This window comes from Globicephala melas, chromosome 10 (assembly GCF_963455315.2).
Source record: "Globicephala melas chromosome 10, mGloMel1.2, whole genome shotgun sequence".
NCBI lineage: Eukaryota > Metazoa > Chordata > Mammalia > Artiodactyla > Delphinidae > Globicephala > Globicephala melas.
This window is the reverse complement of record NC_083323.1, coordinates 88,415,639-88,487,727: the sequence shown is the minus strand read 5'-3', so window position 1 is coordinate 88,487,727 and position 72,089 is coordinate 88,415,639. Positions and strand designations below refer to the sequence as shown.

Sequence of the window (72,089 nt, the reverse complement as noted above, 5' to 3'; positions counted from 1 at the left end):
AACCGTGCTCTGTCTCAGTTTCCTCATTTGCCAAATAGGATTTTCAGATGAAGAAAATAATTGTAGTTTCTTCCTACAGTTGTTGTAAGAATTACATATATATATATTTTTTCAAACAGGACATGACACATAGCAAGATTTCAATGAACCTTAGCTAATATTATTACTATTCCTATACTCATTCCAATGAAGAGGAAACTAAAGTATAAGAAGTTGTCTATGGCCATACCACCCTGAACGCGCCCCATCTCATCTGATTTCGGAAAATAAGCAGGGTCAGGCCTGGTTAGTACTTGGATGGAAGACTTTTCTTATGACCTAGAATATTGTCTTACCTAGTAAATGATTAATGTATATCTAAAAAGAGTGTATATTCTCTTAGAACAGTAGAGTGATTAATGACAAATTTTCTGGGGGTGAGTGCTTGGATTTGCATCTGCACTTGAGCACTTTCTAATATGTGATCATGGAAAAACACTTAACCTCATTGTGATTTTGTTTCTCTATTTGTGAAACGGGAATAGAATGAAAATACTTAGCTCATACATATAAATATCTTGCTCATCTTTTATAAACAGTAAACATGCCATATATGTTAGCTGCTGTTTGTTTTATGATTATCATAATACTTGCCTTTGTCATCATCATCCACAGCAGCAAAAATTACATCAAATAAACTTGAAAAACACATTGAGACTCAGTAACCTGATACAGGTTACTATGTATTAGGTTACTGAGGGTGATTGGAAAGTGTGTGATTGGAGAAAACATTAATAGATCATCTCCAAGGTCACCTTCTCTTCTACTCTATACTTCCTCTATAGTCAATCTCATCCACCTAACTTCACACAGAACTTCATATACTAAACATACATTCATTCATGATTCCCAGATTTAAAATTTTGAGCCAGACCTCTCTGAACTCCAGCTGTCCTAAGCCACTGTTTACTAAAAAGCATTACTTAGCTCTTTCAAAGACTCTTGAGGCTCCACATGTCTGTCTCTTTTGATAGATGCACATATATGTCTCTCTGTAAGCACCCAGTTGCATGTCAAAGCTGCATTTTGAAAGATAAACAGTCCTGTGCTGCAGAGGACAAGGTCTTAGACCAGCAACCTACGGTTCTCTGCTGCTATATTCTTAGCCTTTTCCTTGGGACTTGCCAGAAATGACATCTAGTATTCTCATTTTATCACATATCATTTGTTCTAAAGCTTGAGTCTGTGCAGAGCTTTCTCTTGCTCTGTAGCCTACTCTATACCAGTGGTCTTTTGAGTCACTAAGTTTGTTACTAATGTCTACAATATCCTAAAAGGCTCACCAAGCACTGTGCATCTTTCTGAGAGGTGGGAGTTACAAAGAGCAATGACTTGTTCTTTATCTTGGATGGGATATATTAGATCATTGTACATCTACAATATTCCCTAATAAAGTACTCCACTGTATCTCTGTAGGATGAATTTTGTATCCTCTTATGCTCATGTCTCCTACTTTGTCATAGTTCTTTCCATCCCCTGCTTCCCAAATATAATTAAAATGTGTCATCAATATAAGAGAACAATTTGAGATTTCATAGAATATCCAGATGATCAAGTTTTCTTTGGACTATATTGTGACAAAGAGCAAGAAAATAATTCACGCTATAGCATAAAACAATGAAGATGTATTGCTGTCCAGTCCAAAGGAACACAAATTGTTCTGTTCCCCTTTCTCCATAAGGACAAAAAGAACGCATTCACCAGATCAATACCTGCATATGAGTGCCAGAGGCTTTGTTGATTTGTTCTTGTACCAAATCCATCTTCAGCGTATCAGCTGTGATGGGGACTATTATTTGGTTACCTTAACAGAGTCGTCTACCATTTGCTAATCCAGAAGGTTTTTGTTTTTTTGTTTGTTTTTTGTTTTTTGTTTTTGCGGTACGCGGGCCTCTCACTGCCGTGGCCTCTCCCGTTGCGGAGCACAGGCTCCGGACGCGCAGGCTCAGCGGCCATGGCTCACGGGCCCAGCCGCTCCGCGGTATGTGGGATCTTCCCGGACCGGGGCACAAACCCGTGTCCTCTGCATCAGCAGGCGGACTCTCAACCACTGCGCCACCAGGGAAGCCCCAGAGGGTATTTTGATGAATTGAACTGTGATATGGTAAGGCTACCACACCTAGATCCTTTTAAGTCTTTGAAAATAGCACTAATTCCTGCCATTCAACTTGAGATAATTGTATTGCTTCTGATTTTCTGAGTCAAGGATGTGTATACAGTTTCAAAGGCATCCTCTTCAGCTTCCCTACAGTAAAGTCTTGGTTCTTACTCCACAGGAAGCCAGTGTGAAAGTTTTATCAGCTGCTAAATGTTTTTATCCTTATTATGTACCCATGACTGGAAAAACGACCACTGGTTGGTGCTCTTAGCCATTGGATCCACTGTGAGGCAAACTTAGGGCAGGAATGCATTTATCACCTGACCTGTGTGTTCTTCCTCTCTAATGGAGGGCCATCGTGGTGTTTTAGCTTCCTTGGTATTGCTTAAGTTCCTGATTTATATCTAATAGCCCTTGGAAGACCTATTGCAAGTAAGGAAACTGGATTATGATTTTCCACTGTGGTGACTAACATCAGTCTTCTGCTCGCCAGCTGTTTATTGTTTTTGATGTTTAGTCAAATAATGACCTCACTGGCTGCTCATCTTTCTTAGGTCTAATAACTTAATGGTTTATTCCCCCTTATCGTATATTCTATGTATCAATGCCCCCTGCTGGCCGTTCCAGTCTTGTTGCTCATTGCAGTAATTGCATCCACCTTAGGTCTGACAATTATGTGCTGCTACCTGGCTTCTGCTGTTCTTGAACCCAGTCATCCCCATTGACACCATAGTTCGAAGTGTCATATCTGCAAAGAATTGCTTCTTTGGACCTCCTGCCCTTTTCTCCTCCCAATGCCATCCTAAGCACCTACACTTCTAAGCCCATGTTAAATTCATTCTTTGTCATAAAGCATTCTCAGATACACCAGCCAGAATGAGTCAGTCCTATGCTTTCCTCATATTTAGTTTGTAGTAGATCATCACATCTTCTCAGGGTCTGTATTGGAGGTAGTTATGTATTTTATTAAAGTATAGGATCCTTGAGTAGGGAACTTTGTCCAGTTTATCACTGCATCTCCTAAAGTTCTTTTCCTAACAGTCTGCTCTCCTCCTTTTTGAAATAGATGAAGTCACCTGAGTAAAATTAATGGATATTTTGAGAAAATATAAAACATACAGTACAAAGGTTCTAGATGCTTATTTATTTCAATAATTAATATTTCATTAATTTGTAGATACTAGAAATTAAGAACTAAAAAACAATTCAGAGTTGTGATTCCCTAGATCTATGTAAGGCAGGTGCTAAGGTGTATTCTATAAAAGTGTATTTATTGTATATGAGAATCTCATCTGTAAAGAATGGCAGGTAAAAAGGAAGTTTATCAATTTTAATGGAGCAACTGATATGTATTACACCAAAATCCTTCTACATCTAGTACACTTACCAGTGACTAATTTAAATAAAGTAACATAGATGAAGTACTTTTAATGATCCACTTATATATACATTTATATATTTTATATATCTACATATCTATAGTTATAGATATATCTTGAAATTGTTAGAGGAAGGAATATAACAATAATGATTTATTTATGTTAGCAAATCTGCGCTAGTTTACTTTATCTAAAGATCTCCAGGGCTTTACAAACATTAGCATCTCCTTCTTATCCAGTGAGATAAGTATCATTATCCAAGTTTTATAGTGAAATGATGGAAGCACAAAAAGAGATTAAGTGATTTCTTCAAGGTTACCGTCAGTTGTGACAGGAAAAGGATAGAAATTAGATTTACGAATCTCAGACTTATGCTTTAACTATCCTTGGGCTCTCTGTGTATTAGTTACCCAAAGTATCCAGATAAGAACTTTGAGACTACAGTGAACCAAGACCATATAGTAAAAACTAAGTATTTGGCTATTCAACATCACTGATTAAATAAGTAAAAGGTTTAAGCATAAATCTGGAAAGCAGATTTTATTGAAAAGGAGGTTGTCCATAGTTTGTAATTACATAAGATTGGAAGAGATTGTGTTACCTTACGTGCCAATCAGTTTGTATATAAGTGTATACAACTGTGCTTTGAGAAAATTCTAAAACTTTATATCAAGTAATACATGTTTACATCATTTGAACTCATTAACCTGGCTTAAGGCAATCTATAGACCTAAAAGCTACTTTTGGGTAACATGTTTTCATTGTTTTTTTTTTTTTTTTTTTTGGTTATGCCACACGGCTAGTGGGGATCCTGGTTTCCTGACCAGGGATCTAACCGGGGCCCTCAGCAGTGAAAGCGCAGAGTCCTAACCACTGCACTGCCAGGGAATTCCCTCATTGTTCTTTGTTTTAACAACCCATCCTGTCAGATTATAAAGGTTAAAATTAAGTGACCTCTACGCAAAGCAGAATTCTATTGTGCAAACAGAACAGAATTTATTCTTTTATTCTGGTGAATCAGACAAAAGAATTATCTTTGTGCAGATTGCCTAAGTAATCATAAATCTGTACCTGTAATATGTATTTGTTTATCTAATGATTGTTTATAAGAAATAAAATTGATCACAGGCAACTACGACAAAGTTCTGGGCATTCTTTTTATTTAAACAGTGGACTTCTGAGTCTTTTGAAGGCAAGCAATGTTAGCAGAAAATGAGGCAAATCATGTGAAGTTTCTTCACTGTGAGCCAGGCTTTCACTTTTGCAAATGAGGGATGTCTGCAGATGCCTTAATATTTGCAGTAGGAGTTTTTCTATATCCCCAAATGTGTTGTCTTCCCACTAATACACCAATACCCTCTTCTATTTGTAGTCAGATGTGAAAGGACAACAAAAGGGAGAAAGGTCATTTGCACCGTAGCTCATGGATTACCCAGTCTCTGGCAGGCTGCTGTTCTCCTTCAATCCCTTTGACCCGTATCCCTCTGCAAGTAACATAAAATAAACTGCACATATTTAAGGTGTACATTTTGATAAGTTTTGACATATGTATACCCCCTTGAAACAATTACCACTGCCAAGATAATGAAACTTCTATCATCCTCCAGGTTGCCCCGTTAAAATTCTCCCTTCCCACTGCTTCCTAACCCCACCACTCCGTTCCCAAGCAACCACAGATAAGCCTTCTGTCACCATAGTCTAGTTTTCATTTTCTCGAATTTTGCATAAGTGGAAATTATGCAACACATACTCTTTTTCATGACTTATTTTACTCAATGTAATTATTTTGCTAGTTATCTATGTAGTATATTTAAATAGTAAATTTTTGTTTGTTTTTTGAAGTTTTTCCGACTGTCTTCATCCAATTCCCCACCTCTGCATCCCATGCTCCCACCACTTCTAGTAACCACAAATCTGATCTCTTTTTCTATGAGTTTGTTTGTTCATTTTTGAAGTATAATTGACCTACAACACTATGTTAGTTCCTGTTACGCAGCATAGTGACTTGATATAGTTATACATTTAAAAATGATCACCACAATAAGTCTAGTTAAGGTCTGTCACCGTACTAAGATACTACATAGTTATTGACTATATTCCCCACACTACTTTTCATATCCATGACTCATTTATTTTGCAGCTACAAGCTTGTACCTCTTAATATCTCTCACCTATTTCTTTCCTCCTCCAACCCCACTTCCCTCTAGCAACCACCTGTCTATTCTCTGTATCTATGAATCTGTTTCTGTTTTGTTTGTTTTGTTTTTCAGATTCCACATACAAGTTAAATGATAAAATATTTGTCTCTCTCTGTCTGACTTATTTCACTTAGCATAATGCCCTCCAAGTTCATCCATGTTGTCACAAATGGCAAAATTTCATTCTTTTTTATGGCTGAGGAATATTCCAATGTATATATCCCACATCTTCTTTATCCATTCATCTATCAGTGGACACTTAGGTTGCTTCCATATCTTGGCTATTGTAAATAATGCTGCAGTGAACACAGGAATGCATATATCTTTTTGAATTGGTATTTTCATTTTCTTTGAATAAATACCCAGGAGTAGAATTGCTGGATCACATGGTAGTTCTATTTTTAATTTTTTGAGAAATCTCTATACTGTTTTCCATAGTGGCTGCACCAATTTACATTGCCACCAAGAGTGTCTGAGTGTTCCCTTTTCTTCACATACTCACCAATGCTTCTTATTTGTTGTCTTTTTGATAATAGCCATTCTGACAGGCATGAGATGATATCTCACTGTGGTTTTGATATGTATTCCCCTGATGATTAGTGATGTTGAGCATCTTTTCATGTGCCTGTTGGCCATCTGTATGTATTCTTTGGAAAAGTGTATCTATTCAGGTCCTTTGCTCATTTTTTAATTGGTTGTTTGGGTTTTTGATGATGAGTTGTATGAGTTTTTTAATATATTTTGGATATTAAACCCGAATTGGATATATCGTTTACAAATACCTTCTCTCATTAAGTAGGTTGCTTTTTCATTTTATTGATAGTTTCCTTCACCATGCAAAAGCTTTTTAGTTTGATGTAGTCCCATTTGTTTATTTTTGCTTTTGTTCCCCTTGCCTGAAGAGACATATCCAAAAAAATATACTAAGACCAATGTCAAAGGGCATACTGCCTATGTTTTCTTCTGGAGGTTTTATGGTTTCAGGTCTTACATTTTAGTCTTTAATCCATTTTGAATTTATTTTTGTTCATGGCATGAGTGAGTAGTCCAGTTGTTGTTGTTTTTTTTTCCTGTAGCTTTCCAGTTTTCCCAACACCATGTATTGAAGAGGTTGTCTTTTCCCCGTTGTATCAATTTATTTTTGCCTCCTTTGCTGTAGATTAATTGCCCATATAAATGTGGGTTCATTTCTGAGCTCTCTATTTTGTTCCGTTGATCTATGTGTCTGATTTTGAATATAAATAGCTGGTTTTTTTATTGCTAGATAATTGTCCATTATGTGGGTTTACCACATTTTAAAAAATTCATTCACTGCTGATAAACATTTGAGTGGTTTTCAGTTAGAAATAAAGCTTCTATGAATATTTGTATACAAGTATTTCTATGTACATACATTTTTATTTTTCTAGGTAAATACCTAGTAGTGAAAAGGCCACATCTTAGGGTACATGTATGTTTAAAGTTGTAACAAACTATCAAATTGTTTTCCAAAGTGGTTGTACAATTTTACATTCCATCAACCATGTATAAGAGTTCCAGTTTCTCTACATTTTTGAAAACTCTTGATATAGTAATTATTTTTAATTTTTGACATTGTATTAGGTGTGAAATGATATCTCATTGTGGCTTTCATTTGCACTCTCTTAATGACTAATGATTCTCAGCATCTTTTCATGTGCTTATTGTCATCCATATATTATTTGGTGAAATAATTATTATTATTTATTTGGTGAAATATCTGGTCAAATCTTTTACCGATTTTTTTTTATTAACATCCATCAAAAATCTGAAAGATACTACAACTGAAATCTACAAATGATGTGAGACCAGATCTTTAAAACATAATATGCTTACACAATACTTATACAATCTAATGACCTTACAAATATGGTAGCAACCAGTTACTTGGTAATAGTATAAACAAATAGATGACTCTCTACATTTTTATTGAAGCCATTATATTAATTGGTTTACTTTGTCTTAGAAAAATATCCTAATTTTCTACAATATTATTTGCTCCCTCAATATATTAACCAGGAGTCCTGCATATTTGTTCTTCCAGAAACTAGCAGAAGAGCTGGCATAATATTTGAAATAGGCAAATATTTTATTTTCATGTAATTAACAAGGTAATTGACTAAACAAAATTTTTAAAAACTTCTGTGATCATCTACTATGCACAAACTATTGTTTTTGCTGTAATAAAAAGTAGAAATAAATACATATTATCTGGATGCAGACTCAATTCACAAAAGCCAGATAACCAAACAATTTATGCCTCAAAAATATTTTTACAGACTTTTAAAAATATTTATAAAATGTCATGCTTGTGTCAATTCATGTTAAAAGTCCAGTGCAGTATTTTTGGATAGATACTTTTGTGTCTATTCTTTCTATTTTTCTATTTCAAGAGTTGCACATGTCACAAATGTCAAGGTTTTATAAAAGGTAATGAATTTCTTTCTTTTAACACATTTTAAATCTAGTCTGTGTTTTTCCTATTGCGTGATTCTGCAAATTTCTACCAAATTGATAAAACTTCGTGTTCTCTATTTATTTATAGTATATAAATCCTACAATTAAAAAGACATAGCAATTAGGATAGTTGTTTTAAAGTGCCAGTGGTGTATAATTTGTACTGATTCAAAAAACATCACAACAGAGAAAAACAAAAACACGTTCCATGCATCAGATATCTAAACACATAATATGCTCAATATTCTATATGCACAATGCAATTTTAAGTTGTCTTAGACATGTGAATGCAGACCAAACTTCCATCTGGTATATTGACAAGCCAAGTTTGATTTTAATATGCAGGAATCTAAGTGTGTATGTGTTTCTCTGTGCACATGATGGATATAAAAAGACATATAGGAAAAAATGGTATCCATTCCCTGCAGCTCCTCTCTTTTTCCTAACTCTTAAGACAGGAAATGTAGTACATATAATATTCCCAAGTTCCGACAAGTTTTTTGTGACTCAATCTTTCCTCCCATTGAAATATTTGACAAATTGTTTTTTTGTTTGTTTTTAAGCAAATTGCTCTTGGGGGAGGAGAGGGCATTATTATTCATTCATTTTCAGAAAATTGACATAGAATAAAATCTGAAGAGTTTAACCTCATTGAGGACCACGATTGATTCTGATGATTTGGTCAAGTGAAGTTCCTCGTCATCCTTTGAGTAAAGGACGCATGGATTGATGCCTTCCTCTACTTATTCCACCTACCAAATTCCTGCTCAACCTAAAGGTAAGGTCCAGATTCCACCTATTTTCTTAAGCCTTCCCTGATTTCTTTAGAATATTCTCTCTATTAATATATACTGCTTTATTATCTATCTGTCTCTCCAAAAGGCTGTAAGTTTCCTGACTTCAAGTATGGTATTTTTTTATATCAATAAGTATTACATATATATCCATAAATACTACTACTACTACTACCTCTGTTATTACTACTAATTTTTATCTAATTTTACAGAAATAAAACATAAAAAATAGGGCTTCCCTGGTGGCGCAGTGGTTGAGAGTCTGCCTGCCGATGCAGGGGACACGGGTTCGTGCCCTGGTCCGGGAAGATCCCACATGCTGCAGAGCGGCTAGGTCCGTGTGCCATGGCTGCTGAGCCTGCGTGTCCGGAGCCTGTGCTCCGCAACGGGAAAGGCCACAACATTGTGGCCGTGTACCGCAAAATTGCCCACGTACCGCAAAATTAAATAAATAAAAATAATAAAAATAAAAGTATCTTTATAAAAAAATTATCTTTCCTTAAGTTTCCTTAAAGTTTAGCACAATAAATGGGCAAAAAATATTAGACAGCAATATAATAAGTGCTCTGGCAGATATATATATATATATATATATATATATATATATATATTATTTGAGACCATACCCTGAGGGAGTCAAGGAAAGCTTCCTAGAGGAGATGGCCCCTAAACTGAGTAGCAAAGAACAAGTAGGCATTAACCAGGTAAAGGATGGGTGATAGGCGGTAGACCAGACAGATGAGACAGCATGAAAAGACTTTGAGATGTGGAATAAGAGAGGCAGATATAGAACCTGGATGCAAATTTTGAGATTGGGATCAGAAAAGTTGAGACTGGAGCAGGAGTCAGATAACAGACTATAGAAAGCATCTTAACCTAAGCAGCCATATATTTCCATTGGACCAGATTTTGTTTGCACTGACACAACTAGAAATAATATTCCCTTTTACTCACATGTCCTAATTTGAACAATAAATTGTAAGGTCACTGTAACTTAAGACTATCTCCTATTTTTTTTTCCTGCAAATAGTAAGAAGCCTTTGAAAGATGTTTAAAAATATTAATAAGGTCAGGTAAACCATTTAGAAAGATTAATCTGGCACCTGGTTGGAAGATGGCATTCAAAGGAGTAAAGCTGAGGCCAGGAACCTCAGCTTTTTAAGGAGCCTCTGAAACAATCCAAATGAGAAATGGTAAGGACCCGAATGGCGGGAATAGTAAATAGGGCTGTAGAGGAGAAACAATTTCCAGAAGTATGTAGGAAGCAAAATAACCATCAATTGAGAAGTGTGGAGAAAAACAAGGAGAAAACAACTAGACATTAAATGTTATGCAGAAGAATAAATGCAAATAAATGAAGCCACAGAGATGGGGAAAACTATCGGATGTGTTCTCTATGATGGAACCGCAAAAAATAGATAAAGCATGAAATGTGTGTGGCGGTAACTCTGGTAGAGTTTCTTGGACACAAATACCAGACAACTTTGATGTTAGCTCTTTGAAGTGGGAAGCTAGAGAGAAGCATAGGATAATCAGGAGCCTGTCTGGACCAAACATGTGTGGGGTGAGGGAAGGCGGGCTGCAAAGTTGTGCAGTAATGTCTAGGTATTAGCTGTCCAGTGAGTCAGCTGTCAGAGCCAGCAAATCAGAGCTGGAATCCGGTAAACAATGTATTTTATTGAGACTAAAGGTTGAGAACAAGATAAACCGGCTGAGGATACAACAGGTAATCAGACTAAAGCACAGATAGGAACAAGGTTAAGGACTCCCTACTGGGGCAGGGAACCACAGCTGAGAAAATTGTCAAGAAGAGATGACCATCTGTGAATAGAACTCACATATATGTAGTTGAAAAGCTGCTGCCGACCACAGAAGCTGGAAGAATGACAAGGCAAGAAGCAGGCAGAGGAGACAGCATAACCAAGTGTTCACTCAGTGAGGTTAAATTTTACCCAAAAAGGCAAACTGTCAAATGCTACTACTTAATAGATCCCTCTGTGGATCCACAAGCAACTCCATCCAAGAGCAGTCTATGCAAGGGCAGATGATTTTGCTAGGGCCATGGTAGTTTAATTTTTTATGTGCAATTAAAAAATAAAATAAAAACTATGAGATGATAAAATATGTGTTGGTAACTATATGATAAGGTCTATGCTTTATAAGATATCTAGAGTATTCTAACTTATAATTAGCTTTTATTTCATAGAGGCAATATGTAAAAAGTTAAACAGCTCTACCTATTGTCATGTGACTGAATTTTTTCAGTGAAACAAGTTATATCAGTAAAAATTTCTCTTCTGAAAGAATATTTTACCTTGTAGATATCCTTATTCATTTTTCCATCAACAACCCTCATATTTTTCAAAAAACTAGGATTTTGCTCCTCCTCAAAAATTCCTCTCTTTAAAAGGATGTGTTCTATTGAGTTACAGTCACAATTAATAATCAACAGGAAGCAAATTGGGTGCAAAAAGCTACCATGACATTAAGGTTTGGAATTTAAAATAACAATTTTCAAAGTGGTATCTGTCAGATGCAAGACAATATGTCAAATCTTACATATCTGCTTGAACCTAGGATGTTCCATCACTATTTATTTATTGATTTATTTATTTATGCACTTTAAAAGCTTTGTAGATATTTTGTATCATATCCAAATGAATTGTGGCAAAATGCAACCTACCCTCTTATTGAACAGACACTCCGTTAAACCAAAACAAAATGCTAAATCACCTTTTGTACCATAATCTGGAGATCATCTGTTCCAGAAATAACTATCTGTGGCTCTATGGTTAGGGAAGATTACACACAAAGAACTGATATATTAAGGAGCAATAAAGACAATAAGTATGAATGTAATCTGTAGAGTCAACATAATCAGTATTTGCAAAAGAAAGTGCTTATTTTAAAATTTGGTTAATAGGATTTAAGCAAATAAAGTTACTATTTAATTCTGAGTTTTTATAGGTAATATAATTAACATGTCATTAAGGCCCCTTGTTAGTTTCACTGGGAAATTATCTTTTCATTGCATATGTCCAGGCTGACTACAATTCATTTTATTGTCTCCCATAACTCACTTCTTCTGGTTTTATGAAAGTACATGTAGCAGTTTCACCTCTGGCTCTACCCTTCATCACAAACTCATTTAAATAGTGATATTAATGATTTTAGAAATCACTACAAATGGTTGGCAGCATCGTTGTCGTTAATGTCTCAAGGGAGCCACACAAGCGAGTTTTATCAGCTTGAGGCTGAGGTATTTGATGAAGTAATAACAAACTAGCTCTGAATTGTCTTTCATTACCCTTTATCTCTCCTAGAGAGAATATAATCTTATTCAAATTATAATGGCCTTTGTTATCAATGAGTTTTACTATTTATTTACCTGCATCCACACATGCAAATACACATGCATTCTGCTTTTTCAACCTACCTATAATGAAATTTCTTCACTATCAGAATCATGCACAATCACAAATTACAAACTAGTTACTAGTATAATTTGCTTAGTATAAAAAAACCTTAGTCATTCTTTTAATATACTATCTTGATTAAAGGAGTAAAATCCAATCATTAGGGTTGAAATACAGAATACGCTAAGCAACTTTTAAAATAAGATCACTATTTCAATTAGAAAGTAGTTCTGTTTGGCTTCTCTCTTAAGCAACTTATGAAGTTAAATTGTGCTGAGGCTAACTTAGGTTAAGTAGAAAATTGTTAAAGACTGTGGTTCTCCTGTTTGGCACAGATCACTTGGTATCTAGATAATTACTTTTTGTTTTAGCCTAGTTACCTTTATTTATGATAATATTTTGGTATTTGTGTAAGCTAGATAATTTCAGCTTTCACACTCCATATCAATTTTATCCCCTTAACCAATCTGTAAAGCAGGGTAAGGAGGTATAAATATGTAGAGCTGACAGAGAGGAACTACAATTCAGAGATGTGCTCTGATGTCATATAAAGAGAATCAAGGCAAGAGTGTCCACTAGGCTATTTTTCTTTTCTCTCTGCCTAGTCTGCTTTTCACCTTGACAATAATTCTACCTTCCTTGTCTCTTTTAACATATGCTAACAATGCAAAAAATAATTCTTACAATGAAGTTAATGGTGATTTGTAAACTAAACCCCTTTTTAAAATTGATTCATTCATACAACAAATATTTCCTGACTACTTACTCTGTGCCAGATACTGTTCTAGATATGGAGGATAATGCAGTGATGATATCAAATCATCTAACAATTCCAAATATGTTCTAAGCATCAGTAACTAGAAAGCACTTGAAATTAATAAAACTAATATTCATTATATCAGGTTCTTTCCTTAGCATTAAATGGTTGAAACACCACTACTGTTATCATGTTTCAGATCAGAAAAGTGAGCCACAGAGAGAATTTTTCTAACAGCCAACAACTCTCAGTACCAAGATTTGGGTACATAATCTTAACTACTTCACTCTATAAAATTCCTCTTTGAACTATCCCAAAAGATTATGAATGTTTCCTTTGAATTATTATAATTATAATATTTCCTTTGAAAGATTGTAAATGTTTCCAACACATTGCCCAAGTCTAGGGAGTGCCATTTGCATTATTGTTACATAACCACAGAAAATAATGTGAATAAATTCCCTTGGGTTGGGCAATATGAAGGTTATTGTTTTATTTGGAATGCTTTGAACAATGTCATCTTCTTCCTAACTCTACTTTCTCCTTCTCTTTCTGACTGGTGAGTAGTTAAATACTTGCCCACAAACTCTATTTATCATTTTTCTATTCACCACTAGAAGAAATGTTAGAAAAAGTGTAAATATAAGAAAAAATGAATATCTTAATTCTACAATGTTTGTACTTAAATATGCATTGGAAAGCTTGGATTTATACCTGGAGGAAGGAGGAAACCCCATCAAAATCATAACACAAATTTTGGTGATAGTTGCTAAGAGTTGGGGAGGCTTATGCAAGACTTTTCCACATACTATGAAAAGTGAGCTCTTTCTTCTTTGCCTTAAGGTGAAAGGAAAGGTGTAAGATAGAGGAAGCATGTCATTAGCTTGTACGCTTCATGAGGATCTACGTAATGGCATGAAGCTCTATACCCTGTGCCCAGTACACAATGTTTATGAAATCGCAGAAGTGAGTAATAATTCCTCAGTGATCTATATTAGAGTTATTCAAAGTATATTCTGCAGAGCACATAAGTAGAATATTAAGAAGTGTTATACAAAACAAAATTCTAGCAGATACATTTTAAAAATGCTTAAAGAAAGTTAGTCAAGTGTTATTTTTGAAAAACTTCTTGGAAGTTTTAGTATTCCAACGTGAGTTGTAAGTATTCAAGAGGTGGTTATAGGTTGCAGTGCTTTCCACATTAACTTGAACTCCAAATTACATTTTCATAAAAAAGAATGATGAACCTTGGAGTTTACTTGAGGTTACTGATTATTCTGATTGGTAGTGATAGGAAAAGCAAATTAGCTTATCTCACTCACCAGTTAATCATGTAAAAATAGTAACTAGTATGGTTATGATGGATAGAAGATAAATGGAGAGAAATGACTTGATAGGATTTTGATATAAGGTGTTGACTGTTCCTAGAGGTAAAATTCTCTATATTCAAATACATGTTAAATTACATTGCTATCATCTTAGAAAAAACTTAGGGTATATAAAACTGTAGTTGAGATTTTAAGATTATTTCCAAAAATGTATTTTAAAAGGGTCCTTTTATACCTAGATATATGTATTTCTTTTAATTCTTCTTAGAATCAATTATTGTTTATATGTATTATAAAATTTAAAAGATTTGTAAAAAATCATTAATAATTGCAAAAAGGATGTGTATTCCTATAGGTTCTATTTTTTACCTAAATGACAAATTTAGCTTTTTAAACCTTGAGCTCATTGTAAGAATAGATACCATTTATAAGTAGCAGTTTTCTCAGAACGAAGTAGCCTCTAGCGTTCTAATTTTGCATATTCAGTGGATAAAATAGTAGAACATGTGAGACTAAAATTCACTAACTAGGTCTCTTCCTGAATCTAGGATATGTAACAAATAAAATACTGAAGAGATGAGTATGAAATTTATTTCATAGAATTTTTTGAGTCTTGGAAATGAAGAGGATTATACCAAACAAATGAAAAATCAAATGACAAATAAATAAGAGATCAAATAAATGGAAGATCAAATGAGAATACTGTTACCTCCCACTTCCCACCTGGCCACAAGCAAGCACACAGGCTTCCTTAAGTTAATGCCCAGAGCAAATATCTTAAGGGACCTCTTCCCTTCGAATACTGGATGTGGCCACCAAAGTAACTAAAGATAAATGGTGATGCCTGGCAGAATATTAGAGGGGTTTAAGGTAGTAAGGAAAATGTGGTGAAAGAAAGGGAAATCCATAGAGCTTGACCAAGTAGTTAATACAAATATAGTGTTTGGTGAACTTTTTAGGAATTTCTAAAATATGTTTTATTGAAGGATAACACAAAAAAAGGAAAGAGTAGATAAATCATTAATGTGCAATAAAATTAATCATCATAAAGAGAATACAGCCAGGTAAAGATATGCCAGGGAAATGCCCTTGAATCCCTGCCAAATATAACTACCCCTCTCCTTTCCAAAAGGAACACCATAGATTTTCTTGTCTCCTTTTGAATCTTACATAAATGGAATCATATACTATGTACTCTGCTTTCACTCAACATTATGAGATTCATCCATGTCATGCCATCATGTGATAACTGTACTGATCTGAAATTTTAAAAAATAACCAAGTTACTTATGGCAAATCATAGAAAGTAATATATAAAATTTCCAACATTTTGAGACAGATGTTTATTTGGGTAAACCAATGACTTTTTATTCTTTATTTCAAATATGAAGCTGATGATTAATAACTAAATGTAAGCCTTTAGTTTCCTACATTAAACTGGACATAGAATAGGGCTAAATATTTCATCATTGGGATATCATCAAAAGCCAAAGAATTATCCTGAGTGCTTTACACAAAATTATGATAAAAATTAAATACAATACCACATGAACATAGGAATTCTCTTATGCACATAGGAAGTGTAACTACAATGTAGAAAGAGTGATTTTCCTGTACGGTCTATAGGATCCTTTTGTTTCTTGGCCTTTGAATCATGGGACCTTTTGAGAATCTGGAGATCATTTACATTGGAAGATCATTCACTGGAAAATTTTCCATATCTACATACACAACATTCTGAATTTAGCTTCAGAGTGTCAGAGACCACGTGAGGGAATTCACAAATCTATGATGCTGAGATGAAGAACATTAATTTTGAGTTATACTCTTGCAAATGTTTCTTTACAAAACCACGAAAGACTGTTTAGAGCAATACTCATACTCTTCTGTAGAGAAGAAAGTCACAAAGGCTTTTGTCATCTTTTAAAACATAATGATAAGTCGGAAAACAGTTTGCTTTTCTGGTAACTGAAATGAGGCCACTGAGGTAGAACTGGTCTCGTCTTTGAGTTGTCTAAGAATTGTCTCCTAAATCATTTCAAATTCCCTTGTTCTACGCTTGTCCCACGCTTGTCCCCAGAAACGACGTATCGGGATTCTCTCTCAATCTCTTCATCCTTCTCCCTCTCTCTCTCTCTCTCTGATACTCTATTCTAACAGGTAATTTTTTCAAACATCTTCAGAAATTCTTCGCTTTGTTCTCATTTTATCACTGAATCATTTTGTGAAAATACCAACATCAGTCAGGGTCTAGTTCACAGCTACCAGAAACTGCTGTAGCTATTTCTGCAGAAAAGGCACTTAAAAGGAATTCAATGCTAACAAAAATCAATGTTTGGGCCTCCTTAAATAATTCCAAAATCACGTCACAGAATTGACCACTAGACTGCCAACATCAGGAAACGAAAGGAGGACACTGGGGAACACACGGCCTGCTGTGATCCAGGAATAAAGAGGCTCTACCAGAATGGCTGGCTGCAGGCTCTGCTCCCCCAGCCAGATTGATGCTAGGCCCTTCTCTCCACTTAGGGCAGCTCTGAATTCAAGTCTTACATGAGTACACACGATCAGTAGAAACCAAATTACATCCAGAATTCTTGCTACAAAGTACTCCTGAAAATGCAGTCTTTAGCATTTCACATCTGCACATCACAGGAAAGGCCGCAAGGAAGTGGAAGAGGTGCTGATAAGATAATTTACTTTATGTGCCACAGCATTCAATCCTGGCTTCACGACCATTAGGATGTGATTATCACAAGAAGAGCAATAAAACTCCAAAATAAACTTGATTTAAAGGCTATTCATTTTTTTAAAAAAAGGTTACCCTGTATTTAAGCATCAGGGCTATTATAGAACTAAAGCCATGTCTACTGAATCACATACAGTGAATAACAGAGATTGCTCAAAATATCTTGCTCTACTGAAATTATTTTGCATTAAATATTGTTTGAAATAAGAGCTTGAAATCTGCTAGGGCTTACCTTTTTGAAAAAATGTGTGTGTGTTCTACTTACAGAGGGATTTTTCGCTTCATTAGCATTTTTTGTAATAGAATTTGATATTCATGTTCCAGACGTCTAGAAAGACAAGAAAAGCAGAACATTATTTTTTTCTGTATTTAATTAAATTTTTTCTTTACACAAGTTAAAAAGAGTATTGTATTATAAATATATTTTTTAAACATTTGCCTCAATAATGCTCTATAAAAGTAATGTCACATATGCATTTACTGAAAGCAGATGTTTTGTTTTTAGTATATAAAAACAAGAGATCAGAATTTTTTGTTCATTCTTTGAATGTCCAGGTAGCTTATCTAAGTGTCAGGCTGCTTTTGAACGCTAAAGAAAGGCACTTGAATTAGTTCCTTTTTTTGGTAATTTATGTATAATAAAAATAATTCTGGTTATAATCAGTAGCTAGAAAAGTTCTTGTATAGCATGGTAAAATATAGGGAAAAATAAGTTAGTAACTGAGACATTCATCATATGTCAAATACAAGGTGTCAGATACACCCTTATATCTTTCATTCATTACGACTAAAAGAAAAACTCTTTGGTATGCTAATACAGAAATTTTTAGGACATTGCTCTGTAAAATTGACCTTTATATATAAGCCTTGTTAGTAGGTGATAACACTATTTGATATACGACCTCAGTTAACACTGACTTCCACCCAAAGAACTAGGAAAAGATACCAATTTGAACAGCCTACTGTATAGGCATTGTTAAAGCAAGATTATAAACAATAATATATCAAACAAAAAACGTGCAGTGTAATGGAGCCTCAATTATAAGGAAATATGCCTGCATTTCTCACAATTGCAGAAAGGAAAGTGTGTCTTCATTTCCACCACTGCACTTCTCCACTCTGACTTTCAGTGATTATTACTCCATTTCCAGCAGGAGGTGAGTGAGCCACAGTAGACCTCTGGTCAGTCAGCCATGCAGCTTGGTGCCCTGATCCCACCTCTGGCGATTTCTGGTGTATCTCACACTGAGAATCTGTGATCTTTGTGTGTCTGTGTCTGTGTGTCAATGGGAAAGGAAGTGTCGGAAAGGGAGTATCAGAAAGTGGTGGGGATAATGAAAACTCTTTCCAGTGTTGTCATAATTTTTCTCAACCCCTCCTTCTACTATCAGGAACTATCAGCACCCTCTACTGGGGAGCAAGGATGTAAGCCTGGCTTGAAATTCAGGCTCCGGTGCTTTCTAATTCTATTCCCTGGGGCCAATTGCAGCATTTGTGAGTGTCAGAAAGGCTATTTACCCTTAAATACAGAAGTCCTATCTTCAAAGCTATTGTAAGAATTACATAATTGTATGTAATATATATATAAATGCCAAGCCTCAAGGTCCAGGGAGAGTAGATTCTCAATACATGTTAGTCCCCTTCCTTTTCCCCCAGGTCACACAAATCTGTATTTGCCCTCCCCCTAGTGGCAGACCTCCCACATGCATTATTTGCGTAAATTACTCACCCCACTGTTTTGCTTTCAACAATCCGCCCCAAAAGTCAAAAGATAAGACAATATTATGACCAAATTAAACACTGTGGAAAACAAACAAAATGCAGACCTTCTAGAAATAAAAAGAATACAAATACTAAATGGAGTAATTCTTTTAGCCAGAAAAGCAGATAAAGATGAGAAAATATAAACAGCATAATTACAGAGAAGGAAGCGCACGTGCTGCTTGCCCAGCCTGGATGTAATTTTTGGTTCTGGTTGTCACAATTACAAGTTAAGTAGCATTATATTGTTCATGGGTAATTTACTTCTGGGCTGTTTGAAAGGACCAGCTCTCAGTGCGTTTTTTGTGTCGACACATCTGTTGACATGGCCGCCATCTTAGAGTCAAACTGCATAAGTTGACGATGATTAGGGATTCCATCCTCTGCTTAGAAATAAGACTGCTTTCTAAGAAACTTTTGTTTCTGTATTGCAAAAATCTCTGCTGTAATGTCAAACATTGCAAACCATGTTTTTTTTTTTTTACTATAGCCCTATTTCTTTTAGTGTTAACTTTATTGGTCACGTTTTAAGGGTTAGACACAAGGTAACTTCTTTGTTCTTACTGTACGTAACATTGAGAGTGTTGTCTAGTCATTCACAGAGGTTTTTTATTTTTATTGTACAAACACCAAAAAAGCAAAAAATTTTAAATTTCTAATAGGTATGAATGGCTTAAAATTTTTATTGACTCGTGAATTAAAAGTTAAATTCTCTTAAAGAGAATAAATTTTTACCTGAATATATTTTTGAGAGAAAAAGGAACTTTTGTGGCACCTTTTATATCTATGTTCAAGTATCTCCTAAATACCCTGAAAAATTCATATTTAATAATGTTTATTAAATAAAGGTTTCTTGAATATTATTTCTAGGAGATAATTAATATTACAGTTATAGAATTAGCTATTTTGTGGTGACTTTTTTCCTCCTTTATAACTCTACTTATCTTCATTTGTTTTCTTTTACAGATAAGAAACATTCAGGTCAGCCACATCAATAGGTTTTATTACAAAAAAACAGATGTTATCATCACCTATTATGTCAGTTTAATTAGAAATATTGAAATGTGTTATATCCCTGTTAAGCTTAAGACTGCGGAAAATAGCTTGTTTTCCAAGTTCTTCAAATTCTTATACAGCGACTACTTCAAAAAATGAATCATTGTTCACATTTTAATGGGACCAGAGAAGAAGCAAAATTTTGGCATTTTTTTAAACTTTTAAACAAATAATCTAGAATGTTTTAGTAAGGTCTGATAGCTTTCAATCCTACAGATCATGACACTATTTTAGAGGCATAAGCCCCAAAGAGATGAATTTTAACAAGCAGACTTTGCAAGTTTCCTCCCTGTCTACACACCTAGTTCATGCTATAGTTATTTATGGTGAGAGCTCCCTTTCATGGAACAGGTCATCTGTCTACATTCTTTTTGGCAATTATGGGGAAAGTCAAAGTTTCTTCCTAAGTCTTTTGGGGCTTAAAAAAAAGTCAACCTAGGGCTTCCCTGGTAGCGCAGTGGTTGAGAGTCCGCCTGCTGATGCAGAGGACACGGGTTCGTGCCCCGGTCCGGGAAGATCCCACATGCCGCGGAGCGGCTGGGCCCGTGAGCCATGGCCGCTGAGCCTGCGCGTCTGGAGCCTGTGCTGCGCAACGGGAGAGGCCATAACAGTGAGAGGCTCGCGTACCGCAAAAAAAAAAAAAAAAAAAAGTCAACCTAAATTAATTCTCATGCCAAAGAGATACCATTTGGGGTGTTGCTCCCTTACAACTCTGTCCTTCAAAGTACTGGCAGCTACACAGCAACAATGAGATCATCTAAATAGTGGGCTTAAAGGGGAAGGCAAAATCTGTTCATGAGTTTGTGACTTTTTTATATATATTTGAAAGATTTCTTCATTGTATTTCTGATTCTCAGCTACATTTCGAGTTAAGTTATTAAATAGAAAAATTCTGAGTGATTTGAGTGCCATGTGGAAACTACAGTTCAAGCAGGCAAAGAATCATGCATATACACGCATATACAGAATAACTGTTGTATAGGATTTAGATGTAAGTGCATGTTTCAGAACATCTTATTAATATTCTCCCTAGTTAAAGTTAAATCTTGCCCAGTGGGCATATTTTTTTCCCCCTGTATTTACTGGTGTGCACCCGTGTAAGGCTAGATCCAGGTTGGAAGAGACCGGCACATTCCAATTTAAATAGTTTTCTAATTCCCTGTTGCTGTCTTAAATTGGAAAACAAGTGCTTTAATGGAATGAAGCCACTGAATCTACAAGAGTGCTAGAGAACCACTCAGCAAATAAGAAGACGACTTTCACATAAGTGCAGAATATGTCTGATAGACTTGGCTTCCTAGGTATACCAAATAGCAAACTAAGGTTTGAGATTATCAGAAATACAATACTTATGAAACAATAAAATCCTGGCATAGACACAAAAATAGAGGCTCACACACACATATTCATGCACCAACAAAATCATCTTATACAAAATTGCCACAAACAAAACCGTATAAAAACTATTTCTATCCCATAGAAAATATTTCCAAAATGTCTAACTTCCCAACAGGAAAATTAGCCTTTCGTATGGAGTGTGATATTAAAACGGTGCCCAAGGAGAGCAATTCACGTTCAGAGAATACCATGTCTGTATTCTGTTCCCTCATGAATGAAGGCATTGAATTAAAATGTCAGAGTTGGAAACTGCAACTAGGAAAACTGGAGTTCATTTTTTCCAGCTTCAAATGCTAGTTAGGAAAATTAACGTCAAACTCTTATTAGTAAAATTCTGGGGCACTTCCGGGAAGATGGCGGAAGAGTAGGACGCGGAGATCACCTGCCTCCCCACAGATACACCAGAAATACATCTACGCGTGGAACAACTCCTACGGAGCACCTACTGAACGCTGGCAGAAGACCTCAGACCTCCCAAAAGGCAAGGAACCCCCCACGTACCTGGTTAGGGCAAAAGAAAAAAATAAACAGAGACAAAAGGATAGGGACGGGTCCTGCACCAGCGGGAGAGAGCTGTGAAGGAGGAAAAGTGTCCACACACTAGGAAGCCCCTTCGCGGGCGGAGACTTCGGGTGGCGGAGTGGGGGAGCTTCGGAGGCGGAGACTGCGGGTGGCGGAGACGGCGGGTGGCGGAGTGGGGGAGCTTGGGAGCCGCGGAGGAGAGCACAGCAACAGGGGTGCGGAAGGTAAAGCGGAGTGATTCCAGAGCAGAGGATTGGGCCGACCGGCACTCACCAGCCGAGAGGCTTGTCTGCTCGCCCGCCGGGGCGGGTGGGGCTGGGAGCTGAGGCTCCGGCTTCTGTCGGAGCGCCGGGAGAGGACTGAGGTTGGCAGCGTGAACACAGCCTGCAGGGCGTTAGTGCACCGCGGCTAGCCGGGAGGGAGTCCGGGGAAAAGTCTGGATCTGCCAAAGAGGCAGGAGACTTTTTCTTCCCTCTTTGTTTCCTGGTGCGCGAGGAGACGGGATTAGGAGCACTGCTTAAAGGAGCTCCAGAGACAGGCGCGAGCCGCGGCTAAAAGCACGGACTCCAGAGACGGGCATGAGACGCTAAGGCTGCTGCTGCCGCCACGAAGAAGCCTGTGTGCGAGCACAGATCACTCGCCACACCTCCCCTCACGAAAGCCTATGCAGCCCGCCACTGCCAGGGTCTCGGGATCCAGGGACAGCTCCCCCCCCCCCCCCCCCGGGAAAACGCACGGCGCGCCTCAGGCTGGTGCAACGTCACATCGGCGTCTGCCGCCGCAGGCTCGCCCCGCCCTCCGAGACCCTCCCTACCCCCCCGGCCTGAGTGAGCCAGAGCCCCCGAATCAGCGGCTCCTTTAACCCCGTCCTGTCTGAGCAAAGAACAGACGCCCTCCGGCGACTTACACGCACAGGCGGGGCCAAATCCAAAGCTGAGCCCCTGGGAGCTGTGAGAACAAAGAAGAGAAAGGGAAATCTCTCCCAGCAGAGTCAGAAGCAGCGGATTAAAGCTCCACAATCAACTTGATGTACCCTGCATCTGTGGAATACATGAATAGACAACGAATCATCCCAAATTAAGGAGCCGTGTGGATGAAAGGCTCTTGGTGCTCCAGCCAGGAGTTAGTGCTGTGCCTCTGAGGTGGGAGAGCCAACTTCAGAACACTGGTCCAAACGAGACCTCCCAGCTCCACATAATATCAAACAGTGAAAATCTCCCAGAGATCTCCATCTCAATGCCAGCACCCAGCTTCACTCAACGACCAGCAAGCTACAGTGCTGGACATCCTATGCCAAACAACTAGCAAGACAGGAACACAAACCCACCCATTAGCAGAGAGGCTGCCCAAAATCATAATAAGTCTACAGACACCCCAAAACACACCACCAGACGTGGACCTGCCCACCAGAAAGACAAGATCCAGCCTCATCCACCAGAACACAGGCACTAGTACCCTCCACCAGGAAGCCTACACAACCCACTGAACCAACCTTAGCCACTGGGGACAGACACAAAAAACAACAGGAACTACGAACCTTTAGCCTGCAAAAAGGAGACCCCAAACACAGTAAGATAAGCAAAATGAAAAGACAGAAAAACACACAGCAGATGAAGGAGCAAGATAAAAACCCACCAGACCTAACAAATGAAGAGGAAATAGGCAGTCTACCTGAAAAAGAATTCAGAATAATGATAGTAAAGATGATCCAAAATCTTGGAAATAGAATAGACAAAATGCAAGAATCAGTTAACAAGGACCTAGAAGAACTAAAGATGAAACAAACAATGATGAACAACACAATAAATGAAATGAAAAATACTCTAGATGGGATCAATAGCAGAATAACTGAGGCAGAAGAACGGATAAGTGACCTGGAAGATAAAATAGTGGAAATAACTACTGCAGAGCAGAATAAAGAAAAAAGAATGAAAAGAACTGAGGACAGTCTCAGAGACCTCTGGGACAACATTAAACGCACCAACATTCGAATTATAGGGGTTCCAGAAGAAGAAGAGAAAAAGAAAGAGACTGAGAAAATATTTGAAGAGATTATAGTTGAAAACTTCCCTAATATGGGAAAGGAAATAGTTAATCAAGTCCAGGAAGCACAGAGAGTCCCATACAGGATAAATCCAAGGAGAAATACGCCAAGACACATATTAATCAAACTGTCAAAAATTAAATACAAAGAAAGCATATTAAAAGCAGCAAGGGAAAAACAACAAATAACACACAAGGGAATCCCCATAAGGTTAACAGCTGATCTTTCAGCAGAAACTCTGCAAGCCAGAAGGGAGTGGCAGGACATATTGAAAGTGATGAAGGAGAAAAACCTGCAACCAAGATTACTCTACCCAGCAAGGATCTCATTCAGATTTGATGGAGAAATTAAAACCTTTACAGACAAGCAAAAGCTGAGAGAGTTCAGCACCACCAAACCAGCTCTACAACAACTGCTAAAGGAACTTCTCTAGGCAAGAAACACAAAAGAAGGAAAAGACCTACAATAACGAACCCAAAACAATTAAGAAAATGGGAATGGGAACACACGTATCGATAATTACCTTAAATGTAAATGGACTAAATGCTCCCACCAAAAGACACAGATTGGCTGAATGGATACAAAAACAAGACGCATATATTTGCTGTCTACAAGAGACCCACTTCAGACCTAGAGACACATACAGACTGAAAGTAAGGGGATGGAAAAAGGTATTTCATGCAAATGGAAACCAAAAGAAAGCTGGAGTAGCAATTCTCATATCAGACAAAATAGACTTTAAAACAAAGACTATTCGAAGAGACAAAGAAGGACACTACATAATGATCAAGGGATCGATCCAAGAAGAAGATATAACAATTGTAAATATTTATGCACCCAACATAGGAGCACCTCAATACATAAGGCAAATACTGACAGCCATAAAAGGGGAAATCGACAGTAACACATTCATAGTAGGGGACTTTAACACCCCCCTTTCACCAATGGACATATCATCCAAAATGAAAATAAATAAGGAAACACAAGCTTTAAATGATACATTAAACGAGATGGAGTAATTGATATTTCTAGGACATTCCATCCAAAACCAACAGAATACACATTTTTCTCAAGTGCCCATGGAACATTCTCCAGGATAGATCATATCTTGGGTCACAAATCAAGCCTTGGTAAATTTAAGAAAATTGAAATTGTATCAAGTATCTTTTCCGACCACAACGCTATGAGACTAGATATCAATTACAGAAAAAGATCTGTAAAAAATACAAACACATGGAGGCTAAACAATACACTACTTAATAACGAAGTGATCACTGAAGAAATCAAAGAGGAAATCAAAAAATACCTAGAAACAAATGACAATGGAGACACGACGACTCAAAATCTATGGCAGCAAAAGCAGTTCTAAGAGGGAAGTTTATAGCAATACAATCCTACCTTAAGAAACAGGAAACCTCTCGAATAAACAACCTAACCTTGCACCTAAAGCAATTAGAGAAAGAAGAACAAAAAAACCCCAAAGTTAGCAGAAGGAAAGAAATCATAAAAATCAGATCAGAAATAAATGAAAAAGAAATGAAGGAAACGATAGCAAAGATCAATAAAACTAAAAGCCGGTTCTTTGAAAGGATAAACAAAATTGATAAACCATTAGCCAGACTCATCAAGAAAAAAAGGGAGAAGACTCAAATCAATAGAATTAGAAATGAAAAAGGAGAAGTAACAACTGACACTGCAGAAATACAAAAGATCATGAGAGATTACTACAAGCAACTCTATGCCAATAAAATGGACAACTTGGAAGAAATGGACAAATTCTTAGAAAGGCACAACCTGCCAAGACTGAATCAGGAAGAAATAGAAAATATGAACAGACCAATCACAAGCACTGAAATTGAAACTGTGATTAAAAATCTTCCAACAAGCAAAAGCCCAGGACCAGATGGCTTCACAGGCGAATTCTATCAAACATTTAGAGAAGAGCTATCACCTATCCTTCTCAAACTCTTCCAAAATATAGCAGAGGGAGGAACACTCCCCAACTCATTCTACAAGGCCACCATCACCCTGATACCAAAACCAGAAAAGGATGTCACAAAGAAAGAAAACTACAGGCCAATATCACTGATGAACATAGATGCAAAAATCCTCAACAAAATACTAGCAAACAGAATCCAACAGCACATTAAAGGAATCATACACCATGATCAAGTGGGGTTTATTCCAGGAATGCAATTCAATATACACAAATCAGTCAACGTGATACACCATATTAACAAATTGAAGGAGAAAAACCATATGATCATCTCAATAGATGCAGAGAAAGCTTTTGACAAAATTCAACACCCATTTATGATAAAAACCCTGCAGAAAGTAGGCATAGAGGGAACTTTCCTCAACATAATAAAGGCCATATATGACAAACCCACAGCCAACATCATCCTCAATGGTGAAAAACTGAAAGCATTTCCACTAAGATCAGGAACAAGACAAGGTTGCCCACTCTCACCACTCTTATTCAACATAGTTTTGGAAGTTTTAGCAACAGCAATCAGAGAAGAAAAGGAAATAAAAGGAATCCAAATCGGAAAAGAAGAAGTAAAGCTGTCACTCTTTGCAGATGACATGATACTATACATAGAGAACCCTAAAGATGCTACCAGAAAACTACTAGAGCTAATCAATGAATTTGGTAAAGTAGCAGGATACAAAATTAATGCACAGAAATCTCTGGCATTCCTATACACTAAGGATGAAAAATCTGAAAGTGAAATCAAGAAAACACTCCCATTTACCATTGCAACAAAAAGAATAAAATATCTAGGAATAAAGCTACCTAAGGAGACAAAAGACCTGTATGCAGAGGATTATAGGACACTGATGAAAGAAATTAAAGATGATACAAATAGATGGAGAGATATACCATGTTCTTGGATTAGAAGAATCAACATTGTGAAAATGACCCTACTACCCAAAGCAATCTACAGATTCAATGCAATCCCTATCAAACTACCACTGGCATTTTTCACAGAACTAGAACAAAAAATTTCACAATTTGTATGGAAACACAAAAGACCCTGAATAGCCAAAGCAATCTTGAGAACGAAAAACGGAGCTGGAGGAATCAGGCTCCCTGACTTCAGACTATACTACAAAGCTACAGTAATCAAGACAGTATGGTACTGGCACAAAAACAGAAATATAGATCAATGGAACAGGATAGAAAGCCCAGAGATAAACCCACGCACATATGGTCACCTTATCTTTGACAAAGGAGGCAGGAATGTACAGTGGAGAAAGGACAGCCTCTTCAATAAGTGGTGCTGGGAAAACTGGACAGCTACATGTAAAAGTATGAGATTAGATCACTCCCTAACACCATACACAAAAATAAGCTCAAAATGGATTAAAGACCTAAATGTAAGGCCAGAAACTATCAAACTCTTAGAGGAAAACATAGGCAGGACACTCTATGACATAAATCACAGCAAGGTCTTTTTTGACCCACCTTCTAGAGAAATGGAAATAAAAACAAAAGTAAACAAATGGGACCTAATGAAACTTAAAATCTTTTGCACAGCAAAGGAAACCATAAACAAGACCAAAAGACAACCCTCAGAATGGGAGAAAATATTTGCAAATGAAGCAACTGACAAAGGATTAATCTCCAAAATTTATAAGCAGCTCATGCAGCTCAATAACAAAAAAACAAACAACCAAATCCAAAATGGGCAGAAGACCTAAATAGACCTTTCTCCAAAGAAGACATACAGATGGCCAACAAACACATGAAAGAATGCTCAACATCACTAATCATTAGAGAAATGCAAATCAAAACTACAATGAGATATCATCTCACACCAGTCAGAATGGCCATCATCAAAAAATCTAGAAACAATAAATGCTGGAGAGGGTGTGGAGAAAAGGGAACCCTCTTACACTGTTGGTGGGAATGTAAATTGATACAGCTACTGTGGAGAACAGTATGGAGGTTCCTTAAAAAACTACAAATAGAACTACCATATGACCCAGCAATCCCACTACTGGGCATATACCCTGAGAAAACCATAATTCAAAAAGAGTCATGTACCAAAATGTTCATTGCAGCTCTATTTACAATAGCCCGGAGATGGAAACAACCTAAGTGTCTATCATCGAATGAATGGATAAAGAAGATGTGGCACATATATAGAATGGAATATTACTCAGCCATAAAAAGAAACGAAATTGAGCTATTTGTAATGAGGTGGATAGACCTAGAGTCTGTCATACAGAGTGAAGTAAGTCAGAAAGAGAGAGTCAAATACCGTATGCTAACACATATATATGGAATTTAAGAAAAAAAAATGTCATGAAAAACCTAGGAATGAAAAAGGAATAAAGACACAGACTTACTAGAGAATGGACTTGAGGCTATGGGGAGGGGGAAGGGTAAACGGTGACAAAGCGAGAGAGAGGCATGGACATATATACACTACCAAATGTAAGGTAGATAGCTAGTGGGAGGCAGCCGCATAGCACAGGGATATCAGCTTGGTGCTTTGTGACCGCCTGGAGGGGTGGGATAGGGAGGGTGGGAGGGAGGGAGACGCAAGCGGGAAGAGATATGGGAACATATGTATATATATAACTGATTCATAAAAAAAAATTTAAAAAAATAAAAAAAAAAGAGAACACATAGAGACACAGAGACACACGGGGAAGAAGAAGGTGGAGGAAGAGATTGAAGATATGTTGCTCCAAGCCAAGGAATGCTGGCAACCACTAGAAGCTAAGAGAGAGAGGCATGTAACAGATCTTCCTCAGAGACTCCAGGAGAAACCCAACCCGACCAACTCCTTTATTTTTGATGTCTCACTTTCAGAACTGTGAGAGAAAACAATTCTTTTGTTTTAAACCACTCAGTTTGTGGTAATTTGTTATAGCAGCTTTAGGAAACTAACACAAACTTGTAAATCAATTTGGGGAGAAATCATTCTTCACTGTGCTGAGACTTTCAATCCATGAACAGCATGTCTCTCCATCGGTTTAAGTCTTCTTTTATTTCTTTCATCAGCATTTTGTAGTTTTCAGCATACAAGTCCTGAACATGTGTTAGAGTTACTCCTAAGTATTTTATTTTATTTTTGAGCCATTATAAATGGTCTTATAATATTAAATTTCAATGTCCATGTGTTCATTGCTACTATGTATAAAAACAGTTGATTTTTGTATATTTGTCTTGTATCCTGTGACCTTGCTGAACTCAACTATTAATTCTATGAGATCTTTGTAGATTCCTTAGGATTTTCAAAAAAAAAAAATTCTGCAATTAATTGTTTTCTCGTGATTGATGCTTACCGTATAATTTAACCCACTGAAGGATGCAAGTAGCTAGTTAAGACATGTTCTCTACAGTAATATTTTTTCAATTATTTTGTTTTATTTAAAAACTAGTTTCTGATGTGTTCTACTAACATATTAAAGACAGCCTGAAAAAAAAACAAAGGTTCTGAAGAACCTAGGGTCAGTACGGGAATAAAGATGCAGACCTACTAGAGAATGGACTTGAGGACACAGGGAAGGAGAAGGGGAAGCTGGGACAAAGTGAGAGAGTGGCATGGACATATATACACTACCAAATGTAAAACCGATAGCTGGTGGGAAGCAGCCACATAGCACAGGGAGATCAACTCAGTGCTTTGTGACCACCTAGAGGGGTGGGATAAGGAGGGTGGGAGGGAGGGAGACACAAGAGGGAAGAGATATGGGGATATATGTATGTGTATAGCTGATTCACTTTGTTATAAAGCAGAAACTAACACACCATTGTAAAGCAATTATACTAATAAAGATGTTAAATAAATAAATAAAGAGCCTGACAAAATAGTTGACAATGACAGTGTGTCCACTGCCAGCACATTCTAGAAGTTTTCAACATCCAAAGTAAAGAAATACCTTTCCAAACGGTACCTACAGGCTCAAGTAAGACAATAGATTACTATAAATAACATTACACTTCTGGAACATGATAAAGAAGACTGCCAAGAGTGAAATTCCTTTAAAAGAGACAACAGGAGGATTCGGAAATCGAAAGACTGAAGTTCTAATCGCTGCTTCACTTCTTGCAACACAAATTAAGTGAGTTTTTTTTTTCTTATAACAAGAGTACTAACTCAGAGCCTCAGTATCTTGATCTGTAAAATGAGAATAATAACAATAAGTTTAGTATTTATTATTTAGTACAAGGTAGTGTGAGTGAACACAGATGTGAATATAATCCAGAGATATACTAGTTTAATTTTCACACCAGAGTATCATTCACTTTTCTGAATTGTATGCAAATCTCATGTGTTCCCTTCCTAGATAAATAAGGGTGAGTTTTGTACCTGAGTTTGGGAACCAGGAGAGAAAGAAAATCCTCACTTTTACAAAGATGCTCTCGGGATGTATCAGAAATGCCCCAGGCCAAGACAATGTTTCTGAGTCTATTAATTGCCTCAGTGCTTGGTCACAATAACTGATATTAAGATAGGAGTATGATATTTTGCAGTTACCCTCAAAGTGTTTTTATCCTGCGTAATGTCAGAGCATTCTGAATATGCAGTTCCTGAAGAACTGTGACCGTAAATAAAAGTATGATGTGATAGAACCACTAGAAAACTCAGAAAGCATGATTGTACCGACTTAACAAGACGACAGCAACAGGACATTGGAAGCTATCGTTGGAGGAAAAATATTCCGAGCAAGTAGGTTGTTTTTGGTTGCTTCTCCAACATTCATTTCCCCTTTATGTCTTCTTAATGAGGCTCTGAATTTCCAGAGGCCGTCCCCTGACTAGGCTAAATCATTCGATGTATTCCAAAACCCCTTAGCTGCAGTGTAGGTGTGGGGATGGTCACTTTAGCCATAAATACTTGTTCTACTTCAAACCAGTCAAAGGAAAACTCGAGATTTGTTGTTGATAAAGGAAAGAAGTCCTCTCTTTTTCTGTGAAGGAGGAAGCCTTTAGGCCCTGAATTGACAGAAGTCATCTTGTTACCATGATAAAGAAGCCAGTTGAAAATGGAGGGCAAAGCTGAGATCCACAGAAAAGCCTCATTCATGAGCTTCTGCTCCTGGATATTTGTTCGTGTGAACAAATCCCAGTTTGAGTTGCATTTGTCTATATCTTGCTACTGAAACCATCATAACAGATACACAAAAGTAATAAATCTGCCACCAAAATTTGATGCTTTGTGATATCATGTAATGAAATCAGACTAATAATGATTAACTTAAGAATGGTATTATAAGCAAAACCTGTGAGGGAGAGAAAGATATTAAGAATTGGAAAGAAACAATATGTAAGTGTGTAGTAAGAGGAGAAGAATAATGAGAACTTGCAGACAAAGTAAAAACTCAAAAGTGGCTGTGAGCACATTGTAGCATTATTCACAGTAGTCAAGAAGTGGTAGAAATCTGAATGTCCATTGTCAGATGAATGGATAAAGAAAATGTGGCATAAATACACAATAGAATATTATTCAGCTTTAATTTAAAAAGAAGAAGAAAATCCTGCCAGATGCTCCAATACTGATGAACCCAGAGGGTATTATGCCAAGGGAAATAAGCTGGTCACAATAGGACAAATAGTGTAGGATTCCACCTGTGCAAGGTATCTAAAGCAGTCAAACTTATAAATGGAACGGTGGCTGCCAAAGACTGGGGTAAGGGTGGGCAATTGTTGGTGAATGGGTGCAGAGTTTCAGTTTTATAAGATGAAAAACTCCTAAAGGTTTGTTGTACAACAGTGTGAACCTGGTTAACTTGAACTGTACACTTAAAAATGGTTAAGATGGTAAATTTCATGTTACTCGTTTTTACCACAGTTTTTTTTTTTTTTTTTTTTTTTTTTATTTACCACAGTTTTTAAAAAATGGCTCTGGAGTGAGTGGAGAATGGAGATAGATTGCTCGGTAGGTATGGAGTTTTCTTTTGGGGGTGATAAAAAATGGTTTAGAACTAGGTAGAGGTGGTGGTTGCATAACATGTTGAAAGTACTGCATACAAATTTACTAAAATGGTGAATGTGAATTTGTAATGGTAACTTTTATGTGAATTTCACATCAACCAAAAAATGAAGAAAAAAAGTGACTGTGAAATCTATGCAAAGCAGTAGCAAAGTTCACACATACCTAGGGTTTACGGTGACCTAGTCAAAATTTAACTGCTTTAGATGTACTAAAATCATTTAATTATCACAAGCCTATAGAGTAGGTGTTATTATCATCTGTATTTTACAGAAGATGAATGAAAATATTTTCCAAGAACACAAACTTGTAGGTCACTCTAGTGAGGACTGAAGTGAAGCTATCTTCAATACCACTTCTTGGGAAAGAAATAGAAATGAAGCTGGTCTCCAGAGGTGTTTCATTTACTGAAAGAATAATTCTTCCAGGTTCAGTCCATGTGATTCCTAATTACAAATCACATGTTTATTAAAGCAGCTGGAATGAGTCTCTGTTCCTTGCAACCAAATGACCCTACCTAGAACTCAAATGGAGAGGGGATTATAGAACAAGATGGGCCCTCGTGCTCAGAAGAAGAGCCTGAAATCAGGATCAGATTATCAGCAAGTAAAGGTGATACTGAGTAAAAACAACAGAGGGTGAAGAGAAGTGGGACCTGGAAAGACCCAGTTGGTCAGAATCAATTTATTTCTGCTTGATGAGGAGAAAGTTGTAGTGGATTGAAATCAAGTTTAGTCAGATGGTTGAATCGGAATCTCAAAAATTTTAGATAGGACTCTCACCACCTATATAGTCTCTGGAAAGTAAATTAATTTGGTTTCAGCTGCACCTGCAAAAAGTGATCATGTTGTTCATAGAGGGATACTATAGCTTAGGCTATGCTATTTTCTGCAGTATTATTAGTTATGGGCTCATGATCCATCACCCTTTTAAAAAAGTGAGGTCTTGGAGTTAGAATAGTTTGAGTTCAATTTGCCACTCACTAGTCAAACCATTTGAATATGTCCCTGAGTATCAGTTCTTCACATGTAAGATGGAGACGAAAATATGTTCTTTGACAAGCGTGGAGAAGGATAAAGCAGAAAATTTGTAAATTAACTACCCAGTGCCTCACTGTTGATTCCAAGTGGTTCACTATTATGTTACTATAATACCTATGATTATCGTTACATGTGTAAAATATCCAACCACATAGAAAAATTCCTAAAATAACAATCACTCTGTAAAAGCAAGTTCCGATTTTTTCCACATATTAATTAATTAGCTATGACTATATTTCCCACATTGTACATTTCATACACGTGGCGCAAATTATTTTGTAACTGAAAGTTTGTACCTCTTAATCTCCTTTCCCTATTTCTCTCCTCCCTTCATCCCCCCTCCCCCTGTGGCAACCATCTGCTTAGTTTCTTTATCTATGACTCTGTTCCTATTTAATTATGTTTCATTTCTTTTGGTTTTTAGATTTACATATAAGTGAAATCATTCAGTATTTGTCTTTCTCTGTCTGACTTACTACACTTAGCATAATACCCTCTAGGTCCATCTATGTTTTGGCAAATGGCAATATTTCATTTTTTATGATATATATATATATATATATATATATATAATCTTCTTTATCCATTCATCTATTGATGGGCACTTAGGTTGCTTCCATATCTCTATATCTTAACTATTATAAATAATGCTGTTGTGAACATTGGAGTGCATGTATCTTTTCTAATGAGTGTTTTCCTTTTCTTTGGAGAAAATCCAGGAGTGGAATTGCTAAATTGTATAGTAGTTCTATTTTTAAGTTTTGGAGGAATTTCCATACTGTTTTTCCATAGTGGCTGCACCAATCTACATTTTCAGCAATAGTGAATGAGAGTTCCCTTTTCTCCACATTCTTGCCAACACTTGTTATTGTTTTGTCTTTTTGATAATAGCCTTTCTGACAAGAATGAAGTGATATCTCAATTATTATGGTTTTGATTTGCATCTTCCTAATTATTAGTAGCACTGAGCATTTTTTCATGTGCCTGCTACCCCTTGTATGTCTTCTTTGGAAAACTGTCTATTTGAGTCCTTTGCCCATTTTTAGTAATCAGGTTGTTTTTTCAATGCTGAGTTGTATGAGTTCTTTGTATATTTTGGATACTAACCCTTTATCAGATATACCATTTGCAAATATTTACCTTTACTTCTGAAAAATATTTTCACTATATAGATTTCTAGGTTGAGGGTGGTTCCTATCAGCATGTTGAAGATTTAATTCAACTTTCCTCTGGCTTCCATCACACCCATGAAAAAGTCAGCTGTCAGTTTCATGGTTGCTGATTTGAAGGACAAGTGACTGTTTCTCCGTCTGCTTTTATTTTTTTAATCTTCGATTTTCAATGGTCTTAACAGTATGTACTTAGATGTAATTTTTACTGTATTCATATTTATTGAGTTTGTCAGTACTTCTTGAGTGTGTTTTAACTAATTTTTCCAATATTTTCTAGTATGAAGTATTCCACTATTTTCTAATATTAATGGTTCTTATGTTAATTTTTCCCCACATTCCATGTCCTCTATTCCTGGACTTCATCAATATTAATGTTAAACCTTCTTTCTGAGTCTGACATTTACTTTGACACTTTTTCCCCAATGTTTATAATTTTCCTCTATGCAAATGTTCAAATATCTTCCATTGTCATAATATTTAGTTCTGTAATCCTATCATCTGCTGTATCTAATCTAATGTTAGACTCTGTTAATGAGTCATTTTGCCTAAAGATAAATATATATATAATAAAAGAATCTACATCTGTCTGCATTACATAGATGTCCATTTATATTTTCTGTTTTCCTCTTGGTTTTTGTCCTATGATACTGTCTTTTGCCATGCTTTTTAACTTCTGATTGAATTTCAGATATTATTACCCTAAAATATTGTAGAGCTTCATATCATATTTCAAATGTTATTTTCTATATCTGGGAAAAGCCTATCTTTCGTTTCACTGTACAGATAGAGCAGTGACTGATCATCTTAATCCAACCAGATTATGATAAATTAAAGGGGGTGAAGTTCTAGTAAGGTTTAATCTACCTCTGATTTATACTGCTTTCTAGGTTTTTGTTTTGTTTTTGTTTTTAACTAAGAATATGATGTACTCTGTGGGGTGCTTTCCCTACTAGGTAAAAAACTCTAATCTCTATTCTCATGAGAATGCTGAAAACTCTCTTATGTTCTTCATTTTTTTCTGCTATTCTTACCCTTGGACTCCATGGAGCCCCAGCATTTGGCAAGTGTACTGAAGGAAAATTAGCAATGTACTTGAGTCTCTAAATTTACATCCAAAGTCTTTGATTTTCTCTGCCCTTTCTCAGTAACTTCTCTTGGATTTTGTAATGGACTTCCAGCTTTTTCAAATGCCTGGGCTTAGCAAATGCCCACAGGTTGTTAAGTGTTTCAGAAGCCATCTTTCATCTCCAAGTTTTTTCTCCCAGAATTTTCTTGAGTTCTTTTGACCCCAGCAACCCTCCATTTCCTTCAAGTTTTTTTTTGTTCTGTATTTTAGCTATATTTGATGTATTTTATTTTATTTATTGTATGTATTTTATTTATGTTTATCCATACTAGATGGGAATGTTCATCTGCTGTTAAGTACCATATCTTAATCAGAGCTGAAAATTCCCAAGGCAACAATCATAAATACATTTGTAACTTAACAATATATAAAGTTAATTATTTTCTTTAATCTTCTTCTGAAAATTCATGCTCTTTTCTAGCATTCTAGTCCTGTTTTGAACATTGATCTATTCAATTGACATAATATTCTTACTGTTTTACACTGTCATTGTTTGTCTAGATTCAACTACATTTACAATATATCTGATGCATTACTGTTACATCTTGGACTTTCCTTCTGGGAGTATTTTTATGTTTCTTATATGTACATCCTTTGGATAATAAACATAAATCATAACTAATTAAGTCTGCTGTGTAACTGCCTGAGTTTCTAGGTGCTATTCTGTTTAACTTTGAAATATAAAAGAAAAGTAGACAATTGTAAAAATACATCAATGCACTAAGCTCCCAAAGATAGTTTTAGAACCAGGAAAGGGTCACATTCAAAATTATATACATTATTATTTGTTTATATCTTTTGTCTGATAGCTTTGGTGGTACTCTGCAACAATGAGACTCCTTGAAATTAAGTCTGGTTTCTTCTCATCTTTTCGTGAAACTAAAGCTAATGATGCTGGTATTTAAAGTGCTGCCTAATCTATGATAATAGAATGCAGATTATTATGGAAGCTGTAATAATCACAGGGAAATTGATAATGACTTGAATCAGTGCCTAGCTTGTTAATTGTAAAGCTTTTACTATAAAAGGAAATTATTTAACAACTGCACTTAACTAGTTATGAAGTTTTAATAGACATAGAGATTAATGGTTCTTATGATATCTAGCACAGGATATAAAATTATTGTGTTTATGGTAAAACTGTGATCTTCACACATTGATAATCTATATCCAGGTAAAGATTTGGAAATCCTAATGCTTCATTTTTTTCCATGATTATATATTTAAATGATTTTATTGACAATAATATAGTGATAGAAGTTTTGTGACTAATAGAGCCAAATATTCAAATAGAGTGACACTTGAACAACACAGGTTTGAACTGCTCAGGTCCACTTATACACAGATTTTTTTCAATAAATACATACTACAGTACTACATGATGCATGATTGATTTAATCCATGGATGTGGAACCTTGGAAACAGAGGGCCAACTGTAAAATTATACATGGATTTATTATTTCACAAGGGGTTGTCACCTCTAACCCTCGCCATTGTTCAAGAGTCAACTGTATTATCACCTCCTACAGATAAGACTTACTGAAAGAAACTGTATCTCAATTCCACCAGCTTAAACATTTTAGAATCCACTTTAATACAGAATAAATTTGATACTATTAAAATTTGAAGGCCCTCAGAACAAGCAATTCACTCACAAGACTCCCTTTACTGTAATTTCCTGATATTAGACCCTTTCAAGAAAATATATTTTAATAAAGAAAAGTAGATGAAGAGGTAAGAAACACTTATTGACTGGATTTTGCTTGTTGTACAGTATACTAGTTGCTTGTTGTACAGTATACTAGTATACTGTTGTACAGTATACAGTATATACATACATATATACAGTATATATATGTACAGTATATATAGTATACTGCTTGTTGTACAGTATACTAGTTGCTTGTTGTACAGTATACTAGTATACTGTTGTACAGTATACTAGTATGCTAGCTGATTTAACACCTCCAATTTTATAAGATAGACATTGCTATTTTTATGTTCAAGATGAAACAACTGCATCAAACAAAGTTTAGCACCTTGCCACAAATCTCGAGGCTACTGAGTATGAAGCTTTAATTTGAAAAGCAGGTATGTCCAAATTTTCCCACCCAGTAGATATTAAATGTAAAAGTTACAGACCAATAGATTGTGGAAAGTTTTAAAGGAGAAGAAGAGAATGAGTGCCTAAAAACAACTTCATTATCTTCATGAACTTCTGGTGAGGCAGTGCTATAGATTCCCCCAAATCCAATGACCACTTGCTTAATTTTTCACATCTTCTCCTTCCATTTTATATATAGTCCATTTTATTGCTTAGAAGATTCCATTAGGAATGACCTAAGAGAAGGAGGTGTAGAGAGAAAGAGAGGAAGAGAGAGAGAAACAAACAGAAAGAGACAGAGACAGAGAGAAAGGATGCGCTTTGAGTATATTTGGTGGTGTTCACATGATTACAATATTTACCATCATCCAAATTAACACCAAGAATTAACTGCAGTCATTCTCAATGGCTTTGTATTCTGTAACTAGATGAGGTCCAATAGGTTGACACAGGAAGATAATAGAGAAAGCATTTCAGGCCACGGTAAAGATTATTGACTTGAATGGCAAGGAAGCGTCTGGAGAAATGGCCAATTTGTATTTCCCTTTGTGAAATATTTTCTAATCTGTACAAGAGAAAAAAATAAGGGAAATAGACCTAACAAAGAAAAACTAAAAAGGAAAGAAAAAAAAAGAATAGGAAATTAAAGAAAAAAGAAAAGAAAGGAAAGCAAAGGAAAAGAAAGAAAAAAATAAAATTAAAGAGAAGACAAGAAAACTCCTCTATAGTCCCAAGGCACTTTTATACCACTAGTGTGATCCAGATAAACAGCAAACTTTTCCCCTTACTCTGCTTTATAAGGAGATTTCTAGCTGAAACTATTGAGTTATTTGTGATAACGGAAGGAGAGTTGCCAAGTCAGGGGGAATTAAATTAGGCTATAAAATAATACAAAAGAAAGAGGAGAAAATATTACCAAATTGGGACTAGTGTTTTGAGAGAGAAAAGACTTTTGTTTTACATGGAATTACAAAAATTGTAGGAGGACATCTGTAATATTTAGGACTTTGGGGAGACTAGCAAAGGTAAGTGGAATTTTAGGGGGTTCGCTCTGTGACATGTGATATAATTTCTTTTGCCACTTATTTGAGAAATTTTAGTGAAGATATAAATTACTTTTTGGTGCTTTGCAGACTTCAAATTGGTGACTCTTTTGAATATACGTTGATGCTGAAATTGGCTTCGGGACAGCTCAATAACTAGAGCAGTGGAATGGATGTTATGTTAGAATTAATTGTAGGTGTTCCCACTGATAGTGAACTCCTCAAGAATAAGTGTCATGAGCATTGATGCTTATTTTCCCAGTCCTTTCTCTTCTATACTATAGGTGACAGCATTTCCTCTTGCAGGAGCAGGTATATCCATGTGTATCCCCGACTATGACCTCAGTCAATAGAAATTTAAGAGCCTGCCGAGGGTTCCTTATTCATGTATGAGAGAAATGCACACAAGCATGTCATCTGTTCTTTATCTAGAATTTGCAGGTGCTTATGTAATTCACTGTCTTCCTCCTTGTACAGCTAATGACCCTTATATCAAGGTATTCTTCTGAGGAAGTAGTGAATCTGTTAGGTCCTAGTTTGTGTGAAACCATAAACTAGAAAACACATACAATAGCTACCACAAGAGTACTTTAACAAGTAGCATATAAGATTTTAATTAAAACTCAGTGAATGTATAGATTAAATGAATTCTGGGGCATCTGTTCTATTCTTTAATTCCAAGCTCTCAATTCTTAGAGAAATATACACTTCATTAATAATAAAACCACAGTTATTTCAAGACTGCAGTTAAATTATCGCTTGATAGAGCTTATTTCGTGGCAACTACACTAGTTGTTCATCTCTTTTATGGTTGTGTTCAATGAATAGTTTTACAAAAGTATTCCACTTGATCTAAGAGTCTTGGAACTTTAATTTTACCATGTAAGTGTGAGGTCCCTCTTTCAGTTCAAAAAGCTAAAGGAACACTATTTGGTGCCTATGGAAGGAGAAGAGTTTCACTCTATATACCTAGAGAATTATTCTTCCTTAGCCTAGACAGCCACCCCTGTGCCTATAGCTAGTCATCCTCACTTGTCAAAGTGGTGAATGCTTTCTCCTATGTACTGATACTTCTTAATCTTCATATAGGACATGTATATAATGGGATGATTCTAGTAGCAGCAGCTAACACACTCTGCATTCTTCCTGGTAACCCACAGTAGTAAAGAAAGAATCTAGAATGATTCATTCTTCCTCATGTATGGATTTATTCAAAGTGAAACTGAAAACACTGTCTTCTCTGACTACACATAATACAAACATCTGTTTCACTGTGGTAGCAGTTATACTACAGGATAAGGAAGAAAGTTCTTATCAGTGTTTAAAAATGTGCTTTTAAACAGTTGACTTTGGTGCACCAACAGGAAGCCAAGAATAAGATAACCAAAATACCAAAATCTTTTATTCTCGTGTATAACGTTATTCCATTCAAAATATACTCTCGGGTTTCCCTGGTGGCGCAGTGGTTGAGATTTCGCCTGCCGATGCTAGGGGACACGGGCTTGTGCCCCGGTCTGGGAGGATCCCACATGCCGTGTAGCGGCTGGGCCCGTGAGCCATGGCTGCTGAGCCTGTGCGTCCGGAGCCTGTGCTCCGCAACGGGAGAGGCCACAACAGTGAGAGGTCCACGTACCGCAAAAAAAAAAAACGTACTCTCATCAGTTCACTCCTAAAAACTCAGAACTCCCCCAAGATATAGGAAAAACACTTATAAAAGTGAGTGGCTTTTCCAAGATGAAAACTTTCTAGAGATCAGCTGTACAACATTGTGTGTAGAGTTAACAACACTGCACTATACACTTAAAAGTTTGTTAAAAGATAGATCATATGTTATGCATGATTTAACCACAATAAAAACAGTGAGTGACTTGTCCACAATATCATATATTAGTGATAAAATTAGAATCTAGTACCCTGCTTCTTGGAAATACTTACCTTCTTCTCTCTCTCTCCCATTTTCCCTCCCTCTCTCTTTTCTTTTCTCCCCCCTACCCTCCTTAAAATGTATTTTTAAAAAATTTAAATGTATAGCTGCAAAAGTAAGAAAGTGTCATGTGGGAAATTACCTTCACACAAAGGTAGCTTCCAAGCACCCTACCAGACAAGTTTCACAGAGATCAGGAAAAGGAAAATATCTTGGAAAATTGAATTCCTTTAGTCAATTTAAAGCACACAGCACAAAGCAAAGTGAAAGAGATGGGTGAGTTAATGGGCTTAGGATATCATGCAATTAAATTGAAAGGACACTTCCTGATTCCGGGGGATTTTATATTCATATGTCTCTCTGCTATATAAGCCTTCCCCACTGATGGTTTGGACGCAAGGATAAAAAGTGAGGTTTGAGTGTTTCTTGGGTGCAGTATTCGTGGGGCCATGATGGGAGTCATCAAACTTTGGCTGAATTAAGACTAAAGGAGGGCTTCCCTGGTGGCGCAGTGGTTGAGAGTCCGCCTGCCGATGCAGGCGACACGGGTTTGTGCCCTGGTCCGGGAGGATCCCGCATGCCGCGGAGCGGCTGGGCCCGTGAGCCATGGCCGCTGAGCCTGCGCGTCCGGAGCCTGTGGGCCACAACGGGAGAGGCCACAATGGTGAGAGGCCCGTGTACCGCAAAAAAAAAAAAAAAAAAAAAAAAGACTAAAGGAATACTAAATGTCTCATATATATTTCGTATGTAATGGAATACCTAATGTCCCAGGTACCTCGTGAATATTAGGTAGGTATCTCTGCACTCTTCCATCCCTTTCTGTATTCACACATATATGACCTACTTTGTCTTTCTAAAATGCATCACAGTTTACTAATTTACCTCTGCTTACCACATAAATTGTTCCATTCACTTTCCTTTCTTCCATAACAGAATTGAATATTTTCAAACATAGAAAATGTGCTTTACAATAAGAAAAATCCCCTGGGAACTAAATGCATGAGATGCTGAGAAACCAAAGAAAGAATGGATAAGCAAATGTGCTACCATACAGTGCTGGAGATGGTGTAAGTCTGAAGACTTTCCAAGAAAGTAATTTGGCAATATGTATCAAAAGTCTTAAAACAATGCATAGCATTTGACATTTTCCTATTCTAGATTGTTATCTTATTTATATAATGATTCTATGGAAAAATACAGGCATGATAATACAGATGACAGCATTATTTATTATAACAAAATTGAAAAAACATAAAGTGTATCTATAGAGCATTGATTAAATAAGTGTTACACTCATAAAATAAGGTAATGAAATTTAACATGATTATGTGAAAAAAAATATTGTCATATAGATGGTTAAAATCAGATAAAATATAACTATAATTTACTTTGTGGAATTTTTTAATGTATAAAACTGAAATGACAAACAATATTATGCTAAAGACACAGCATCTATAAAATCAGTAATATGTATTAATTAGATAATTAGTGAAAACTTTAAAATTTCTTATTTTTCCCATTAAATGAAAATAATTTTTAAAATGATTCCTGAAATAGTATTTCATGACAGAAAGACACAAATATTATTTCACAGGACTGAGGTGTATGTGTCTCTGTATGTCTTGAAGGAATTGTATTAAAGGGGGTATAATTTCCCTATGTATTATTTCTACCTTCCCCTCCAAGTTCACGAGAAATTTTAAACTTCCAAGTTGTACATTTAATCCTTAAAATAACCAATGAAATAATAAACTGGTGGTGGTGGTGGGGGGTAAGAACTCTTACCAAAAGTCAACTTGGACTAGGCTTTGAAGTAAATGTGATCGATTAAAAGAAAAAAATTAGAAACAATGATTAAAGTGCAGCTAATAATTCTGACCCAAGTCAATATTGGGTTTGGAAAACAATGCCTGTTGTTTTAAAAAAAATTTTAAATAGAAAGAAGGAAGGAAAGAAGGGAGGGAGGGAGGGAGGGAGGAACTTTCTTTAGGGTCTTAACTATATCTTAAGTATTGTATATAACCACTCCAAAACATATCATTTAAACTTCAAAAACAATTTGCATACATTTACTTTTTGTAATCAAATGGAATATAACTATGCATAATGGTACAAGGAAATCAGAATTTATTTCTCCTTTTCACATAAAAATGTAACTGAAATAATTGAAACTTTTTAAAAAAATTATAGAAATTCAAAGCAACCTACTAATTTTGGTATGGTTTTGACTATTCTAAATTTGAAAATTTATATAAAATCATAGGGTGTATAACTTTTGTGGAACTGGCCAAAATAAAAAAAAAAAAAAGGAACATACATATATTTTCTTGTCCTACTCCTCTCTAAATTTAGTAATAAAGTAACAATTATGCCAGAAAAAAGTGAATAATAGAGTTATTTAAAATGTTATTTTGTGATTTTAATTTGATTTTATTTTTTAATAAAACGCTAAATCTATGCATTGTCACACACAAAGATGAAGAAAATCAGATTTTTAGTATGTAGGCTCTTGATACATAATGACAAATAGATTATGTGAAGTTGAATCAATGTGTATGCTACCAGCAGGGTATGGAAATGCCAACCTCACTGTACTTGTTTTGGCATTGAACATTATCTTCATCTTAACATTTGTCAATATGATAGGCCAAACAATATTTTCAGTTTTGTATTTTAAGTTCTCTGGTTAAGAGGAACTTGAATGATTTTTGATCTATTCATTGGCTATTTGTATTTTCTTCTTTGTGACCCTTACTCATTTTAAATGGCATTTCTGTTGTTTTTATTTTCTTTTGATTTATGAGACAACATTAAGTATTGAAGACATGACATTTATCACCTAAAAATTAAAGAAATATGCTCTGGAAGTTCACTGGTTTTATTTATTTCTTACCACAAATAAAATATTTAATTTTTTATGACATTCCTACTCATCATTAACTGAATTTTTTTTGCAGCTCTTGACTTTTATATTTTGTTTTTAATACATATAGTGTGTGAGAAAGAACACTTTCTGATCAGATCCTGTACAAAGGCAGATCTATTATAGTGTCTTTTGTTATATTTTTCATTATTTCTAAGGATATAATAAACCTTAAATTAGAAGAATGTTTTACAGTTACATTGTGAGATGTTTCAATAACTAAAGTATATTTACATGGCAACTTCAATGCTTCTGTAAATAATAGTCAATTTATCTATCTCTTTACTAAGGGATACTCAATTATCCAAAATGATCCAGTGCATTTTGAAAATCCCCCCAAAAACATTAATAAATGCAGAGAATAGAGTGGGACATTTTAATATCAAGCCCTTCTACAAGAAGGGCATTTTCTATCACAGGGACTAGGTTATCAGTGCCAACGTTTAAATTTTCTGCATCTACTTTATACAAAATACAATTCCCTACTTGAATAATTCTGAAATTTCATTCCCTTCAATAAATGATTTTTGCATACTTATTATATTCTTAGACCATGCATGTAAATGTCCTACACCATTATGGCTTCATAGTATTATTAATGGACAAAAATACATCTATCAAAGATTAATTTTTTCCACACATATATTTATAAAAATCTGAATATATCCACTTAGAAACAGCATAATGAACTAAAAATATTTTATGTGTTAAGAGACAGTTATAAAATAGCCCAAGTGGTATGAAGGAAAGAATTAGCCACTAATACTACAGGGAATGAAAAAAGAAAAAGGAACCTATTTGGCTAGAATATGCTGGAAATGTTTATGGAAGAATAGGAAATTGAGTGGCATTACTAGGCACTGCGATTACTCTTCTAATAAGAGACACAATTGATCCTGAGAATATTCTCCTCATTAATTTTAAGAAAATAATATCAGCAAGTTCATATCAGGTTACCAAACTGAAATAAGGCTTAAGGCACAAGTTGAAATTATTATCATAAAAATGTCACTCTCCGAAAAAAAAAATGTTCACAAAAATAAATAACCACAGATTAGATTCGTCATATACAGACGTCTTCCCAGAGATGTATACTTAAGAGATCATTTCTGGGCAGCATGAGATAAAGGGGGCTGCCTAATCTTCATTATGATTTCTCAGTGTTTCTCTAAAAATGAAGATATTATAGAGTCTTTCAAGAAGCAATATAAGTTATGGTAAGTTTTCATAGCAAATGAAAAATACTGAAGAAAAAAAGATGAAATTTCCACTGAAATGACCATTCAAATCCATTTATAAATTTTATCCTTATATGGAATACAAATTTGGATGCAGAAGATACTTGGGAAAACCAGACTAGACAAGTGATCTTTAAATGATTTTTCCTACCTGTTTGTACTCATTGTGAGGACTGGAACCATGATTAAAATTGTAGGCTTCATGAAAATAAATATGTTTATGCCATATAAGTATTACAATAATATTATAGACCCTCCAGGTTCCAGGTTAACACTCTCAGCCGGTTTTCTTCCTGCCTTTTAAAATTCTCATCTCTCAGCCTCCTTAGGGAAGGGTGGTCATATGTCCTGGCTGGTCTGGATCAGAACCCATTTATGCCCATCACCTCTTATTACTGCAATTATTACTAGTGTCTCTTTCACTCTTGAGTGACCTCTTTTGAAAAATAATGTGTTAATAGTCTTAGTTATTTCCTCCTCTGCCTGTTATTCCTCTCAAGGTTTCTGTACTAGGCCTGCTTTTCTTCTCCCTATATTCAAGTCTCCAGACATTAATGTCCATTTATGACTCTGAATTTCTCCTATGCACATCTGACTCTTCAAACTGTAACACACACACTTATATCCTGAACTCAAAAATGTTATACTCATCTCCTACTGGACATGCTACATGGATGTTCCAGAGGCGCCGTAAACCCAATATGTAAAAATGAATGTATTCTCTTTCCTCTCTAACCCACTCCTATTATATTCATTTGTGCCAGTGTAAAGCATCATAACCCACCTCAAATCCCAGGCATCATCTCCATCCTCTCTATCTCTTTTGTCCTATAAGCAACCATCAATCCTATCAACTCTACCTTCTATGTAGCTCCCTATTCTGCTGCTTCATTTGTTAGACAGAATAACATAGCTGTTAAGAATATGGTAGCTGAGCCAGAGAGATGTGGATCTGAATCCTTGTCTTACCATTTACTAATTATATAAAGTACTTAATTACCCTGAGTTCAGGTTTTCTGTTTTGTTTGTATAAGGATAATAATAGTTCCCATGTACCTCATAGGGTACTTTTAAAATATAGGTGAGAAATTCTTGTAAAGCGCTTCTCCTGGTGCATAATTGTTCAGCAAATGTTAGCTTTGACTTTTACTATTGTTAACTGTTATTAGTGCAAGTCACTACCACCTCATGGTTAGATCATGGCAACCACCTCCTAACTCTGGTTTCCCTGATTCCATTCTTTCCTTCACATTGCCTTTCTTTATGTTGCAGGTAGAATCATATTTTTAAAGCACAAATGTGTGCACATTACTCCCTTGCCCCATGGGTACCCGTTAGTTTCAGCGTAAATCCCAAACCCCTAATCACCATGCCTAACCCATTCCTGATCTGTCTCCTGCTTATCATGCCAGATTTTTTCTTGCATTCTTCTTTGACAAAAAGGTTTACAAGCTTGAGTGTGCCAAGAATTACTAAAAAGTATATTCAGACTGATTTTTATCATATACCCACAGATTTTCATTTAGTAAACCCAGGGTGGGGCTCAGAACTTTGCATTTTAAATTAACTTTACCTCCTGCACCTCCTTAGGCTGTCCCCACCCCACCCAACGCCAAGAGATTCTGACGAGGGAACACAACTTCAGAAACTTTGGCTTGTATTGTATTATACTCCAAAGGCCTTTTTCAGCATTTTTTGCCTAACTGCCTCTTATTTTTTTTTTTTTTTTTTTACTCACCTCAAAAGTCACTTTTTCAAGGAAGCAGTAAAATGTTGAGCTTCTTTTATTTTAATTCTTTGGAGAAAAGCAGACTTCTGATATTAATTTGGTCTCTTATACACGTTTTCCTATTGAGAAGATAACTCATTGTGTAGTTGAAAGTTACTACATTTCCTCATTTTACATTAATACTTTGTCATCTTAGTGCACGTGTCTCTCATGACTTTGGTCAGCATGAATAAAACGTTCCTGAAATCTGAACTCTACCAGGCAAAGCAGTAAAACTGAGATCATTAATATTTAGAAATGAAGAGTAGATCCTGAAATAGAATACATCTTGTGAGGTATCACCTAAAAACAAAACAAAAGTACACGCATCTGTCTTAGGTTTGGCTTATTTTCAACAATATCTGGGATGAAACATAACTGTTGTCTCTCTGCACCCAGTGGCTTTGTACCTTTTGTCCTAATGGTGGCATTTCTATTTACTGAAATACTCAGCCATTTCATTTAAGACATAACATTTAAGAGAATTAATATTATTTATTGTTATTTTTCCCCTTTTACAATGAGAGTCATCCCTTGCATGCTCTTGATTTTATTTAAATTTTCCCTCGGGTCATAAGTAATTTGATAGCTAGGGGTGTGTGTGTGTGTGTGTGTGTGTGTGTGTGTGTGTGTGTGTGTGTGTGTGTGTGTGTTAGAGAGAGAGAGGGAGATAGAGCAAGAGAGAAAGAGAGAGAGAGAACTGGTATCTGTGTGATTTATTTTTTAAAACTCTTCCCAGTAAAATCAGTAAGATTTTGCCTTTTTTCCTCCCAGCATTTGACAGATATAGACATAGAGATAAGAATCATGATAGGCTGTTGAATAGTTTATCTGTTTGTAGTTTAACTTCAAATATATGACTCTAAATTTCAGAATAGATATATCACTTGGTGTAGTTCAGATAATTGATTCATAAGTCAGCTGCATCAGGCAGGTTTTGATGGTATCTTTATAAATAGGCCGGAGCTTTCAAATGCCTGATTGTATCTCTCATGCTGACATGAAAGGCACTTAGAGGTTGGAATATGCTAGCAGTACAACTTGTATTCTAGATACAGTTCATGAGGCCTATTAGCGTCCTATGGTACAAGTAACAAAATATCACTGAATGTAATAAATTGAATGATAATCCCAGAAATGCTTTTCTAATTGTGTTTTAAAGGAGCAGTGTGTGTTATGACTTTTACATTAGATGTTTAGAAATAAAAACACAAGCCATTTTAATACATTTAAAACATAAACCAGCATGATAATAAAATAAGAGGATTAAAAATTCCAGAGACATATCCACCAGCACATACTGCTAAGATGGTTTCTCATCCGTATGTGAGTCAGATGGAGCCTGCTTTTACAAAGTGCATTCACTCAATCTGTCTTCATAATTCCAGATGTACGCACACACACCTTTTATCCTAAAATTAGGTAAAGGATTAGGAATTTGCATAGTGAGATATTTGTCAGACAACAGTAAACATACAAGATTCTGAGCTAGAAACAATATATTAGACAAATTTATCTGTTTCATTCTAACCAGATCCCCTATACACTTTGTGAATTTCTTTGGGGCCAAGTATTCTATACCATACAGTATACATTGTCTCCTCCCTGACTGCTATCCTAACCTGACTTTCTGGTCAGTTCTCATGTACATAGAGGATTTTTTTTTTTTTTCTGGATAGGCTTGAAATACTTCATTCTAAGTATTGTTTCCCCACTCCATTCTGTACCACAAAAATAAGCACAGAACCCTATAATCCTAGAAGATAGCTATATCCGTTTGAAGAAAATCAGAATAGATCACCCCAAAATATGCCACTTTGGCATACTGAGTATTTTGACTTCAAGGCACTTAAACAGCAGGTGAAAGAAAGACTCTTACCCTCTTTTTTCTTCCAAAAAGTTCCTCAGCAAATATCAAAAAGTGCACAACAGGAAACACACTGGGGAGAAAACTTTCTAGCGCCCCAAATTTGGAAAACTTTCTAGCGCCCCAAATCTTCCAAAGGAGAATATCTTGAAGCATGAAGCCCAGAGTTGTCTGAACCAATCCTAACAAGTCTTCACGTGCGGGAAGTGCCTGGAGACCTTCTGCTGGAGGATGGAGTTGCCAGTACACTTGGCATCCCACACGGGGGAGATGCCCTTCAAGTGTTGTGCCTGCTCGCAGCAGCTCATGAAGAAGAAGTTCATGCAGAGCAAAGGGACCAAGCTGCATGGAGCTCCCAAGCTCCATACCTGTCCCACCCGGGCCAAGTTCTTTTTGTCCCAAAGGGAACTGCAGCTGCACCAGGCTTTTAAGCACTGCGGGGAGCTGTTTGCGTGCAAGGAGTTCTGCTGTGTGCAGCAAGAATGGCCTGCAGATACACACCAAGGCCAAACACAGGAATTAGAGGGCATGTGTCTGCAAGTTCTGCAGCCACGCCTTTACCCAGAAGGCAGGTCTCAACCTGCACCTGAGCAGGCACGCGGGCCAGAAGCCCTTCCAGTGCCACCGCTGTGGCTACACCTTCTGCACCCAAGCTGGCCTGGAGAAGCACAACCTCATCACACCAGTGAGAGGCCTGCAGCTGTGAGTTCAGCACCCAGAAAGGCCCCTGCTGTGAAGCACGGGACTGTTACCAAACGCGAGGCCCTGTGCCTGATGCACAGTGAGGCCAAACACCACCAGAACGTCGGAGTTTGGAACATAGAAAGGTTTATTGCAGGGTTATGCAGGAGAAGGGTGGCTCATGCCTTAAAAACCCCGAACTCCCCGAAAGCTTTCAGCAAAGCCCTTTTATAGGAAAGGTGAGGGAGGGGCGTGGCTAGTTGGTGCACACTTCTTGGTGTCAGAGCCTTTGTTCTTGAGGTCAGGTCACCGTCGGGTCATGATGTTCCTGTAAACCTCCACCAAAACAAATGTTACTCTCTGTTCTGAAAAGAAAGGGCAAGGTCCCAAGGCTCAACTTTCGCCCTCTGAGGTCCAGGCCCTGATTAAGTGGGAGGGGAGCGGCCTGTGCAGGCTGGCCGCCCTGCCGGGGAGCACTCATCCAGCACCCAGTCTGGCTCCTCCCACCAGTACCCAGGCTGAAGAGGCAGATCTCAGCTGACGACGCCTCAGAGCCAGGTGCCCAGACCCTGCCCAGCTGTCATCACCGAGGGAGCCAGGTGCCAAGACCCAGCCGGCCCTCAGGCTTTTCATTTAAAGTGGAGAGAATCATTTCTATAGGATCAATAGGAATACAGGTTGTAGCAAATACCCATCAGGTGAATTCCCAGCTCACAGCAATTGCCCTTCTTTGAGAATAGCCCCAACACAGAGGCAGACCTGAAATAATGATGTGCAAAGTCCTTGCAACTTAACCCTGACCTCTGGCCAGCCCCTAGGGGTAGACAACTGATCTAAGCTGGACCAAGTTTTGCAACTTGAACAGAGAGACTGAAGCTGGCGGAAGCTGTTACCTTAATGGCAGCATCCGTATACTCCAGTTGCTGAGGCCTCCGTGGACTGCGGCCCATGGAGACGGCTGCCGCCCTTAGGTCGCAGAGATAGGGATGGGGGAGAGGTTCGCTGCTACTTCAAGGCCAGCGGGAGGCCCTGGTGAGGGCTCTGGAGCTCTGCGGGACACAGCCCAAGCTCACCTGCCGGCCCGGAGGCCAGGCCCTGGGGAGAAAGCCAGAATCCACCTCCAGCCACATTCAATGCACCAAGACCACTGTTGCCTGAGCAGGACATCTGACCCCCATGCTGATTGTTGAGCAATGATGGTTACTCGCTAATGGCTGTGTGCCCACTCTGCCCTATTACATGACTGGCCGCCACCAGGAGGGTGCCACCAGGAGGGTCCCACTTCTGCCGGATCTGTGGGAAGACCTTTAAAGTGATGTCCCAGCTGTGTGGGCACGTCAGACAGCACAAGGGAGTGAGGAAGTTCAACTGCACCGAGCGTGGCTCCAAGTTCACCCAGTAGGCCCACCTATGACCTGTGCAGAACTGCAATCCACCAAAGCACAAGGTGGACCCTGGTCATTGAAAACCAAACAATGGTGGTGGGCTCAGCTGAGATGGTGAAGTCCCTGGCCCAGGGCGGCCTGGTCAGCGTCTGTGTGCAGAGGAGAGCGGGGGGTCCTGCATCCCTCATTCATCCTCACGGCTGCCATCTCTGAGAAAGGTGACACGTAGCTCCCCTGCCCACCACAGCCCACTTGGCCCTGGCCCCCAATAAGCCACAGGGCTTTGGACTCTAAAAAAAAAAAAACTGCTTTTTTTTTTTGAATGCTTTACTCCCGACCACCTTCATGTTTTGCTCAAAAGATCTTCTCAAGAAGTCCATACCTAACTCCCATTTAAAATAGCCACCCTGCTTTCACCCACTCCTGAGACATGTGTGTCCTTCTTGGCTGCCTAGTTTTCCTCTGCAGTCCTTGTGCACTCAACATTATTTAACATCCTGTATCATTTACATACTTTCTTTATCATTGTCTCTTCCCATTAAACTATAGGCTTTATGAAGGTACGGCATTTAATATATTTTGTTTGCTGCTGTATCTCCAAAGCTTAGAACAAAGCCTGACCCATAAGAGATTATTGATAAACATTAATTGTTTTATTTGTTTTTTAAAAGAATATACGTGTTTTATGTTTGTAAGTGCAAAGATAAGAATGAAAGAAATACACCAAACTAATAATATTGACTACTCTGGGAGTGATCATTTGAGAATGGTATAAGAGAACTCTCAGCATTTTTGTTCTTTATACTTTTATATTATTTTAAGCACTTTCTTCTTATTAATAGCATGTATTTCTATCACCAAATAATATTATAATAAAACTAACCATTAAAAAAAATAGCGCAGACCTTCCTCCCCACAGATACACCAGAAATACATCTACGCGTGGAACAACTCCTACGGAGCACCTACTGAACGCTGGCAGAAGACCTCAGACCTCCCAAAAGGCAAGGAACCCCCCACGTACCTGGTTAGGGCAAAAGAAAAAACTAAACAGAGACAAAAGGATAGGGACGGGTCCTGCACCAGCGGGAGAGTGCTGTGAAGGAGGAAAAGTGTCCACACACTAGGAAGCCCCTTCGCGGGTGGAGACTTCGGGAGGCGGAGTGGGGGAGCTTGGGAGCCACGGAGGAGAGCACAGCAACAGGGGTGCGGAGGGCAAAGCGGACAGATTCCAGCGCAGAGGATCGGGCCGACCGGAACTCACCAGCCGAGAGGCTTGTCTGCTCGCCCGCCGGGGCGGGCGGGACTGGGAGCTGAGGCTCCGGCTTTTGTCGGAGCGCCGGGAGAGGACTGAGGTTGGCGGCGTGAACACAGCCTGCAGGGCGTTAGTGCACCGCGGCTAGCCGGGAGAGAGTCCGGGGAAAAGTCTGGACCTGCCGAAGAGGCAAGAGACTTTTACGTCTCTCTTTGTTTCCTGGTGCACGAGGAGAGGGGATTAAGAACGCTGCTTGAGAGAGCTCCAGGGACGGGCGCGAGCCGCGGCTAAAAGTGCGGAGCCCAGAGACAGACATGAGACGCTAAGGCCGCTGCTGCTGCCACCAGGAGGCCTGTGTGCGAACACAGGTCACTAGCCACACGCCCTTCCGGGGAGCCTGTGCAGCCCGCCACTGCCAGGGTCCCGGGATCCAGGGACAACTCCCCCGGGAGAACGCACGGCGCGCCTCAGGCTGCAACGTCACCCCGGCCTCTGCCGCTGCAGGCCCGCCCCACACTCCGTGACCCTCCCTACACCCCGGCCTGAGTGAGCCAGAGCCTCCGAATCAGCGGCTCCTTTAACCCCGTCCTGTCTGAGCAAAGAACAGACGCCCTCCGGCGACCTACACGCACAGGCGGGGCCAAATCCGAAGCTGAGCCCCTGGGAGCTGTGAGAACAAAGAAGAGAAAGGGAAATCTCTCCTAGCAGCCTCAGAAGCAGCGGATTAAAGCTCCACAATCAACTTGATATACCCTGCATCTGTGGAATACCTGAATAGTCAACGAATCATCCCAAATTAAGGAGCCCTGTGGATGAAAGGCTCTTGGTGCTGCAGCCAGGAGTCAGTGCTGTGCCTCTGAGGTGGGAGAGCCAACTTCAGGACACTGGTCCACAAGAGGCCTCCCAGCTGCACATAATATCAAACAGCAAAAATCTCCGAGAGATCTCCATCTCAAGGCCAGCACCCAGCTTCACTCAACGACCAGCAAGCTACAGTGCTGGACATCCTATGCCAAACAACTAGCAAGACAGGAACACAACCCCACCCATTAGCAGAGAGGCTGCCCAAAATCATAATAAGTCTACAGACACCCCAAAACACACCACCAGACGTGGACCTGCCCACCAGAAAGACAAGATCCAGCCTCATCCACCAGAACACAGGCACTAGTACCCTCCACCAGGAAGCCGACACAACCCACTGAACCAACCTTAGCCACTGGGGACAGACACAAAAAACAACAGGAACTACGAACCTTCAGCCTGCAAAAAAGGAGACCACAAACACAGTAAGATAAGCAAAATGAAAAGACAGAAAAACACACAGCAGATGAAGGAGCAAGATAAAAACCCACCAGACCTAACAAATGAAGAGGAAATAGGCAGTCTACCGGAAAAAGAATTCAGAATAATGATAGTAAGGTTGATCCGAAATCTTGGAGATAGAATGGACAATAGAATGGACAAAATGCAAGAATCAGTTAACAAGGACCTAGAAGAACTAAAGATGAAACAAGCAACAATGAACAACACAATAAATGAAATTAAAAGTACTCTAGATGGGATCAATAGCAGAATAACTGAGGCAGAAGAACGGATAAGTGACCTGGAAGATAAAATAGTGGAAATAACTACTGCAGAGCAGAATAAAGAGAAAAGAATGAAAAGAACTGAGGACAGTCTCAGAGACCTCTGGGACAACATTAAACGCACCAACATTCGAATTATAGGGGTTCCAGAAGAAGAAGAGAAAAAGAAAGGGACTGAGAAAATATTTGAAGAGATTATAGTTGAAAACTTCCCTAATATGGGAAAGGAAATAGTTAATCAAGTCCAGGAAGCACAGAGAGTCCCATACAGGATAAATCCAAGGAGAAATACGCCAAGACACATATTAATCAAACTGTCAAAAATTAAATACAAAGAAAACATATTAAAAGCAGCAAGGGAAAAACAACAAATAACACACAAGGGAATCCCCATAAGGTTAACAGCTGATCTTTCAGCAGAAACTCTGCAAGCCAGAAGGGACTGGCAGGACATATTGAAAGTGTTGAAGGAGAAAAACCTGCAACCAAGATTACTCTACCCAGCAAGGATCTCATTCAGATTTGATGGAGAAATTAAAACCTTTACAGACAAGCAAAAGCTGAGAGAGTTCAGCACCACCAAACCAGCTCTACAACAACTGCTAAAGGAACTTCTCTAGGCAAGAAACACAAAAGAAGGAAAAGACCTACAATAACAAACCCAAAACAATTAAGAAAATGGGAATGGGAACACACATATCGATAATTACCTTAAATGTAAATGGACTAAATGCTCCCACCAAAAGACACAGATTGGCTGAATGGATACAAAAACAAGACCCATATATTTGCTGTCTACAAGAGACCCACTTCAGACCTAGAGACACATACAGACTGAAAGTAAGGGGATGGAAAAAGGTATTTCATGCAAATGGAAACCAAAAGAAAGCTGGAGTAGCAATTCTCATATAAGTTTTATATATATATATATATATATATATGTAGATATATGTAGTTTGCTTGAGTGCAGTGTTTTTTGTTTTCTGTACTGAATTCATTAGCATGGGTCGGTATAAAATTTAGCATAGGTCAATATGTAATTTGTAAACTAATAAGGTCTTAAAAGTGAGGAATTAAGTCTTTTAAATTTAATTATTTATTGTAAAGAGCAGAATAGCATACATAAACAGGTGCCTAAGGAAAACTTGTATTCTAATATGGAACTCTCATGAACACCTTTTTTTTTTTTCTTCTAACGGTATGATAGTAGGCCATTTGATTATTTTTATGGCTTTAACTTTACAACAATGAACTATTCGTAAATTTTAAAAAGTATTTTTCTTTATTTGATGCGGGTGGGATACTGGAGAAATGAAAGGTCAAACACCTATTGAGGAATCCATACTTGTCTATATATTGTGTACTTTTATTTCAAGAACTGATTTAAAATTCCTAAAAGGATGCTATAATAAGTTATTATGCCATTTTACAGACTGAATTAAGTGAATTTCAGGGAGGTATGAAACTTGCCTAAGGCTATCCAGCTACCAAGCGGTAGAAGTGAGAATTAAATCCAGGTATACCTATCGCCAAAAAAAAAAAAAAAAAAAAAAAAAAAAACCCCGCGCTCCTTGCAGTGGAAGCAAGGAGTCTTAACCACTGGACCGCCAGGGAAGCCCCTCTGTGATTTTTAACAAGAAAAAATATATATACAAGATAAAGACAATGTCGGTTCAAGTTGGGTCAACTTTTTCAGTCAATGCAAAAACCTAGGGCATAATTTAACCCTACATTGTATGAATATTTCTTCTTTTTTAATTTGGAAGATATGATTCCACGTCACATTTTTCTGTATTCCAGAAACTCAATTAAAAATTATATTCACATCTTCAAAAAAAAAAAAAAAAAAATAGCGCAGTGCCTGCTATATATTATGCACTCAAACATCTTTTTCAATAAGCATGTTATGGGCTCCAATTATATGCCAGACACTGTGGTAAGACCTGGGGTACGTGGTAGTGAAAATGAATCGCAAGAACTCCACTTTTTTGGAGCTTGAAGTAATGTAATATCGGTCTGTTCATTGCCTAAAGATTGCATGTACTTTCTATTGTCTATAAAGGTATATTTATATTTGTGAAAATACGGCAAACGGATTTCCAGATTGCTTGGAAAGGAGCACAAGGGCAGTTTCCGGAATGATGGAAATGTTCTGCATCATGATTTGACAGCAGTTACACAGGTGAATACATATGTTAAAATTCACTGAACTGTGCACATAAAATATGTGCATTTTATTGTATGTAAATTGTCTTAATCAAAAATGCAAAAGTGTATATATTTTGTTTTCTAAATTATAACACCTGGTCTTGTAGGAAATTAGTGAGAGGTAATCCATCTTTAAAATAGAAAATTAATAAATGTGATTAATAAGATTTGGGATTAGATTTAGATTGACAAATAAAAATCTGTAGATATTAGTAATAAACTGAGGAGAGTTTTAGGATCCATATAAAAATTTTACTGTGCAAATCAGCCCAATAGACTCTTTCAATATTTGTAAATATGAGTAATATTTAGTTGTCCTTTGATTACAAAATTAATCAATGTTTATTTACAGAAAATTTGGAATCACAGATAGAAAATTATCCAAGGGCTAATAATCATTTGGCATATTCTATGGCAATCATTTTTCAAAGATACGTTTGTATATGAATGAAATTATACTTACCTATACTTTTGTATCTGGCTTTCATATTTACTATCAAAACATAGGCATCACCCCCCAAATTAAAAAACATTTGTAGATATGATTTTAAATGTGTGTCTGTTTTTCAGTGGTATTGAGGGAGTGTGGTGCGGTAGAGAAAACAGTATAGAGACCCAGCTACATTCCTTTCTGAATCCCAGCTCAGCCAATAGCTAGCCTTTGACTAGATTAATCTTTTTGTCTGTGTTGAGGTGTGAAAATGATATAACTAAGTTAGGCAAAATGAGATAACAATATCTTCTTTGCAGGGCACCTTTATATATTTATATAAAATATATTTAAACCATCTAGCACTGTGCTATGTACCTAGCATGTACTCAGTAAGTGATTATACAGTTCACATACCACAATTATTTTAACCACATTTTTAGACAATGTTATTGTTTAAAATTTTCTCTGTTTTAACAAAGTGTTCCTGAACTAGTCTGTTTTTCGGATTAACCATAGCCTAGATGTCAAGACTTGTCAGTATAGGGTCACTGATGATAAATAACATCACATATATCATTCTATGCATATAATCAGTCTTATCACAATTTTTTATCCTATAGCCTTCTAGTTCTTAAACTCTTAATTTTAATTATTCTCTGTTTATTGGAATTGAAACTTTGATAATCTTCCAGTAATACTAATTGAGTATATTTTTCAGAGCACTTGCATATTTGAAATTTTGTCTTCATATTTCAACCAGAATTTTTGTCTTTATAACTAGAATTTTGCAAAAGTTCCCCTCAAAACTCTTTAGACTTTTCACTTTTTTTAACTAACTTATGTAGTTGCAAAGAAACTTAAGCCGTATTAAAATTTTCCATTTACCTGCTTTTTCTTTCTGGGAGACCAGACTATGTAATTTTTTTTTTTTTTACCTGAAACACGCTGAATCCTATTTGAGACTTACAATTTTACCTATCTCCTTGCATTACGAAGGCAGGGACTGTTGTTTCTACTATAGATTTCTGAGTTTATTATAATTATTTTAAGCTAGATTCTAATCTTCAGGCCTATAATATTTATTTATATTGTATTATGATATGTTTTAATATATTCACTCCTTTATCCTTATTAGGATTCTTAAAAATCTCCTCTTGTTTTACATCAGTGTCACTTAACTGATTTTCTGTAATGCCAATGCAACTCTTCATTGCCTAAAATGCATATTTTAAAGTCTGTTCTAGACTTTCTATTTATTCTTCATTTAAAAAATTATTTTAGGGTATATACTTTCCCATTTCAGATTAATATTTCTATGTTCTTGTCTTGAGTAATATTTTCAAAAATCCATTATTATTAATGTGTACGTATGGTGGGGGGACATTTAACTGTTCTATGTTTCTTGATCCTTATAAAAGGAAGGATGTTTTGTGGTCTGGTTTGCCAACATATGGTGCTTCCATTTTTATCCTTATCTTCATCACCCTCTCAACCATTATTTTGGAAAGGGATAGTGTAGCTTTCTCAAATCTCATACTTGAAGTCTGGGTGTTGTGCCATCTCAGCATAATTTCTATGCATAATCAGAATTGACTGAGTTTGGCTGTGCTTTGTGGAGGTGGAGAGGGTTCCCAAACTTGCCATCTTCTCATTACAAGGAAGAACAGATATGTAATGAATAACATGACACAAATTGTTTTGTTTTGTCTATCTTTAACAAATGCTATCCATGAATAATTCTAAATCACAGCTCTTTTGAGACCCTTCCCCAACATTTCCAACAACCAAATCTCTACCTCATCTGTGTTTGCCTTTATCCATGAGTACAATACAGATTAAGAAAGTTTGCCACTATTGCTCTTCTTATTCCTCAAGCTGTGCATGTTTAGAGAAAGACAGACGTTGGTAGTGGGTCCTGAGTAATAAGAGATAAGGTGTATGGTTCAGAAAATCACTCTCATGGAGGGAAGGGACAGCTGGTCTCTTTTCTGGTTGTGCAGAGCGTATGTGAAGCGAGGACTTAAGAAAAGGGTAATATAGGCAAACTGCATTTTTATTCCAGAAGGTAGCACAAAGATAGCTATGATTTTATCTCTGATTTCTATTCTCAATTCAGTTAGTGAAACACTGAATTTCTGTTATATGACTTCTGTTATATGAAACTTCAATGTTATTATAAAATGTCATTATTCAACTTAAAAAATTGAATTTTAACAGAAAATTGTGAAATGGCAGATTCAGTCCTCTTACCTAGTCAATATCTCATTTAAACCCCCATGATTAAATAATATATGCCAATATGTGTCCAATATCAAAGTTCTGTAATAGATGATCCCTTTCTGGTGGTTATGTAAAGGTGAAATAAAATCATTAAAGCTGTGTTGTTTTATATCTTTCTTATAGATGAATTCAATTTGTTTAAATATATTTAATAAAAGGACATCATTAGAGAGATATAGAGACATAGATATATAGTATAGATATACAGTATATCTATATACACTATACCATATGTGTGTATCAGTTTTAAGTCTACCAACAAATATGTTTATCTTCAAGAAGATGTTATTAAGACAACAATAAATATTAATTGAGAATGACCAAATTTCATAATTTTTAAACTATTTTTGAGCAGGTTTTGCTCAAAACCTCTCCTGTTGTGGAGAACAATATGAGTAAAATATAGACTTCTTTTACCTAAGGCTTCAAAATCTTCTGATAAATGTCAACCAACCGGTTATTTTTTTACAACTATTGTTTGAATGAATTAAACTTTCTGTCCCCAACTCAACACCAAAATTTTAACCCCAAATATGTTTGTGTGTAGAAATAACCCCAAATTTTGCAAACCTAAATAGTTTCTTACCTTGAAAGTAAATTTATATCTGGAAAAAGTATCAGGTTAATTTAATATGTGTTTTGAAATGTTTTCACGTATCTAGTTGTTTAATACTCATTTTCAAAACCGAGTTGACTAAACAACTAAAACTGAGTTGTTAAATAGTCAGTCTTATAAAATGGTCTAAAAACTACAGAGGTAACGCATGGTCATACTTCCACATAATGGGGCAAATAATTCTGTATCTTACTCTTCTTCAATTTTCTGTTTTTTCCTAATTCTTTATGTCTTAGCTGTTCCAGGATCACTAAAATGTTGGTCAAATTTCACATTGCAACTGATACTTTTCATCTGCTAATTCCCTCCTTACAGGAACTAATAGTTCCATTATTAAAAATAAACAAATTATATCTCTATCCAAAATAAACAAAAATAATGTTTGGTGGTTTATACATTTGAATATTATGATGAACTTCTTCTTTGCTTTGAAATAATATGTTGTCACTAAGAAGTATATTCCCAGTTTATAGTGTCTTTTTTTTTTCCCCTTGGGAATTTAAAATACTTTAAATAATTTGGGCTTTGCCTGATTCCCCCAGAAGCGTAGAGTATGACTGATAACTGCCTTTAGAATCCCTAATAGCTAAATTACAATTATTATGCAAAGTCCTACAACAGACAGTTATATGGATTGTTAAATGACTTTGCCTTTTTTGCAAACTATAATCATTTTCCTTTATTAGCTGAAGGATTTCATAATTTAAGGAAAATGAAAAACCTATAAGTCACACTTTCAAAGAAGGAACATGGATATTGCAAACATTAAATTCCCCCATAAAAATGTTAAGGCATCATTAAACTAGGTTCAGATTAATACAATTCAGTCAACTCTAGATAGATATCTCCCATAATAAGCTGAAACAATACCTAGTGATCTAAGATGTAAAATATTTTACTACAGCCAATTTATAAGCCTATAAAACATATAGGTATCATTCAACTTCTTTATTAATAGTGCATGCCTTGTATTAAATCAAAACCATTTTAAAGGCCCCTCCCCTTTGACATTCCCTTCCTCAGCTGTTGCCCCTCATCATGTGTTATCTCACTGAAGCTCATCCAAAGTGAATGACAGCATCTTTTTTTACTAGAGCAGCATAGGCAATTCCCAGTCTAGTGCTACAGCTTAACTATCTTTGAGATTTAGGCACACTTGCTACCTTCAACCTACAACATTCTATGGCCTTATGTTGATGTATTTGTTTCTCTACTGTAAGTAGATGTGGTTTCTCTCATTTTGGAAAACTGAAATTTATTATTTCTAGGTTTTTGCAAGTTGCTTTACATGTGAATCATATTCCCAAGAAAACTGATACGGGGAGAACTTTATGTTGTAGTCAATTCTTTTGAATCTGGAAGATCCATTTTTCACCCTGTTTTTGCCCAATAAGAAAGCCAAACATTTTATATTGGCTGAGTTACTGGGGGTTTTAATGAGTTATCGGTTCTGGTTATCTACTGCCATATAACAACCTAACCCTAACAAAACAAGGATGTACACTGGGCTCACAATTCTGCAAGTGGGGATAACTCATCCCTGCTCTACTTGGCATTGGCTAGGGTAGTCCTAGTTTAGAGGCTGAAATCACCTGAAGATTAGTTTGTCTGTTTGTTGGTTGTTTGGTCACTAACCCCATGTGGTATCTCTGGCCTAGTGTCTTCAGGGCAGCCAGGTTGATCCATGCTGATTCTGAACAATGCAGAGTCCCAGGAAGAGATTGGTGCTCGAGCTCTTTCCAACCTGGTCTCATAAGTCCTTCCCATTACTTCCACCTCATCCCATGTGTTAAAAGAGAGTCAACATGGATGATCCATAATCAAGGGGAGGGGAATCCGACTCAACATTTTAATTGGAGAAGTATCAAAAAATATGTGGACATGTTTTATAACTGTCACATTATAAAAGGGGAAATTAACCCAGAACTTTTAAATATCACTATGAAAAATAATCAGTGGTTCATTTCTAAGGTTGCCTCACAGAAACTATTTTTAAGATATAAATTCTTTTTTTAATGTAAAACAATTTTTTCAGCTTTAATGAGGTATAATTGACAAATAAATTTTCAATTTATTTAAAGTGTACAACATAATGGTTTCTTATCTGTATAGAGTGTGAAATGATTACCACAATTAAGTTAACTAACACATCTATCACCTCACATAGTTATCTTTTTTTTCTTTTTGGTGAGAATGCTCGTTCTTATTCCTTTGTTCCATAGACTCCTTACAATAAGATGTGTCATATCAGATCATCTTGCTAAAAAATCAGGGTATAATAAAGGAAAGAAATTTAATATATACAAATATGAGTAGTATGCTTACCAGAGAAATTTTGAACTCTGACTCATCACAGATACATATGCTATGAAATTAAGATTAAGCTATGATTGAGATTAAGATTAAATCATAGATTAAGCTATGAAATAATTTTCATACCATTTTGACAGTAGAGTTCTTCCATATAACATGGATAAATATGTTATTTTTAATACAAAATCATCCCAGAAGAATCTTTCTTTAACTAGGAAGAGAATTTTAAAGAATGAAGACCAAATCTCTAAGATTATTCAGACAAATAATAAGAACAAAATAAAACCAAAAAAAGATTAAAGTATAAATGCTTAAGCTGATATATATGTACATATACTTACATAGTCAAGATTAATATCGTAAAAGATTAATAAAATCGCTATAAATAGTTGATCAAAAAAGTATATAACTGAATTTACTAGAATAACTACACAATAAAAGTTTATTTCTCATTTACAAAGCAATCTAATCTGAATATTCCTAGTTGATAAGAAGCACTCCTCACTTAAGCTTGATATGTTAGTGCCAGGCAAAAGAAGACTGGGCCTCATTACAGTTCCACCCAGAGGTAATCATGAAGCTCATCGGTAAAAGGAAATTATCCCATTTGCCAAAGCTTCAAGAAGTACACTTTGCTGTGTACCTCATAACTCAAGAAAGGTATAATGTGGCAGAGAGTCCTAGGCTGTGATCAGTGGTTTCGCCAGTTGGCCAGAGGTATCTGTAAAGAGGTAAGACTGGAAGAACAGTGCCAAGAAGGACTGGAGAATAAGCACGTGAATGGATCTCTCAGAGAGGGCATCATATTTACAGATCTTTATGTATCACTTTAATGCCAACCAGAAAGCATCCACCAATGAGAAGTCACTTTACAACCAAATGGACAAGATGAACTGCCCTACAGATAACCTGCCTTTTTTCTTGACTACCTTTGTGCTTATATGTAATGGACCCATGATAACAGTGGCCTTGGGGGCAGGGATGGGAGCAATGCTTGAGCCCACAATATGGACTTTGTCTCAATATAGCTTCTAAGTTTCCAACCAACCAGCATCAGAAATGGAATCTCTATCCTGGATATGGCACTATTTCTCTGGGGGCTGAGTGAATGGGTAAACAGGTTACGAGGTTAAACAGGCACCAGGTTAAATGCTGGCATCCAGATTCTGCTGTCCCAGGAGTCTATCATCTGTCTTAATATTGAGGAGCGCAGTTCAGTGGAAGCATCCCGACTGTCAACTCTGACCCATGGAGCACAGTCACTAGGAAGCTTGTCTAAGTTGTCTTTGCCTCCTCACCACGGCTTTCCTCACTTCCTTAGTAAAGGAAGTTCCTCTGAATCGTCCCAGAGAACACAGTCAGATGGTAGGTTCTTGGGTCCAATCTACCATAGCAACTCTAACCCCCCCCCATCTTCATGAACATCTGGACTATTTTGTATACTACCACACAAAGTTCCCTTACTTCCACTCTTTTTACTCTAGTGCATCATCCAGGTTAGATTTCCACAGATCAAAAAAGCTAAATGTTGGATCGTGACTCACAATGAGCAAAACCATGTCGATGACTTAATTCTCTCCTGCCCAGACGAATAGTCTGTGTCACCCTCCCTGACTCCAGTCTACCACCCTCTACTCAAGATCTTCTACATGGTCCCCTAGTTAGTGCTGACACATGTTAACCAAGTGTGCACGCAGCATTGCATGTATGCCCAGGTTAACTTCTCCAAAATCTAACCTTACTTATCAGCGATTTGGTTGAAGTTAGGCCTAGGGTTGCAACTTGAAACGCAGCAGGTGACAAGCTCATCAGGGACAGCAGAAGCGATGCTGCAGTCCAGGAGGTGGACAGTTGACTATGAAGGAAACTGTACCCAATGTAATCTGAGAAGGCCCAAAATGTTTGTATCTAATACAATATTTCTTTCAGGACAATAAGGCCTTCAAGGTTATATATTTACCAAAGAGTTTTTACTTTTTTCTTTTCCTATGATGTATTGATTTATAAATGAACTTAAAAAAAACCCTAATCTTTTAATCTAAAATGTATCTTAGTTGTACAAGTTAATTTCTCTATGATAATTGCCCTTGTTAGCTTAGCATACAACAAGGAAAGGCAGACTTTTCATCATCAGACCAACTGTAAACTATGCACTTACGGGTAAGGAATTTAACTTCTTAAGGCCTTAGTTGTAAGTAAAATTTATGTAATATCAAATAATTCACTGGTTTATTATAAAGACACTTTCAAAAATAAATCCATCCATTTCAATTAAATAGATCATGAATTTCACAAATTGATAAGTTAAGCCCTATAATATATTAACTATATGTATAACTATATATTTCATTAAAATGATATATATATAAAATAAAGGTAAATTGAGCCCTGTAGAATGGTAATTTAATAAAATTATATAGTAATCCACCAATAGGTTATACTCATATTATTCTGTGTAATAAAGAAAAGGTTAAGTGTGAAGCAAAATGTACAAGATACAAACAACTAAGAAGGCAAACTATATATTTGAAAACACAGTTGTGGTTCATGGCCAATTATTTCATATCTCTAAGAGAATTTTTTAATTGCATACAAAGGGTAAATTTAATTACCATACAAAAGTTTGAAACTCTCTGATATAATAAATCCCTTAGGATCACATGTCAATTAAACAGATTTCCTTCTCTTTCCAAATACATTATTGATCAGTTTGGCCATGGATTTAGATCCACTGGGTCTTCTCTTTTCTTTGAGTTTGAAGTTTGTCAGGATGCCCTTGATAATTCTGATAAACATCATTTCCACCTCCAGAGATTGCTCTGCTGCAGACAGTTCACAGAATTGGCACCGGTTATCCAATGCCAGTTTTTGCCCTTCTTCCCAGCCAACCTCTCGCACATGACAGAGATCTTGCTTGTTACCCACCAAAAGCACAGCTGATTCCACAGCTCTGAAACACGGATACACAATTCTTTGGCAAGACTGTTTTAACAACTCTTTTTTTTTTTATTAAGTAGGTTTATATCAAAAAGAATTATGGACCAAAAAAAAAGAATACTGTGTGTGTATGTGTGTTATTTGTGGTCATGTGTGTGTGTATCTCATTTACTTACAAAAATTAATTTAGATAAAATGTAGTAAATGACACAGAAGCAACAAGGCTCTTAAAGCATAACATTTGAAGTGGTACAAACCTATTCCTGGAATTACGGCTCTGATTACTAACAAGACATGATTGTAACATTTTCCACTTTCAATTCCCTTATGTGTAAAAAAAAAAAAAAAAAGGTAAAATAGTCCTTGTCACACAGAATGCTCACAGAGGTTAAATGAAGATGTGTATAAAAATCTAGCCCAGTGCCAGGCAATAAAATGTGCTTACTAAGTATTATCTTTCATTTCCTTATCAACTGAAAAAGAAGGACTAACTAATGCCTCTTTACTAATTCAATACTTGTTGCTGTTTGTTAATATTCATTACAGCATACTTTAAAGAAAATTTTACAGTCTCGTGACCTTGTACAATTTTTCTGTTTATTGAAGAAATACATCACTTTGGTAAGGTAATGTCTTTGGCAAATATCAATATAATCTCCTCGGTTACAGTGTAACATTCCTAAAGCAGAGTTCCATTTGAAGAATACAGTAAGGCTACTAGGTCTTAAATGGCATGGAACTCTGCCAAGATATCGCCTATAGGGAAGAAATGGGAAAATGAAAACAGTCTTCAGGCTGGTTTCATTCACATGACAGTGTGAGCCGTAAGGGAAAAAGCACTGTATGTGTTGGATTTTGAAGTCACTAAGAGTATCTTTTTCTATAGAGTTCAGAAAATTATTGTGAAGAATTAATGGGGAAGAATAAATGAAATATTTTGAAGGGTGAATCACAAATATCAGATGTAATTTTATAAAACAATGCCATAATTTTGCTTTTTATCTACAAATTAGAGACTCTAGTTTACCTAGAGATTGAGAACTGGAAAAACTCAAAATTTATTTGGTCAATATATTAAAAAGTTTGCCTGAAAAATGTCAAATATAGGGATTTTTTAAATATACTTTTTTTGCCTATTCGTGAGTGATTCTTTTGATTTGTAAGAATAGAAAGTAGTTTTAATTACTTTCCCTTACCTAAGTTATGGTGCTTAAATATAAGGCATTTAACACTTGAAACAATGGAGGTCCCTCAAAATCAATAATATTATAGGAAATCAGAGCTATGAGGTACCTTAGTAAAATCACATTCTTTTCCCCTACCGTGTTTCTATCAGTTTTATAGTCAGAAAAAGGAGGTCTAGAGATTAAAGGGTTTACCCAAGGTCAATCAGATATAAACAAGAATTTAGATCAAATGACTGTAGGGAAATATAACTTATCAATTATTATCTGATGATTTCTTGATAGTAGGCATTTAAAATAGATATAAAAAGCACAGGTACCAATTTTCAGGTATAATATTGTGCTTTTTTGCTTCCCAGATTAGAATGCTATTTTAGATTTTAAGGGCAAATCTGGTTACGAGCACAAAGAATCCCTTATACCAGCAGGTTAAACAAAAATAAATATTTTAAATGGAAAGGCTAAAACAATAAAAAAAGGGAAAACTAAAATGGGAAATTCATAGGTTTAAATTTATAACTACTAATGCAAAATTAGTTTAAGGCACAGTTATGTTTTTCCTTCATAGTCACTTGTGTCAAGACATTAGCAATCGGGAGTCGTTGATCAGCTCTTTGTTTTAGGAGGTGAAATGGAGAAAAAGGTACTCTCATACTTAGAATCTGTAACAGTTTGATTATTCAGTCTATTTTGCTTTGACTGATTGAACAGCTCAATGACTAGGAATTGGATGCCAAGTGTAATAAATCTGGATTTATTTAGTATCCTTCACATTTTTTGTGGGAATGAAAAAGAAAGGTGGAAAGGGAACTATCTGTGTACAGAGGACCATTATTTTGCAAGTGAATGTCATGTTAACAATAGAAGCTGTCTTGTAAAATAGCCATTTACTCGGGGCAAGTAACTGTTTATGTCAGCCAGGATATAAAGTATTCTCATCTTATTCCTTTTACTACATGTGTAACTCCTGTGGAATGGAAGGTGGATCGTTCAGGGCTGTTAAATTTTGTAATTGGAAGCCTGTATTAAACTCTTCCTAATGATGCTTACAGCTCTATGATGATTTACTAAAAAGAAAGGAGAGAGGAAAGAAAAATACCTCACCTTTTACAATGACTAGTCTGTGGCTCCCGAATTCTGTAGATTAGTGCTTTTGCAAAAGCAAACGAAGACCTGTCACTGATGTCATACACAATAATAAACCCATCTGCCCAATGCAGCTCACTTGTGAGGGAAAATTTTGCTTTCTGTGGCTGAAAATAAACCAAGCACATTGAAAGTGGTGGGATCTGATCCCTGTATTTTATCCATTAGACAGTTAATTAATGGAGACCCATTTCACCTGGAAGAGAATTCAGCAAGCCAAATACTGATATTTTCTAAAATGTAGTCTCTGTTTCTTTTTTATCATCCTCTTTCTTTAAACAAAAGTGATTAAATTTTAAAAAATAAAGAGCTATAATAAAGTTATATCCATCTCATTTGATACCTTTTTTCTAAAAAAACTCTTTTTCTGAAAATTTGATAAGCCCTAATAATTCCATTTAAAATCAATATCCACATATATGTTTGAAAAGAGATGGTATTTTCTATCCTTATTAGTAAATGGAATATGTATTGATTTTTGGTACTAGATTTAAATCAGTAAAAAAAACCCAGTATTGATAAGGTTTAGCTAAAAAGATTTGAGGGATATCTTCTTCAAATCATAATTGAAAACATATTTTGTTTTACTTACCTGAGAACAAGAGTCGTATATTTCTAGATTCAATTGTTTCCCTTCCAAATACAAATGCTTTTTATAGATAGATTCTGAAAAATATGCATATACTCATTGTCAGTATGGAAATCCTCCAGAGTTTAAAAAATGGTCTTATAGGGCTTCCCTGGTGGCGCAGTGGTTGAGAGTCCACCTGCCGATGCAGGGGACGCAGGTTCGTGCTCCGGTCCGGGAAGATCCCACATGCCGCGGAGCGGCTGAGCCCGTGAGCCATGGCCGCTGGGCCTGTGCGTCCGGAGCCTGTGCTCCGCAACGGGAGAGGCCACAGCAGTGAGAGGCCCGCGTACCGAAAAAAAAAAAAAAAAATGACCTTATATTTGGACCACAGTCCTGCAAAGTCAACCAGTCATATTTTAGTTGAGTACTACAGTAGCTTTTCTTTATTGCTAGTGGTCAAAAAACCATATATTTGCTAATGTATATTTCTTACAAATGAACTTTACCACTGTATCTATTCACCTACATGTTTTTCTGCCTATGTACTTATCTTCCATTCTATTACTACGGATGAATTATCTGTGTTTCTATCTAAGGCCAGTCCATTCACTATGAACTAGTTACTATTTCCTCTGACCTGCTGAAAGACATGGCTCCAACAATTCTACCTCTTTCTTCTGCATCATAAAATTTTCCTCTTTATTATATCATTACTAGCAACTGAATTTCTCCTAACTTAACAACCCTTTGGATCCCAACTATTGCTCTATTTCTCTGCTGGCCTTTTGGTAAATATCTGTACTCCCTGTGTCCAAATCCTCTCCTTCCATGACCTTCAAATTATTACAATCAGGCTTTAACTCCAATTACTTGACTAAAACTGTTTTTATCAGGGTTATGGTTTTAGACTCAGTGAAAAGTTCTTGATCTTACCTGCCTTGTCAGTAGTATTAGTATAGTTGATCACACCTACCTCCTCAAAATGTTTTTTTCACATGGCTTTCAAGGCAACATACACTCCTGGGTTTTTTCTTTATTCCATATTGCTTTGTATTAAGCTTTTTTATCTGTCCCACAATATCTTCTCTCACTCCAACTGTGATTCTAGTTTATGGATTTCTTCTCTATCTACACTTACTCCCTTGCTAATCTCATCCAGTCAGAGTCTTTATGTAACAATTATTGCTGATAAACCCATTTCTGTAGTCTGGACCTCTTCCCTGGACTCTAGACATCTACCACCACTGGGAGCCTCCAAATAGATACCTGATAGACATCTCAACCTTAACATGCTTAAAGTGGAACCTCTGATCTCCCCGCAAAGACTGCATATCCCACAAGTTTCCATTTCATTAAATGACATATCCATAACTAGTCTCGCAGGTTAAAAGCCTCAAGGGCATCCCTGATTCTTTCTTTCTCTTACATCCTATGTTTATCCTATTAAAAATTCATTTTTACACTATCTTCAAAGAATATTTTGAATTTGTCTGCCTCTCATCACCTCCTTTGCTCACACTCTGGTCCAAGCCATCATTACTTTTGCCTGTATTATTAGAAAACCTCCTAACTCAGCTCTTTGCTTTATCCCTCCCCTAACTCCCTTCTTGCTCTCAGTTTATTCTCAATCCAGGAGCAAAAGCCAATTTGTAGCCAGATCATGTCACTTGCCTGATCAAATCTCTCCAATGGCTCTCCATCTCACTTAGATAAACCTAAGCTTTTAAAATGCCTGAAAATTTCCCTAGTTATCTAGTCTCCCATGACCCCTATGATCTCAGTAGACCTCTTTGGCTATTGTCTCCCACATTCCTCCACTGAAGCTACACAGTCCTCCATACCATTCCTCACATTTTTCAGAAAGTTCTTTCCTCCGAACTTCGGCAACTGTTTCTTCTACCTGGAATGTAACTGCCCAAATATCTTCATGGCTCAGTTTTTATCACCTGCAGGTCTGTTCAAATGTCTCCATCTCAGCCAGGTCTACCCTGACTACCCTATTTTAAATGACTACACACCACTCCCCTATGCTTTCTTTTCCTTCATAACATTTATCATCATAAGACATTTTATATAGATAGATAGATAGATCTATATATAGATATATATATGTATAGATATAGATATATAAATGCATTTTTAATTAGCTGACCCTTCCCTCCAGAATGTAAATCTTATGAAGGCTCGGATATTTGTTCATTACTATAGCCTCTCTACCTAGAAGAGTACCTGCCACATGACAGGTATTCAATAAATATTTGTTGAATGAATGAAGGACTTCGTTTCTGTAACTGCCCCTCCAGTGCTTTAATACAAGACCTACCTCTCTCCAAAACTGCATACTGACACAAAATCATGACCCATTCTGGTAAATACTCTGTAACCTGTGGTTAGCAAAATGTAGCGGACGTTTGGGAAAGCCGACTTCAGGAGGTTAGGGATGAATTTTAAAATCCTTCTAGGCTACATTTAATGAAATTTGTTAGTGTTTCGTTAAATCTTAAAATGTCTTCAGACAGTTTATTCTAAACTTTATGAGCTTACTACTGTGAACCATATACTTTCCTTCCAAGACATTTTAAAATACCCACTCTCAAAACTCAAAACCTGCCAGCAGGGGTCACCAGCTCTTAACTTTTTAAAATTTTATTATTTTCCCCTTCTAGCCCTCATTTACAAATGGGGCCATTTTTTTGCTAATTAACCCTCATGTGGTGGTGAACTTTTGCTCATTTGGTTGTCTTTAAGAATGTCTCTAGGTCTTATATTTTTAATAGAGATGTAACAGTCAGAAATGTGTACACTTCATTTGCTTATTTATCTATTGATATATCTATATATCTATTGATATATCTTATAAAGATTAAGATGATGTTTTTATTTTGTTGTTGCTGTTACTGCTTTTTGTGGGTGTTCTTTTATTTATGTTTTGTTTTATAGTTTTAGAACATTTTCTCATGCCTGACTCCTAGTTTGTGTGTTACCTTTTTTGACTGATGTTGTTGACCTGAGATATGAAACAATAAGAATTTCTCTTCCTATATATTTCTTCTTTCTATAATCAGTTCTCAAGTGCTTGCCCTAAAACATTTACAATGGCATATGGATTGAAATACTATGTGGGCTACACATAGGAAACAATGAAATACTTTAAAGTTATTTTCTAAAATACTCTAATAATGCTATATCATAAATGAATGCTAAAGATTTTTGTTGTTTATTTCTCATGAAAACACTTCCAATCATAATTTCTTCTTACTCTAAATAAGTATTATTGAACAAAAGAATAATTTCCCTTTCTCCCCATTCTCATATTTCTTAAAATCTTTGTTCTTATTAAAAAAAACCCACAAAACCTTTCCCCACCACACCTTCAGTCAGGTAAGATATTAGTAGCATTATATAGATTAATTGCTGAGCCAAAAATATATTCAAACCTCTGGCAAAATTCCCCACTTATTAATTCCCCACTGTGGCATTTCCCATATGTCATGCTAATTCTGATCAAAATAACAGAAATTTATAGTAGAGTTAGTGAAATGATCCTAAGATTATATCAAGGTGCCCTGGCATCTGTTTTAGAATTTCTCCAGGAAACAGAGGAACGACCTCTAGTGTTGGTTTATCTTATTGCAGCTCCTGGGTCTGGCCCGTTGTTAAGATTCATTAGCCTACGGTGGTTCTATTGGTGGCATGCTTAGTACCATCATAATGTGACCAAACACAAAACAAAAGAAAACAAAAACATAGCTTCCAAGGTCTGGTCTGGGCACCTCTTGCTCATTTCTGGGCATTTAAAAAGCCATGCCCTTCCAAAGTTTTTCTCACTTTGATAATGTGAAAAAATGGCATTTAAAAAATAATTCATAGGTCTCCACGCATCTCTCTCCACCCTTAGTCTCAGGGCAGCAGAATCTTTTCAAGGGCATTGTTTGGCCACTGGTAGGTGTGGAGGCAGGTGTGCTGGAGTGAGAAGTAGGTGGGATAGTGATGGGAGGGATTTCCTGTTAGTCCAATGAATTTCAAACATCAGTAGAACAAGATACAAATTAATACTGCAAACAGTTATATTCCACAACCTGTATATAAATTTTATATACAGGTAATTGCATTACTTGCTTATAAAGCGAAAACTCCTACTTAAAAATAATATATAGTTATATCAAGTTTATATACATATAATATGTTATAATGTAATACATATCATGTCAATATATTTCTCACTCTTTATGTACTCTACACTATGCCACAGAAAACAACACCACTTACCAGATTTGCCCGTTCCTTCACCACCCAAGACAGCAAGTTTCACATCATTCATCTTGCTTTTCTGCTCCTTCTTGGTCCGTCCTGATTTCTGGAGATATACTGACTTGAGCCAAGCATGTGTTTTCCAAAATCCTTTTTATTATTGCTGCTCTCACTTTCCTAAGGCCAACTCCACCCCATACTCCTACCATCCAATAATAACTTTAAAAATATTTTCCTAGAGTAGTTTTGAACATGTCTCATAAAAAAACAGTGGGCTTACTATTTAGACACAAAGGTTTACTAAGCCAATAGTTAAGAGTTTAACAGAAGTGTAGCTCATCTTCTACTTTCATGTACCTGGAATCTACCTTCTCCTAGAACCTAGAAAGATGATCTCTCTTCATTAAGAAAGTTTTTAGGGGATGGGTAAACATTCCTGTAAATTTCCTTTGAGTGGATCAGTTTTGCTTTTTCTATTAATACCTGAGGCTACATCTTCTTGGGTTTCTCCTGTGAAAGACAAGGGAGAATAAGTTAATTCAATCATGAAAAGAAATGAAAGAAGGGAGAGGATGGCTCTCTTGGATGGATTAGCTCAGGGTTGACAGCAATGCACGTGAATATCCAGCCCATGTTTTTGTGTCATTTGAGGCTCTCAAGGAGAAATATGGGAACCCCAGAGTTTCACTTTTCCAATGTCTTCCTTAAAAAGTAACTTTTCTCTTTCTTTTTAAAAAAGTGTTATACCAATAGACAACAGTAAGATTTCTGGAAAAAAACCATAAAGTAATCAGCCTCATGTTGTTTAAATAGCACTAAACAGGAACATGTCATGTTTCCTTACATAGTACTTTTTTAAAAAGAAAAGAACATTTGGAAGGGGTGTTCTGACATAATTCACTCCTGCTATGAAATAAAAAGGCAAATTTGATATGCACAATTATCACTCTTTTATACTTCTTTTCATCAATTGTCCCTGCTACTCCAAGTCCCCAAATTATTTTCTTCCCTTTCTTTCTCCCCATTTGTATATGTATACATTTGAAAGTTGAGAAAAGAGTACAACAAA

At 36.6% G+C, this 72,089-nt stretch overlaps 1 protein-coding gene and 1 pseudogene across 1 annotated transcript; one reads left to right on the top strand and one right to left on the bottom strand.

Annotated features, from left to right (window-relative positions):
• Positions 1–32,518: 32,518 nt before the first annotated feature.
• LOC115844379 (telomere zinc finger-associated protein-like) lies at positions 32,519–50,466 on the top strand (annotated as a pseudogene).
• A 13,132-nt stretch (positions 50,467–63,598) lies between these two features.
• Positions 63,599–71,090, bottom strand: RERGL (RERG like). The gene is made up of 4 exons (XM_030841413.2): positions 70,994–71,090; positions 66,791–66,882; positions 66,157–66,305; positions 63,599–63,881 (listed from the first exon to the last, which is right to left on the bottom strand). Exons 1-4 carry the CDS (start codon positions 71,088–71,090, stop codon positions 63,599–63,601), a joined length of 621 nt encoding a protein of 206 aa, XP_030697273.1.
• Between the last annotated feature and the right edge of the window lie 999 nt (positions 71,091–72,089).

Excerpts from the sequence above, each read along its gene's own strand:
- RERGL (XM_030841413.2), bottom strand. The coding sequence starts at position 71,090 with ATGAATGATGTGAAACTTGCTGTCTTGGGTGGTGAAGGAACGGGCAAA. Across the intron at positions 66,306-66,790 it reads TATACGACTCTTGTTCTCAG|CCACAGAAAGCAAAATTTTC; the intron begins GTAAGTAAAACA and ends GTTTATTTTCAG. Across the intron at positions 63,882-66,156 it reads CAGACTAGTCATTGTAAAAG|AGCTGTGGAATCAGCTGTGC; the intron begins GTGAGGTATTTT and ends TCCGTGTTTCAG.